This window comes from Paramisgurnus dabryanus, chromosome 11, assembly GCF_030506205.2.
Source record: "Paramisgurnus dabryanus chromosome 11, PD_genome_1.1, whole genome shotgun sequence".
In the NCBI taxonomy this organism is placed as follows: Eukaryota; Metazoa; Chordata; class Actinopteri; order Cypriniformes; family Cobitidae; genus Paramisgurnus; species Paramisgurnus dabryanus.
In genome coordinates, this window is record NC_133347.1 from 21314654 (window position 1) to 21375601 (window position 60948).

General features: G+C 37.1%; 1 long non-coding RNA gene across 1 annotated transcript; it reads left to right on the plus strand.

Moving 5' to 3' along the window:
* The first annotated feature begins 27253 nt into the window (after positions 1-27253).
* Positions 27254-36312, plus strand: LOC135731774 (uncharacterized). Its single transcript, XR_012337947.1, has 3 exons — positions 27254-29532; positions 29895-30014; positions 34887-36312. It is a non-coding gene; the product is annotated as an uncharacterized lncRNA (long non-coding RNA).
* Positions 36313-60948: the final 24636 nt, after the last annotated feature.

The window sequence follows — 60948 nt, forward strand, 5'->3', positions numbered from 1 at the left end:
CTTATATGTTTTATCATTCTTTCAAATGTTAACATACATAAACAAGCCAAGCTAAGAAAAAAATATGTTAAAATTGATGCTTTGGCCGTGAACTCACAGACTGAAGACCACCATGTTGGAGAGCACTGCTCAATTTTCACTTTCTTTTAAATTGTATAAGATAAAAAATGCTAATGTTTAGCAGATATTTTCTATCCGAAGCAACTTAAAGTAATCACTTGGACCTTAAAATTACTGTCGTCATAAATGCACAAAAGTTGTCACTGTCATAAAAAGGTCATAAAAGGTGCATAATGGTACCTCAAAGGTACACACTGCACCTTATATGTACCTTAATGGTAGATATTAGGACCTTCTTAATAGAAACTGTCTCAGTGACTACTTTACCTCTTTTCTGAGTGTACATTAACCATTTTTGTAATATTTTTATACTGTAAGATATAAGAAATAAAGGTAAAATATTTGATATGGAATGTCAAATATGTTGAAAAATGCACTCCTTTTCACTGGGTGCATTCATAGTTACTTTTTTGGTTTTCTGTACGCTCTTATTTATAGGACAGCAGAGAGGATGACAGAAAAAATTGTGGGAGAGAGAGGGGAACTAGAGTCGGCAAATATTCACAAGCCAGGACTCGAACTCTCCCAAAGTACCATTACACTATATGTTGGAACACAGCCCACTAGGCTATTGGCTCAGATGATTCATGGGGTGCATTTACATCCGAACTGCATACGTTGCATAGTGAGCAATAAAAGCTTGAAAACCATATTCCAAACAGGGCTTTTTCTCACTTAAAAAAGAAGAACACCTTTAGAAAAGGAAAGTTTAAGAGTATTGAATATGAATAGGTCTATATTTCTCTTATTTCTAGCTTTCATGTTTTCTCCAGACACCTCTAGAATTCCAATTAAAAACATTTCAAACAAATACTGCTGTGAACGTAACTCAAACATAAAAGCACAACTGATGAAAACTTCCATCAACGGCACTTATTATGATTGAATTGTAATGGTAATTAAATTTCTTTCTAGACGTTTGATGTTTTAATGAATTTGAGTGAGGACGTGTCATGGGAAATTTTATTTAATTTGATAAACAGGCAGAGAAATGTGAATAAACCTAATTGTTTAAGGTGTGCGTTGGTTCATGTCTATGTCTACAAATGAGAAGCGCATGTGCAAAAGCCGCTAAACGCCACCTCTATCAAAAATGAGATGATGATCGAATGCTCTCGACACGTATTATACATTCATCCATGGGCGGATTGGCCATCTGGCAATTTTGGCAAATGCCAGAGGTGCCGGACCATTTCTTTTTATGTGGGCCGATGAGTTTATTTTATATATACCACGGAGCAGGGTTGAACTGGTCAACTGGAGCACAGGAAGTTTTCCCAGTGCCACTTAGTAATGTGGACCGGTTCGCTATTATGCAGGTAAGTTATAAAGACATTATAGGATAACAGTACTGTATTTTTTCTTTGGACCCACTTGTAACTCTCTGCTGTCATTGCTGCCTCCTTCAAAACACACTGTCGCTTAGTGCAGCGGTCTAACAGTGCACATCAGTGTCAAACTGTTGACAAATCAAAATTAAAGAAGGCAGGAGTTTTTGTTCATGTAAGACACAGTAAACGACTTCTAACAAATCGAATTACATGGCCGAACAAGAATTTAACCAATAAAATGAAAGAAGTTGCATGTTTCTTAAGACAAACGCACATTTCAGTGATTTTGTGAGATACGTACACCTTTGGTTTCGTGATTTTTCTGGTAGCTTTGAAATAAATTAATTTGATCTTGATAATGATTTATGAAACTTAAAGTGAGTGATCTTCACCCTCAGATCTGACACAAAATCAAATCTTAGGTTTAACATCGTTTTATGTCATGGTTAGTAAGATGACATTGGCAGATAGTTCAAATGCATTCTTTAATAATAAATTAGATTTCCTATAAGTAGCATTTATGTTGGGCCAGTGTGCTGTGTTGCAAGCAGGGTGTGGTGGGCCGCTTTGGGTGAGAAAGTCCAGGGACACTTCTAACTCCCAGTCCTCCCCTGCATTCATCAAATATTTTCGCTCCAAATCTGCTAAATCCCATTCAGAATTACCTCTTTTTTGGAGGAATCTGTTAAATGCCAATTCGATTTTTCAGCAAAGTACTCTAAGTGCATGGAAGAAGAAATGACTGAATTACAGCATGCGCATATCATGTTTTTGTACCTGGTTTAAAAAGGTTTACAAAATATATTAGTATATTGACTGAAGTTTATTCCTTTATTCAGAAAGGGCAGTGAAGAGTGACTGACACTTTGTTTTTAGAAGTGGAGGTTTTTGCAGCGAAAGACCATAAAAATTTGTTAAATACCAATTTGCATTTCAATTACTGACTAAAAACCTTTTCATTGAAGTGAAATGACTAAACCTAAACATATCAGCTTGATAATGTTTTGGTCATAAATTCTGTATGCAGTGTAAACCAATCTATAATGTAAACCGCAGACAGAGAGTCAGTTTACCGTGCTGTGCGGTTCAGTCTACATTAATTAAGATCAGCTGATGGATCTTGTGTTCAAGATCAGACAGCTGATGCAGCATGAAAGAGAGGGGCTGGGGAAAGCAGGGGGTTTTCATTGTGTGCTGCACGCTACTGCTTTAAACTCAAACCTGTGTGGTCATCTCACAAAATTATGTACCTATAGTCACGTAATTTGTTTATTCTTTTTCGTGATACCTTCACGAATTTCCGCGTTTTTACTCTCACGAATTTCTGTTTATGTGTCATTGTCACGTATTGGTTACTCAACTGCTTTTTCCTATTTAAACCATTGTCGCTTCGGTTTAGGGTTAGATTTTGTGTTTGTGTTAGGATGTCACTGTAAGTATTGGTTTATACTATTTTTTCAGATTTTTTTTAATATTATTTTCTACATTTTAAACCATTGGCGCCTGGGATTAGGGTTAGAGATGGGTTTTGGTAATCATGTCATTTTATGTAAATCTAACCCTAAACCAAAGCAAAAAATTTATAAAATTAGGATAAAACAGTTGAGTAACCAATATGGGACAATGATAGATATCTATCTATCCATCCATCCATCCATCCATCCATCCATCCATCCATCCATCCATCCATCCATCTATCCATCCATCCATCTGAATGTAAATGTAAATAAACTGAATCTCTGTGTTAAGCTGCTTTTCACTTTTCAATCAGTTTTTAGTTTGTCTGCAATAAGCCTGCACTTTCATTAAACTCCCATTAATCAATTTGGGAAATGTTCCACTTCAGACAGGTTTATTGGTTAATGGGTGCAATGTTTTTCGGCAAAACATTTCTGCCTGTGACTTTCACCTTGTGTGGCATCAGTAAAATGAAATGATGTGAAACTTTCCCCTGTGGTGGTCAGGGCATTTCTGAACTCCTCATTCACACGTTTAATTGCCAATGTTGAACAGCATGAACTCTTGAGATTCCACGGTGATTTAATATGATCAATAGTGTCAAAAAGGATAAAGGGAAATCCAATGAAACAGTCATTACTTTTATCTCATTATTAAATCCTGCTTGCCTTGTCGTTAGTCATTTGAGCTCATGCACAGAGGCATATTGCTTTAATCTCTCTCTCTCTCTCTCTCTCTCTCTCTCTCTCTCTCTCTCTCTCTCTCTCTCTCTCTCTCTCTCTCTCTCTCTCTCTCTCTCTCTCTGCTAAAGACAGAAATAAACAGAAAACAACCTGCTGTTTAAGGGTTTATTTTCCCATCTGTGCATGCAATTCATGTTTAGGAGCTATTTAAATGTCTTCTATAAATTTTGACTGTCTTAAGGACAGACGATGTTTCTAAATTAAAATTGATAACAGATGGCCAAATCTACACTCTTTCCTTTTCTATGAAACGTTAAACCGTTTGAGTCTTTGTCACTTGCACATATTGTTTGTCCATCTGTAGTTAATGTGAATATGAATAAACATGAATCAGTAGTGAATTAATAGGTTGTAGGTGTGTTATAATAAAGGAGTGGTTCCATTGATATTCAATCGCTGAATGAAAAAAATACACATTAAGTAAAACACTCAGACAGGAGTGTGGTGATTCATGTCCTCGCATGATCTTTACAGCAAAGTTTCTATCTGTCAGTCATTTGTCAGTGATTCATATGATCAGATAATATAATGACAGGTTTCTGGACAATTGTTTATTCTATAAAGCACCATTGCAGATTCCCTATGAGGTGATAGAGGTATAGGAAGTATTTTATGTATCGTTTACCATATCTAAACTTTTTGTGTTACTTTTAAGCAGGCCCGGGGTGGGTAATCGAGAGAACCGGGAGAATTCCGGGTGGGCCACTTCACTTTTGGGCCGGTCAAGTTTATTATTTTAATACTCACGTTAGTGAGTCTATCTTCTCTTAAATGACACTTACATGCAGCCTCTGCATGTGTTGTACCATGTGAGGGAGTTTTCCCCTCCCATAGAGTTGGTTCGGTCCATAGCACGTCATAGAAAACTTTTCTCCGGTAGGCTGGGCCGGCCCTACCGTAACAATACGCGTCTGAGAGGAGGAGGGCGTAAAAAACAGGTTGAAGAAAAAATCCATTGGAGGAGGATGCTGCCAAATGTGCCAAACTTACAGATTTATTTAAAAGAGGACAAACAAAAGTGACAACAGGTAACTTAAAGAGAAATAAGCCTAGTAATGATTAGCATTAGCAACGTAATTATTCAACTAATACCGTTGTCAAACTATTTACAAGCCAAAAAGTTTTTTTGTTAAAATATTACCCTTTTGTGTATACATGGCGATTCATAGACTTTGCAAATATTATGCAAGCAGCTTCTGAGCAGTCCCCCGCTGAAAATGAGGAGGCCATGAGTAAACAATATGAATTAAAGTTATTTAACCCTCAGGTTGTGTTCAGAACCCTATAACACCTTTTGTGTTCCCAGTCAAAAATGACCAGCCTAAAAAAGCTTATAAATCACTTGTTATGCTATTTACCCAATATTGAATTCCATATTGGTTGCACTTTATTTTACAGTACGTGTACTTACCTTGTACATGTATGGTAAATAAGTTGTACTTACAGACAAATGTGTGGTACTTACTTTTAGGTATCTACATGGTAATTAACTAGTATCATTACTGTACTTACCAGTAGTACATACTTGGTAGTTATATGTAACTCTAGGTAAGTACTGGGTAATAACATATATATACTTATAGTGTAGGTATACTGTAACTAACGAGAAACATTACTGTACTTACAAATAAATGTACAATATAAGTATTTAGTATTTACAGGCCAATTAGGGTAAATGACAGGTATTTATAGTGTACATATATGATAACTAATATCAAACACTACTGTACTTACAAATTGTATATACATGATAAGTGTGTAGACCAGTGTAAGTTAATGACCGGCACAAATGGTGTATGTATACTGTAACTAACGAGAAACACTACTGTACTTACAAATTGTATATACACGATAAGTGTGTGGTACTTGCAGGCAAGTGTAAGTTATACTTATACCATACGTATATGATAACTAAGAACAAACATTACCAGGGGCGCGGGAAGTGGGGGTGCTGCAGCACCCCCTGGTGGCAGAGATTTAAAACTGCGATGACATTAAAATTATATCTCATAAATATCTCTTGATTTTGGTTTGTTTCTGTACAAAGACATTTTGTATGCCATGTTGGGTGTGTGATGAAGAGAGGGATAATTTTAGTTATTTTAAAATGATTTAATGTATTTCAGTGTGTATTAGCCAGATTCTATCAGATTCTGTCTTGACGACGTGATTGCATTCAGCCGATATGCTGTAATAGGCATAAGCATAACACACAAACACGCACACTCACAGCGACATACTGAACGCCGAATGGGTTTATCTATCAGCTTCGCAATGTCTCAAAAGAGATTTTTGGATTTTTTTCAATCACACAACGCAAAATTCCCGAGGACTAGTTATTAAGGTATGTATTGCTAATACATTTTTACAATGATTCGCATTGATTTACAATGGTCGCACTATATAAATAGCATTTTAGTTTGCATGCGTAAAAAGTGCATGCAACAATGAAACACATATAAAACGAACAAGAATGAACTGTGGAGTGTGGTTGGCCTATATTAGAAGGTCTACTACTCTTAAAATAATTTAGCATGGTTTTAGAATATATTTTAATCAAAATATGTTGGCCCATTTTGATATTTTAAACATATTCCGATGGAAAAATGCGTCCAAGCTAAGCTAGGTTTAGTAAACGATTTTCTAGTTCGTCATCGTTTCAAAAATATTTAAAAATATAGCCAAATTGTTTTGCGGTGTTTAACACACTTGTAAATGTTACAGAACATGTGCTTTATTGAATGAAAGTGTAAACGGTTGAATTAAATTATTAAAACGACGTAAAAGGAACTAAATTATATATGTACAATAAGGAACATGCATGCGACATTTAAAAGGTATTTCAAAAAAATTATCTAAATTATTCCCATGCATCGATTTTAATGTTAAACGTCTATAAATTCAAATGAATCCATTTGGAATATATTCCGACAATGTAGGACATGATTTTGGAATTTTAAAGTCGAAAAATATCTTATTTTTACACCGCAGGAGCCATGGCAAAGTGAAACAAAACGTAAAGACACAAATATTACATTTACGTGTAAAATAGAATTAAATGAAACCCGTGAATTGAAAGGACCACTATAATCGCCTTAACTCGAGTAATGTCAATAAAGTTATTATGTTAGAGTTTAGAAATATTAAAAACTTAACCAAAGGACAACAAAAAGGCGTACTACTGGGACCAGTGAGAATGCATATGTGTACATAAACTGGTTCCATACCTCCGACTTTCCTCCAAACTTGCTCAAAGTTAATTCTCCTGTTTTTCTTTTTTCTTTACATCTTCAAACTCCATGTTGCACTTAAGCTCCACCATACCGCACAGCATGCCCGGTGCGTGATGCGTGCCAGAGGAGACTCCGCACCTGACTCGCGTTGCATTTTGTAACTTTTACAAATCATTTTGTAATTTGTAATTTGTGTAACTTTTTGGAGACATTTGTTACTTTGGCCTAAATATAGTCATAATATTTCTAATTATGGCATAGCTTTCTCCCCAATTGGGGTAATATAGTAATGATTCAAAATATGCTTATATCGGCCCGGCCCGAGGATAGTAGCGGAAAATAACGTCCTGGGCAGAGAATCTCTACTATGTTGCAATAGGCTATATAGTTTGTATGCCCCGTAAGCTCAGCTGTAGGCTACTTTATGGATGGGAGGGGCGAGTGATTTTTTTAAAAGAAGAGATAGGTAGAGTGGTCTGCAGAATACAGAGCTTGTGAACAACATTAGAATTCTATAACTCTATTCTATAACCCCGCACCCCCTACCGAAAATATCTTCCCGCGCCTCTGAACATTACTGATGTGCCATTTTGGTACTCAGACTCAGTATCTTTGTCCTTTAAACCAAGCATTAAATAACCGTATGCATTAACTACTGGGTACATTCACTAGTACGTCTATGGTAACTGCATGGAAATAGGACTGTAAAATAAAGTGTTGCTTTTTACATAGTTATTACATAGGACCTACCACCTAAGATATAGCATCATATACATGTTACTGTGAGACAAACCCAACCATTGACTATTATACACATTAACTACTGGGTAAATTCACTAGTACGTCCATGGTTACTGCATGGAAACAGGACTGTAAAATAAAGTGATGCTTTTTACACAGTTATTACATAGGACCTACCACCTAAAATATAGCATCATATACATGTCACTGTCCGGCAAACCCAACCGTTGACTATCATACGCATTAACTACTGTGTACATTCACTAGTACATCCATGATAACTGCATGGAAACAGGACTGTAAAATAAAGTGTTGCTTTTTACACAGTTATTACAAAGGATCTAACACCTAAGATATAGCATCATATACATGTTACTGTGAGGCAAACCCAACCATTGACTATCATATGCATTAACTACTGGGTACATTCACTGGTACACGCTTATTGTGTATATACAGTTTGTAAGTACAGTAGTGTTTGATATTAGTTATCATATATGTACACTATAAATACCTGTCATTAACCCTAACTTGCCTGTAAATACTTAATACTTATATTGTACATTTATTTGTAAGTACAGTTATGTTTCTCGTTACTTACAGTATACCTACACTATAAGTATGTATATGTTAATACCCAGTACTTATCTAGAGTTACATAATAACTACCAAGTATTTACCACTGGTAAGTACAGTAATGATACCACTTTATTACCATGTAGATACCTAAAAGTAAGTAACACACATTTGTCGGTAAGTACAACTTATTTACCATATACGTACAAGGTAAGTACACGTACTGTAAAATAAAGTGCTACCTCAATATTTTTGTCAAATTGTTTTCTTTTTTAATTAGGACTTTTATATTTCTATTTGCATTAATCATCGGCCTCATAGCATTAGCAATGCTAATAATTTATCAACCTTTCCTTATGGAATACACTCTAAAAAGGGCTGGGTTACTTATATATTTTATATATTGGACAGAACACGCTGCTGGGTTAAAATTGACCCAGTGCTGGGTTGTTTTAACCCAACTGTGGGTTATTATAATCCATGGTTGCATAACAACAGCCTAACATTGGGTTATTTTTAACCCAGCATGGGGTAATTTTTAACCCAGTATGTGTTCTGTCCAATATTTACCCATTATGGGTAAAAAGTAACCCAGCCTTTTTAGAGTGTAGAGGAATATTTTTGTTAACTTCTTATCTTAAGTGAAATATTATTTAACTTTTACCTTATTTTTTGAACCATGATATTAATAGTTAGAGCTGAACTGTTGCTTTATTTATCCAATTTGAAAAAAAGTGCTAATTTGGAATAACACTTTGGAAAAAGTGGGCCGGTCTTGGGCCTGAAACTCCCGGGCTGAAAAGTGGCCCCACTCCGGCCCTGCTTTTAAGTGTAAGAGAAGGCACTTAAGGTCACTTTAAAAACAACAAAGGTGTTTCTCAAGACATTGTATTACATCTGACAGAAATGTCAAGCGATGTTTTGCTGTATTATATTTTTTTTGTCTACAACCTGTTTATGACTTTCACTTAAAAAGTTTTTTTTTAAATACACCCAGCGTTGGGTCAAAAATGGACAAACCCAACCGATGGGTTAAAACAACCCAGAATTTTGGGTTAAATTACAAACCAGTGGGTTACCTCCTCCCATTAACCTTTTCTCCAGAGCTCCGCCCCTATAAAAAGAAACCCCAAAACTCAAAAAGATTGACACCCATTGAACGTTTCTGATTGGTGTTTCTAATGTTTGTCACTGAAATAAGATTTTTCTGGGAAAAAATGCTAATAGCACTTTAAATGTAATTTATGATGCTTTTATCCTGCTTACCTCACAGAGGAAAGCAGAAACATAAAACACCTATTATCGTTTTTTAATACATCCCCTCCGTTTTAAATTTATGTCCAGTTTGAATCAGGTCCAAAATTTGATATATCATTTATAAGTTAAATATGCAGCACTTGTAAAAATAGGCTGTATAAAGTCCATCTCTTTTCAAAGCATTCCTCTCAAGCAATCATTCACGGCCTGGATCCATAGTGTCAGATGTTCACAAATTGTCTTTGTGTTGCCCAGCACTGTCCTTCAAATCGATGCCTTGCTGACAGTTTAATGGCCCTCCAGCTTGTAAGGCCTCAATGGTGATCTAGTGTTTCAGAATGAAATTTGATTAGGTTGACCACGAGTGTACGCATTAATGCCTTCACCTTATCATAAGTGCTGGTCACAAGCAGCCCATTCTTTCACCATCCATTAAAGCTTTCTCTGAGAAGACCGGCAGATGCCACAGTGGCCGTGTTATTGTATAGTATTGGATAAAAGTCATTTGAACGAAGCAGGGAATGATTTGTGGGAAATGCAGCGTACTTTGTGCACTAATGTGAGTAATTCAGGACCGAGAATCGATCTGCAATGACAATGCAATCCGTAGCCTCTTTCAAAGCGAACGAAAACATTGTCAAATTGTCTCAAAGTTAGGCTTACAGCTGCGACTGGTGTTTTTGTAGTCAGGCCCGTAACTTTAGCAGTCCCGTGAATGGATCGAGGCGTTGGACGGATGGTGTTACCATTTATTTAGACAGGCTCTGAACTTTTCAACATGTCTGCACTTTGTTTAATCTACAGTATAAAGAGCATACTTGAAAGCTGTTAGGGTTGCCTGAGACGTGAAAAGAATTTGCTGTAAAAAATCTAGCCGACGAAATTGAGCTGAATAGCAAACTACGCACTGAATACGTTGACGAAAGAGAAAAACATACAATGCTCTGGGATACTATGCCCTGTGGCTCTGTTTCTCCAAATCATTTCTGTGCCTAGAAAGATCTTATGTTTTGTTTTCACAGCAGAATCAAGACCAGATATGGTTTGTTATGATAGAGTCATATTGGCAGAATACAGATAACAGTCTGTCTTATTTTACAGCTTACCGTCCAAAAAGAAATGGGAAAATTAGCCCTACTAATATTTTCTTGGAAGCTGTGTTTTTTGGCTGGAAGCTATGTTAACATGGGAGCTGATCTGTAGGACTTTTTTCACATAATAAGAATATTTGATGAGAATGTTGAGCACAAACGTAAGTTTAAATAGTAACACAGAATTTCTATAGAGCTATACACTACATTGTCAAAAAAAGCACACTTTTTGACCTAAAGAGTTCATATTTGCTACATAACGGTACCAAAGAGTGCATATTACTACCACAGAAGTACATATTAGTACCATACACAGGGCCGGCACCAAGGGGGGTATGAGGGGGCATCACCCCCCCCCCACACACACACACACACACACACACACAGGCACTATCCCGCCCCCTCAGATCACCATAAATGCAGTATTGTAATGTAACGAAGTAAAAATACTTCGTTACTGTACTTAAGTAGAAATTTCACGTATCTGTACTTTACTTCGCTATTTAAATTTATGTCAACTTTCACTTTTACTACATTTTCTAGATAAAATGTGTACTTTTACTCCGATATATTTCCACTAAGCATATTCGTTACTCGTTACTACAAAATAAAATCAGAAGAAATGTGTGCGACCTCAATAAGGGAGGTTTTGGTGAATCAGTGCTTCTAGATTGCATTAAGCACGCTCTGCACACTCTATTTCATGCACACTCTATTTTAGCGTAGTGTTGCCAAAGGATGAGGAAGCACAACTGTAACTGCAATGAAAGCACCTACTAGAGCGGCTATTCCCAAACTGTGGTCCGCGGACCACTAGTGGTCCGTGAGGGTACTGCAGGTGGTCCGTGAAAAGGCAAAATAAGAATATGTATATTTTAATATACAAACTCGTTCATATTTTGGGCGAACGTGTACTACTGCCTAATAAACGTTACTGTGTGTGAACTCATTCATTCTGGTGCCTGTTAACGGCACGCTCTCTCAGTTTAACGTCGTTCAATAGGGTGCCAGATTTGTATATTCTTCCAGGCGAAAACCCGACTAAAACACACTGTAAACAGGCCTTAATGTGTAGCGGAAAAAACACCCAATCTGGCAACACCGCCACCACTCGGTGTTCACCAGTCACGCTGCATGCGTCATCACAACAACACAGACGCTGCTGAAATTCCTGCAGCCAAACTCAAATAGTTTAACATTAAATAACATCATATTTGTCCTAAATCGTTAACGATTAACATAGGCTGCTAAAGCATATTCCGGATCTTGAAATAGACTTTGACTAAGCTCACGCTATTTAACGTGCACGTGTGGTGTGCAATACCTGCGAGTTGTCATACACGCAATGCCTCGCAGCGCTTCTCGCCCGGGGTGCGACCCCCACTCAGCTAGCCTTTCAAGGTATGTGTAAGCAAATACAAAAATTAAAAGACAGTCAATGCTAATGTAAACCCTGGTTGAATAAGTATTTAAAGTTGGACATATGAAATCTGACGCATTTAGCTTCAGTGTTAAAACTGATCAAATAATTGCTGTCTGTGGTGGTTCTATATGGAAAAATAATATGGGAAAAAATAACTATAAATTAGTTCATTTTTGGAACTGTGACCTAGTTTAACATTTTCAAATATGAACTATGAACTGAACTAGTTAATTTTAAAATTTGTGAACTGTGAACTAAACTAGTTCATGTAGAAAGTAAACTTTCCCAACACTAAGAATATGTATATAAATAATTATGATATAAGGTTAAGAAACCTGTTGTACTGATGTGATGACCAGTTATAGTTTTAGTGCTAGTAAGCCTATTTTGATGTGCAGATTAATTCAGGACTTTGTGTAGACATATTTTATAATAAGTATTATGAGGTGGTCCGCGAAAATTCTTGATTACAAATAGTGGTCCACACACACAAAAAGTTTGAAAACCCCTGTACTAGAGGACCTCCCGTTATCGTAATCGACCATCCCGACGATGAACAGGGTGAGAAAGCTAACGTTATACACCCATGGCCGTATTTGTAAGAAATGTTTGTGTATATTGGAATTAAAGATTCCCGATTACCGAATAAAGCGCGTCTTATGCCTACCGAAAATCACTTACATTTTGTCATTTAAAAACTCCCCGTTCAACCTGAAGAATCACATCAAGGTACGTTAAAATAATAGTTATTAGGTAAAGCCACAATGTCAATGTGATTCAACATTAGTTATCATAAGCCGTATCACATAATTATCTGTCTAATGTGATGGTTTAATAAACGTCAACGATAACGTTACACCGCTGATTTTATTTAATTCATTTATAGCATAACTGCCGGCCGAATATTCCCTCCGGTAGGCTAATGTTAGATTGAGAAATATTTATTAAAAACTGCTAAGTTAATCAGTGGCAGGTTAGAAAGAAAGTGTTAAGGACTGTATTCACGTATTCAAAAGCATCATACGTTTTGTCAAACTTCAGATTTCCTTTTATGTTAATTAACTCAATACTCAGTGGTTATAGGATAATGTTGTGCTAATGTTATACATTGTGAATGTACGCTTGCATTGTTGATCAAAGTCACAGTGCTTTCATTGCCACACAACGAGTTGGCGTTTTTTCTTAGCAGAACAGCTAACTTAAAGGGATACTCCACTTTTTTCAAAAATATGCTCATGTTATGAAAGAAATAAGTTATTATTTATTTTTTTCATTTTTACCTGAAGTTCATACAAAAGTGAAATTTCTGCTTTTTTATTTGATGTCAGCTCTAAAAATATGCTGTTTGCTCTTTGAATTTAAGAGAATTGTGCCTGAAAAGTCTTCGAAAAAACAGATTTTTATTTGAGATTGAGATTAAGAAGATAATGGGAACCCTGAATATGCTTTACTATAAGAAAGCCACAATAAAGTTCACAATTAAAGTTCTAACCGCTTGCTTTATAGCTAATGTTATATTAGCTATAAAAAAAACTTTTTACTTTTACTTCAAATACTTAAGTACATTAAATATCAGGAAATTACTTTTGATACTTAAGTACAGTATATATCAGATACTTTAAGACTTTTACTTAAGTAATATTTTAAAAGATAACTTTCACTTCTACCAAAGTCTTTTTCTAGTACAATACTTGTACTTTTACTCAAGTATTGCTTTCTAGTACTTTATACAACACTGCATAAATGTTGAATGGTATTTTAATGATAAAATGTGCTATTTAAAAATCACATTTGCCTAGTGTATTGTCTTCCTAGAGTGAATAATAAGCTAGCAATATTTTAGTTAAGGACGGTCAGTGAGGCAAGGTTAAATTTAGGTTAGTCGCTTGACTAAGTGTGCTCACCCACCCTAATAACATTACGTAAAATGTCTTGCACTACGAAAAGCAAACACACCCAGCCCCAGTTTTGCTGATCCAAAATTATTCGATCTATGATTTAAAAAACGCAATATAATCCATTTAACCAATACTGTATAGTAAAATTATGTAATTTGAGAGTAGGCATTGGGGTCCACCCTATTTACCCCTATTCTGTTTAAAATGTCTGGCCTTGCAGTGTTTCACACTAATTTGAGGGGTAAAAACGTTTAGGGTTTGAGTTAAGGGTAATTTGGGGTTTCTTTGATTAAAACCAGGATCAGATGATTGTTTTATCCAGGATCACATCTTACTTTGTCAAATCACAGCGACCCTATAATGGGGGGGGGGGCTTGGCCGGGGGTGGGGCTTAGCTAGGGGACCCCCATAAGCTTTGACTAATTCGAACACTGCTGCCACTATCTCTGTGTCTGAGCTCCAAATAACAAGGGTTGTGCTAATATGTAGGCATGCGCTTTTTGTTGTTGTTGTATATAGTATGATTGTTCGGAGCTCTGTACATTGCTCAATATAGCTGCAGATTTTGTGGTTGTATTACCGAGATGTTTGTTTATAACACATTAAAACTTAAGGAACGTACCATAACTATATGTACCCTTTTTTCTAACTGGGAGAATTATATGCATTCATGTGATCATGGAATTTTTAGATGCCCCCTTTATCAGCTCTCGGCTGGCGCTGGCACTGACCATACAGAAGTACATACTGGTATCAAATGGATACATGTTTGTACCTAATTGGTACATATTAGGGCCTTTTTAAATGATAATGTCCCAATAGGGACCACTTCGGGACCATTTTTTTCTGACAGTGTAACATCTACTTCACATCAATTAAAGTGAATTCCTTTTTTGTCTTTACCTAGCATTTAACACATGCCTACTAATAGTATTTGAGAATTAGTTTTTTTTTTTTTTTGCTTTTTTATTACATAAAAACAAGAAATGTCTAAAAATTTGAAAAATATAATGTCTAATTAACACATTAATGTAGTTCTCTAAAAAAATAAGAAGTAGAGAAAAGATTGCACTCTTAAAATAAGAAAATTAAGAACCTTTAACATTTGTGTGAATTTGTGTGATAAAATATGTGTGCATAAAAGCATTATATAATATATTTTTGTCTAAGCAACAGTGCTCTTTACTTTACCTCTAATTTAGGCCAGTGGTTCTCAAACGGGGGCCGCGAGATGGTGCCAGGTTTTATGATATTTTATAAAATACATTAATTCATCATAAATTCTGTGTAATTAAACCTCAAAAAAATAAAATAAAATAAGGTTACTAACCAACAGCACTATGTTGTATAATTTAGTATGTTTTGTTTAATTAAAATCTTACATTTTAGAATTGTAATGGCTTCCCTTTGAGTCTAGCCATTTCTGGTGGGAAAGTAAAATTGACACTACTCCATAGCTGAAATGAGGATGATTTATTTAAAAGAGTTCAAATACAAGTGAAACATACATCCAACTCCATATTGTGTATGTAGGTCAAAAAACTGTCTCCCTTCCCACTCACCCTTGCCACATCACTTCCTGTTTAATATAGCTTCCCACAGGAAGTGCCAAGGCAGCACAAAACACCATAAAACAAGTGAACATGTACATTGAGATATTAAACACTATATTTACAATATTTAAATGTATAGTTAATTTTATGGCTCCTACAAAAATTGTTTTAGGTCAGAAATTTTCTTTTGGGGGGCCGCAAAGGGATGCACCGTACCCAAGGGGCCCACACACCAAAAGTTTGAGAACCACTGCTTTAGGCAACTCACACATATAAACACAGAACCTATATTCCTAAAAACCCATTCAAACAGACGGTAAATGAAAACACTAGACTCACTACAAAAATAGAATAACATATTTTCCCCCAGGACTTCTTATTTAACAAAGTTGATATTGTTGCTGGCTTTCCCAATTTGCTTTTCAAAAACCGAGTCACTAGACTCATAGTTTGTTATTTTATTGCTGACATTAGAGTGTCGGGCTTGCTCGTCCTGCGGTTTTGTAACAGATTTATTCATCTTTTTCACTTCTGTGATGACAAGTTTTGTCAGCACATTTGTGCTGTTCCTATTTTGAAACGGTGTGAATTTAATTTAATAATCAACGGCACCTTTTTTTAACCTGAAAATGCTTTTCATTCATGCCAATGAGTATTAGTTCCCCCCTGCAGTAAATAGACCATATGTCTGTGATTAATGTCACTTTTTGTTTTAGCGTTTGGCATAAAAAGGTCTTCAGCTTGGTCATTAGATCGTCCAAACTACCCATTAGCTGGTAAACCAGTGACTGCATTCCAAAAAAAACCCGCCATTATCATCGTGTGACCAGCTGGTGGCTGGTTTATTCCTGTTTTAAGATGGTTTGTATATCAGCCTGGACCAGCTAATGGCGAGTTTGGACTAGCTGATAAAAACAATCAAGCCAGGAACATTTAATAATTCATGCCTCCAAAAGATTCCTAAATACATGCAAAACAAAGTTCCGTGGTATTGTCATGGAATATTTTGCTCATTTATCCGTGTCTTTTTCACGGATCTCCGAATTTTTCTTTGTCCATACCAAGGAATTTTTTCTCATGTCAGATTCACGTTTTGGTTACTGAATGGTTTTTCCTACTTTTAAACCATTTTTCATGGGAATGGGGTAAGATTTGGGGTTTGGGTTAGGATGTCACTTAAACTATTGGTTTATAAAAAAAATCCAGATTTTTAAACAATAGACTTTATGCCCAGCTGCACTACTTCCTGAACTTAAGCCTGCTCCTTGTTTCCTGTCTGCCATCATTGGACAAACTGATTGTTTACCGGGTGTGTCTGATTATTGTTGTTGGGACTACTGAGGTCAGGCACACCTGGATTAATCAGTTTGTCAAATAATGGCAGACAGGAAACAAGGAGCTGGCTGAAGTTCAGGAAGTAGTGCAGCTGGGCACATGGGCGTCGGAAGCAAATGAAAAGTGGGTGGGTCCCCACATAACCCCCCGAAAAATACATTTACTGCAATAGATGACATTTTCATGTTTCCTTTTAATTAGCCTGAAAATTTGCGTTTATGAAATTAAAGACAGTAGCCTATTACGGTCGAAATTCTGGTAATAGCCCTTTAAATACTTTGCAAATAATGACAGATGTCATGTTTCATTTATCTTTCTCTGTGTCATTTTTTTTCTCTACTCTGCTGACAGTAGGCTACAATGTTTATTTTTTATTTTGAGGAAATAAAAGGTAAGAAAAACTAATGAAGGTAAACTGATACAACTTTTGTATACCTTTTTTATTTGTTATACCCAATTTCTCTTTCTCTCTCTCTTAGAGAAATATAAATGTGAGATTCTGGAAATGAGATCACTTTATTTTATGGTATCCGTCGGGAAACAATGCTGTCATAAGAGTTTGAGCATGTGTACTTCTAAAACAGAGGTATGACTTTATGAATTCTGCAAATGTACCTCGCAAATAATAACAATACGTTCATGTCGCAAATGAAAAGTAATTGCAGGCTTCTGTAAAAAAAAAAAACTTGAAAATTATCCAGCGATCGTGGGACCATAATAAAAATAAACTATTTTACAGCAGTAATAATATTTTAACGATTAGCCTACACTTTTAACGTTTGAAAGGAACCACATTTAGTGCTGTGTTAATTATCATTAAAAGCAAAACGGGAGTCTCTGTGCCTCCGCGACAGACGCAATTCTTCTGGCATCTCTTCTCATCATCTCCTCTTTTTTTTCTTCTGTGTCTTGAACTTGGGGCTCGAGTCCGACCTAAGGTTTGAGCTGCCTTTAAGAACACCAAGCTAAGTTTGTTTACCGTTAATTATTAAGACTAAATGGGCAGGCAAACTCGTGAAACAATGAAAGTAAAATAATCCGCTATAATATGGTTTTACACGTCTATAGAAAATATACTATAAATAAAGCAGTTATTAATTTTCCTAATGCATGGTTGTTTGACATTTACTTCTGTTTAAAACATTTGGCAAAGGAGGTTTTTCAGCACTATGTTCGAACAGTGTCCACTCACCCCCGCGAATTATGTTTAAAAGCTGAAACGGGTCCGCGGTGTAAAAAAAGCAAAGGTTAGGGATCCCTGCTCTAGTGGAATGGATTTGGACTAACAGCGCTTTGATAAGTGAACAGACAAATGCGCTAAATTAGAGAAAAAGTGGGTGGGTCCATTATCATTGGTCTTAAAAAGTGGGTGGATCCTGTCCCACCCACGTATAATGGTTCCGACGCCCATGGCTGGGCATAAAGGATATTGTGACCTGATGTTAGGGTTAGAGTTGGTTTTGGGTTAGTTACATAGAGTTGTTCTTACCCCAAAGCCACATGAAAATGGTAAGAAAATAGGAAAAACAATTGAGTTACAAAAACGTCAAACTGACAAGGAAAGGAAAGTCTGTGGTATGGACATAAAAAATGCAGAGATCCGTGACAATGACACGGATAAATGAGCAAAATGTTCCGATATAACATGGAAATTCGTGAGATCAGGTTGTGCTGGGACAGAACGTCCCTTTGAAGCGCCATCTTTTTTCTTCTTTATCCCATTCTGTGCAAATCACTACACAAAAACATTTCCTTCATGTTGTTTTTGGATAAACATTTCTGTGTGAATAAATTTCTATTAAGTAACGTTTGCACTTGCATGGCAAAAGAGAGGAAATTGTTGTTTAATGTGCACACAGGGGCGTCATGCACCAATTTTTTTTAAGGGGGCACAGTGTCAACAGCTCACAGAAATTTGTGCATACACAGACATCAAACGAAAAATTATAGAGCTTTCAGTCTTTTCCATGGCACTTACATTTCTAACAATCTGAAAACCCCTGCTTTCATGCAAAAACCTCCAAAATAAAAGTGATGACTAACTTTCATATCAAATACTATTCAATCGGAATAATGACACATTTGCATCATATTCACATCTGAAACGGCATGTTTTATTTAGGCTTGTTTAATTGTGTAATTAATGCATTTTGCACAACAACTACATTATCATATAAAATTAATGTAATTTTAAATCCATAAAGTATATAAACAACGAAAATGACATAAGCTATAGCCACGTGATTGATTTTAATGTTCAATAATGATTTTAAAAAATATGTTTAGATAAAATTATTAGAGGAACGGAATTTTGCATTAAATTTTACCTCATGTGAGCATGTGAGATTCCGCGCCCGCGTGAACTTTGGCGAACTTTGGCGTTGTGCCAAGAAGATGAATCTCTGCTAATATAACGTTGAGACGGTCACATTTAAAACCATACATTTTCTACACAGAGAAGGTTAACTGCACATTACCGTACTGGGGTTTGGAAATGTTGTGAGCGTTTCTAACACGTTTTAATTCCTCAGATAGCCAAATGCAGCAGCAAGCCAGCAACAGCAGAGAGCTCGTGAGCGCGCCCAGACACTGATGACGTCTGCGGCTGCACTCTGACTGCAGCGCCAGCTGCCGCCAGAATAAAAGTAATGTAACATGATCAAAACACGATCAAAACGGCGAAAATCTCCGAAAAGTGACAAGGATGCAGCACAGAATGTATAATATTGTGCATATTAACAGATTAAAAGCAAAATCCATTGGCTCAAAAAAACCAAGGGGGCAGGTGCCCCCTCAGTTTGAATGGGCATGACGCCTCTGTGTGCACACATCCTTTAAAAATAAAAGTGCTACATATTGCCATGGAAGTACCATTTTTGGCTGTGTGGTTCTATAAAGATACTTTTTATCAACCATTTTTGGTTCCACAAAGAATCATTCAGTCATTTTTTTTCTTACATTTTTATAATCTGAAGAACCTTTTTTTCCACTACAAAGAACTTTTGTGAAACAGAATTTGGATGTTCTTCAAATGTTAAGGTTTTTTATGGATCTATTCTTCCAAGAACGGTTCTTCTAATCTTCTATATCATGAAGCACTTTTATTTTTAAGAGTGTGTAGAACTTCAGCCAGAGACTGTAAATGCAATATGTTAGTGAAGCAATACTTGTTATTGGTTAAAATGTCTCTTGTTGCTTAGCTAAAGCATCAATTATCAGGGCATTAAAACCAGACTTTATGTTAGCTAAAATGTTTTAAATTTGATTTATGTATCTGGACGAAAACGATTTGTTTTGTTGACATCCAAAACCCATTAGCCTTGCTTCCAACAAAAACAATCAGTAACACAGACTTTTCCATTTTTCTGACTTTCTGAGCCCGGCATTAAGTGACAAGGGAATTTGTTTTGGTGCATTAAATGTTTATCCATTCCATTAGACCTTTTGGGGCGTGGCAAATATATGCCCTATCACAGCTAAGGGTGATTGCCTTATCAAGCTGTGCTTTTTGTGCGCTTTTTTTTCTTTTAATGTGTAGGTCTCTCTCTCTCACTCTCTCTTCTTTCCTCTGCTCCCTCTCTGATGAGTGGAAAATTACCTCTGTTCCCACAGTTTTGAGGCTAGGGGGTTATAAGAGGAAGAAGGAAAAGAAGGTGTGAGATGAGAATTCATACATTAGATCACAAGATCTACCTGATAAACGGTAGACGACACCTAATTTATCACTGGGCACACTGGGGAATAAAGACTCTGTAACTACTATTGGAGGAAACCGATACTTTCTTCACAAGGGCAGATAAAGAAAAAGAGGAAAGAAAAACTGTCAAGCAAATTAGCTGCAGGAAACGTCTGGAGGAAAAGGAATATACGTAATTTGATGTGCTGGTGTTACAATGTCACACTAATTCACTGTCTGAAGTTTTGCTTCGAGCATATTATAATGCGTGAAGTGTGCATAATGGTCCACTTAGACTTAGAAAGGTGCCAAGAAGTGGTACACCTAAAGTCTTTCCTGGCCTTTTGCCTTGGTTGGATCGGAGAGAAACCTTTTATGATGGATAGGATAATGAGGAAGGTATTTGTCCAAAGCTACTTTATGGGGCTGATGAGGCAGTTTATAAGAGAAACAGAGGCAGCTTGTCACTTTTATAGTTTTGTTATTTTTCACGGTTGATTTATTATCTTTTATAGGCACATATCTTAGAAGAGGCTACAAAACAATTATGTTTAAAGTTGCCTCACTACTGTATGGGGTAAGTTGTCAAAAAGAAGCAGCTATTGAACAGTTTTAGTACAAATGTAAACAGGTAAACTTGTTCGAACCACCAAACAATTGACCTATGGCTAAGCCACGCCCCTCCACTCACTCGGACAAACAATCAACATTCAGTGATAGGCGCTATGGCAGCTGTCAAAGTAGGAGACATTTCACAGAGGCAATTGTTGATTTTTGGAGACAAAATGACTCGAGGTCACCAAAACTGAATGAACTATGCATTGGAGGGTTATATTAATAATTTTGTTTTTGAGAAGGTCGATGTAAAGCTTCAGCTCCACGCAAAAATTTACAGGTCACATTGTAAATGCGATAAATCGCATCTCATTGCCATCATGATCAAATTAAATATGTACAGGTCTAAGTTGTATACGTTTTCAAGCCTTTTTACCATCTTTACCAAGAGTACCTCTCCGTTAGTTTGGTGCTACAGTATTTACATGAATCATTCAGCACAACATGCTATTACAAATAACATTTGTTATCTGTTATTTACAGATACGTTAATAAAGCTAAGTGACATGATGTCAGTGTTGTTTTCGTCACCTATTTTTTATGACGTTAACGCGACGATGACTAGCTAAAAATGTCTCTAAGGTGACGAAAACATGACGTGACGCTTTCGAGTTTTCGTTGACGAGACGAGACGGAACGAAAATGATTATAAGTGACATTCACAAGGCATGTTATTTCTGCCTATTTTGCGTGAAATCTGTCAGAATGCTCTCGCTTCCTATCCTTGTTTTGGGTCAACACAGTCTCACTCATGCCCACCACCGCCCGGCTGCCACCATCCCGCACACGCGCACCAGATTTCACACAACAACAACAACACACCTGCGGCTGTGGTGAGTTCGAAGGACCGTGGGGGTGACGCCAATAAATGGAAACGACAAGATGATTTATGTACATTCTTTCAGTATAATCCATCAGAAAGAAAAACGGAATGCATATTGGGACACGATGGTAATGTGTTCCACCGACCTCAAGCGGCACCTGAAGGCTCATCACGCTAATATTTTTTTAAAGGTAACTAACAAGTCACGCTGTTAACATATCATATACATTCAGTTTTACTCGACATTCAGTTTGTGACACATTTCATGGTAAGCTTAAGGTTTTACATGTATCTACTTGTCAAACTTAAACCCATTTCCAATACTTTTTGTGATGTATTTAAATAAGAAGGCAAGGCACGCGTTTCTCAACTTTATAAGTGAGGTCTCAGCGTAACACACAAACTGAACATGAGGGTATATCAGGCTCAACTTTTTTGTTATGAAATGCGCAGAAGGCACACTGACTAAAACAATGGCAAGCCTCAGGGACAACCTTAATGCACATTTTAATATTATTAAATACACCACACTGTTTAACCTAAATTAATTTATTAAAGACTACTTTTTTTAATAAAATTGACTTAAACTTGACTAAATCCTTTTTGCGTTTTCGTCAACTAAAACTTGACTAAAACTATCAAGTTTATAAGTGACTAAAATGGGACTAAAACTAAAAAGCATTTTCGTCCAAAAGACTAAGACTAAAACTAAAAGGGCTGCCAAAAACAACACTGCATGATGTACAACGCAGCTAGAAGCTAACGTTAATGTTTTCTAATGTTAGGCTAACGTTATATTAGAGATGTTAAAGATAACGTTAAAATACGTTGTTGACTTAGCTTAGAACAGATGTAGACATCCTTGTTTAATTTATTCACCTTTAGTTGGTGTTGTGGTTTACCGCATAACTTAATCCACAGCAAACACTTATTTCGGTTGAGATCTGGCATGGGAAAGGGTAAAAAAAACGGGTAAAAATACACAACGTCGCCCAGCATCTCCACTCTACCACGTGTGTCAAAGTTTCATCATGGAAACCGTTTGACCATTTTAAACTTAAAATGACAAGAAAAAACATAAACGAATGCAATGCATTTCAATGGACTTGAAAGCAGAGAATGTCAGAGTGTATTGGGTTAGCTAGCGCACTGTGATTGGCTCATCATGTTTGGGGGCGTGGCTTAGCCATAGGTCAATTATTGAAACACCAAAATGTAACCAGCAAAAAATCTAAACTTTTTTGGTCAACAAATACTTTCATTAATTTCTGCACACACATTTGAAACGTGGCAATTTCCCCTGATCCCACATGGACAAAAATTGTCTTGTGTATACAGTTTAGCTTGGATAAAATCTACCTTGATACATTCCCAGAATTACATGTGAAGGTACAAGAATATACAAAAGTTGTCACTGAGCTGGGTCCTTTTAAAAAATACCTCAAAGGTACAAATATCTCAAAGAACTTTTAGACAAAACAAGCATTTGTGTAATTGGATTTTTCACTCAAAACCTTGTGACAACTAGCCCCAGTTTTCCCCACAAACTCAAGACCAGATTTACTAACAGCTCGCGCCATTTTGGCATTAAATAACGACTGTCGGGATTCACCAAAGACATGCAGTGGATAATTTGTGCCAAAAAGGTGTGGTTTAGTTATTTCTGTAACTATCCTTATTGCATATGCACTTAGGAGTTTTCCTTTCAGACTCAAAATTTATAGGAGGAGATTATTTAAATGATTCGAGCAATGCAATTTACTAATGTTTGGGCGTGTGATATTTCTGTTATTTATGCCATTATTTAACACAGAAAAAAGCATGTCTAAATCATTTTGTGCTTGAAATGGCTGCAATTGTTGCTGATAAGAGGAGGCATTGCAGAGATAAGAGAGTGTGTGGTACAAGGCAGAGGATTTTTTTAAACTTGTTACAGTTTATTTGGAATACTAGAGGAACATATTATTTAAAAATGAAGAGATAGGTTCCAAAACGCAATAAATCCATTTTGACAAATTTTTGGTTTTCTATAACAAGAAAGTGACAAGATGAAACCACTATTTTCTGTGACAAACTTTCGCAAAGCATCTTTAGGTTATAAAATCATAAAAAAATCAATAATTTTATTTTCAAAGATTTATTATAAAAACTGATAATTTTTTCCACAAAATGCAAAAAAAACATGACAAGTTTTTTTTTCAAAACGCTATAAATCTGTTGAATCAATATATAAATGTGCATTAATCTTTGCCATGTTATTTTCATTTAGTTTACTAGTGGTATACACTGATTAAAAAACAATAAACATTAAAGTCATTAATGAAAACACTTACTTCGTCATAAGAACACTGTCATTGCTGCTATCATCCTGGGACGTTGTTGCTGAACTTTTGAAAACTTTTTGAAAGCGATCAGCTGTAAAATATTTTGGTCCTGCTCCATGTTCATTGGCTTTGAGTAAAATAATGAAACATTTTTCATAAGATCTGCTGGGGTCAATGTGTTAGCATAACAAAAGCTTGATGCTGTCTTGTGAAAATAAGCAACAGCCGGCATTTTTCCGTCTCCCGAGTGACTCTCGTGTAAATTATCGATTTTGATGGCTTACGTTTCTTCCCCGTCACAGAAAACCACCACATTTATAAATGCCATCAAATTATTATTTAGTTTTTGTTTGTTTGTTGATCACAAAGTACAAAGTAGATGAGGAAAACTTGGATTCTGTGTGTATTCATCGCGCCGCCATTATTGTTTACAGCAGGGCCGTGCACAGACATTTTGAGGGGCAGTGGCCCAAACCAAAAAGGGGGCACTGGGGGGATGGCACAATTTATATGGTTTTAACAATATGATGTGTTATAGATTAGTATCAGAAAAAGAGAAGTGATTATAATGGAAAATATACATAACAAGAATTAAAGTGTGACACAACTGCTTAATATTCTATATGATTTACGTGCTGAAGCTTTGAATCCATGTTTACAATTTTGAAGAGCTTTTGCAGCCTTCCTTTGCAGTCTAATTTTTTTTGTGAAAACATTGTTTTTTATTTTTTTGTCTACAAAGTGTGCCAACAACAGCAAATTTGGTGTTATTTATATTAGACAATCACTGTAATTCTAAGAATGTTTACTTGCTAAGTTGTTAGCACTTTTAGAAGACCAAGAGCAAATCATTACCCACAGAAATACAAAAACATACGAAAGCCAAGAGAGTCATCCACATTTTTTTTTTTGCTGCTTGTTTTCTCATGATCTCGAGATAACAAAAGTTGTTTTCATGTTATCCTGACATGATAATCCAAATGCCATAATGTAATTTCCTGTCCATAATATTTGTTTATTTTGAAGTGGACTGCTGATGCATATATGAGTTGGGTTACCACGCGTAGCTCATTGTCGATAGACTTAATAAATAAAGTTTGATGTTCGTGAATTTAGGGACCATCTCTAAAGTAACAATGTACACGTTTCTATCTTCAATAGTATTTAACAGTTTATTTGAATAAAAATAAAAAATAAAAAAAGTGTGCATAGTTGACAACCAGATGAACACTTAACAGTTGGTTTTGTGACTGTTTGTTGACTTAAAGTAACTCAATTTTAATGCTGTTTAAGTAGAAACGTATATGGAGATACTTTATAGACGGTCCCTAAATTCACCGCGCTTTCAAATGGTCAATTATTGGCAAATCTGTTTTATCTTGAGCGAATCCCTGATCCAAGTAAAATCTAATTTGTTCATTCATGCTAATTTAGCTAAATATGCTTTTGCTGTCTAAAAATTATGTTCTTTTGTAAGCTTTAATCACATCACAAGAATACAACTGTTAAAATTAAGTCGTGATCACGAGAAAACAAGCAAGCAAAAATAAATATAGTACACGACCTCTCTCGGCTTCAAACTACCAAATTACTAATTGAGCAGCTTAACAACTGAGGTAATGTAATAAATCTACCTGTTAATACAACAAACTGTCGTCTCCGCCCTTCAAAGAGTGGACACAGATTGTGAGAGATGCTGCGTAGCGGGCGGGAAATCACGAAGTGGATTACCAGAAAAGGTGGATCTTTAGACGAGCGGTAACAGAACACTTTGACCCGGGTTGGCGGTTGGTGAGAGGGGCACCTCAGCTGATTAGGGCAGAGGGGCAGTTGCTCTAGCCACCGGGCCACCCCCCTGTGCACGGCCCATGTTTACAGTGCGTGGAATGGTGCGCTGTGATTTGTTGAGCATATTTATGGCATTCTGCAGAGAAGGTTTATTGCATTTTGGGAAAAAAAGAGAGAAAAGAAGAAAGAATAACACAGCGGATATTGGATTTTGCATAAAATTAAGAATTTACTTTTTAATACAGACCAGATACAATACTGATTTTGGCTGTAACTCATTTTTTTCAATGGCGTTTATTCAAATTTTGTTTGCCAGGAAATAAAAGAGGAGTCACTACACTGTAAAAAACAACCTATAGAATTTACTCAAAAAAATTGTTGTAACAATTTGCACTCACTTTGTTTGAGTAAATTATATCCTATATATTTGATTAAAAAGTACCTAAATTTAATTACTATGATAAAGTAAAAAAAATTAGGTAAGGTCTACCTATTTTTTTCATAACTAATTACTTATAAAAAAATGAATAACATTAACCCTATTGGTATTAAGGCACAGATCTATTAAATTATTATTAATAATGATAAGCCATTAAGAAACATTACATATTACTTATTCAGAGAGGGTTGAATAAGAAAATAGTCATGCACAAGATTGCATAAATTGCTTGCTTTATTGACCAAATAACATTCTGTAAACATTTAAAACTAATTATTGGACGTATAATAACCCCAATACATTTCAAGTGAAATACAACATATCATAGTTTTACATAAAGCTTCTTGAACATATTATTTCATAAAACAAAATAAACCAAGGCTTCATGAGATGTTAAAAAACCATTAAAAGCAAGATTCCTAAATACTGTTCTTCACGTTATCATTAGAAAATTAAAGAAGACAATAATATGAGAGGAAAAACTGATCTCATTTACCTCAGTAGACTAGCATGCTATATCGATACAAACAAACATTTCAACTTCATTTAAAACTTATTAAGTGCAAAAATACAACTTCATATTATGCTATAACTCACAGTACACGTGCATAAAACATTGAACACTAACAAGAAGTACTTACATTCAATTTTAAGTGATTCAACTTCATATACAAGTCTCATATATAACATATGAACTCCGAAATACTTTTTTGAACAGACATTAAAAAGCGAAAGGCAACGTTAAGTATATGTGACGGGCCGTAACAACCCGCTAGTAGGGGATATTGCAACCTTACCCTGGAAGACTTTAAGGAAGAAAGGATCTTAGTCCCCCACCTCAAGTACTTTGAATCTCACTGTATTTATATTTATATATATATATACTTTATATCTTACTCTATTGTATGGTGTTATACTACAGGCACAGGAAGTGTGGGCTTCAGGTAGGTGTATAGACACGGCGACTAATCTGAAGTGTAGATATGTGATATAAGGTGACTGTACCAAATCACTTCCCCACCCCCAATACCTAATAGAGTAAGTGAGATGCCCCTACTCCAAGGTAAGTTCAAAACAATAACAATTTATATTTTTCTGACCGTTAACCAATTTATTTCTCTTTTCTTTCTAGGAAAATTTGATCGTCTTCCACATTGGCAGAAGGAAACCAGCAGAAGGTAAATTGACAGGTAAGTATTAAAAATGATTAATCAAATAAAAGAATATTAGTTTAAAGAGACAAACACTTGTTATTTTACCTTTAACCTGTGGTGCACCACAAAATGTTCATAAGACTCAGACCCCGTTTGTGACACCTTTAAGATTGAAATCACTAAAGAATTTCCCTTACAGGCTTAGTATTAGTATATTCTAGACCTATGATCTAAATGCAAGAATTCAATAAAATGCTAATCAATATTTAAAATCACTAAGTTACTCTTCCAATCGAAATGAAATAATAAAAAAAAACCTCAAAACACTTCAAATTCAATTTACATTTAGGTAAACCTTCAATAAGGAAACAATTTATACAATGGATGCTACTAAATTCAAATAATTCTCATGTAGTAGTTTAAATGATTATAAATTGACCTTTACAGTCTCGAAGTCACAAATACCCAGTCCAACTCACACTCATGCACTATCAGCACCTGTGAGTGTGTGTATAAGAAAGGTGTACCAGTCCGCAGTGAAGGCAACTGGTGAATGAAAACTTCCGTTGAGATGAGACGACTTGTAGCAATGAGACGACTTGTAGCAATGAGACGACTTGTAGCAATGAGAAGACTTGTAGCAATGAGACAACTGGTAGCAATGAGACGACTTGTAGCAATGAGAAGACTTGTAGCAATGAGACAACTTGTAGCAATGAGATGGTATTTGGCAATAAGATGAGTTAGCAGGGAGATGTCACCTTATTGGCAGGGTAACAAAAAAAATGTAATAAAAAAACGTAGCTTAAATGGCCCGAGAAAAATCAAGAAAAAGCTTGCAGATTGTGATATCAGTGTTAAGCAGTCTGGCAAAAAAAAATATGTTTACCTTTGCAAAAATTTGTGTGTACACACTGACGATGTCAGTTGGTAACCGTTAATAACGGTTAATCTCAATCTTAATATTACAGTCACATATAATGCAGCAAAACTAAAAAAAAACTTAAATCCAATAAAGTATCAGAAAATAGCAGTGTTCTGAAATGACTCACGACTTCAGCAACTCTTTTATGCTCAAAAGTCAGTCTCTAACACCGTATGAATCTGATACAAATCCTCCGTAACTAGGGCACTTTTTGGATTAAGTCACCACAGCTGCATTAAATCGTGCAGGCACGCTATTCGTAGAAAAAAACTCAAAAATAACCGCACACTGCTGCTCTTATAGCTTGAAGCTCCAAAAAGAGTAAAATCACTACTTTTGTAGCACACGAAAACTGTAACTGTTACACTGAAAACCCCGCGTCACTCTCCTGCCAGTTTACTTTTTTCGCTCCCCGTCTCCATGGACACTCACAACAAAACCACGGCATCAAAATAAAAGTCCCTTAGGAAAAAATGCACCCAAAAGTCACTCTGGTTACATTCCCCCCTGCTAAACCCTGCCACAAGTTGACATCTCCAACCAACCCACATCTGGAATACAAACTAATTTCAGGGCAACACATTACATCAGATGAATATTTTCAACCTACAATCATACATTTAAACCTTTAAGGTTTGTACATATTAAACACTTTTCAATACAGTCTTTTCTCTTTCTGCTTATGACCTTTTTACGACATAATCATCTCTGAATCTCACAGGTAATTTACCCTTGTTTTGTCTTAAAGAGCGCCTAAGCTCTGGTAAAGTTTCACTTTCAACCTCTGAGACGTCAGCATCATCTGAAATTTCTTGTAACCCCAACTCTACTTCTGGGACTACATCTTGTGCCACATGTTCATGTTCTTGCACTAAATTCCCTCCCTGATCTATCTCGTTTGTTTCCCTCAGTACCAACCCTTCATCTCTGTTTTGTCTATGTGCAGTGGCTGGGACACAAATAAGATCTGGGAATTCTGTTTCAGAATCTGACATATTTGCGGATTGATGACTTCTTGCACGCGGTGAGGTAAGTGACAATAAAGGGAATGTGCAGTGTCGAATCTGATCCCTATGTACTACCCTAAGTGAACCCCCTTGTTCGGGTCTGATAGTAAATACAGGTATGTCTGGGTGATTCTGCTTCACTACAATGTAAGGTGTATGTTCCCACTTATCTTGGATCTTGTTTCTGCCTCTGTGTCTGTGATTGCGTAACAACACACGGTCACCAGGCCTTACAAGCGCTCCGGAAGACTTGCGATCATACAGCCTTTTACGCCTCTTTGCTGCCTCTTGGTTAGCTTGATTTGCCACTTCCACTGCAGTCTTTAGTCTGTTGTGATGACTCTTCACCCATTCATCCAGGTCCTCTGCATCACTTTCTTCTAGGTCCTTCCCACCTAGGACATCCAGCGGAAGGCGTGCATCTCTCCCAAACATCAAATAAAACGGAGAATAGCCTGTAGAGGAGTGGACATGACTGTTATACGCCATCACTAATTCAGGCAGGTGAGTCTTCCAGTCTTTTTTCTTTTCAGGTGTCAATGTTCTCAGCATGTCATGCATGGTACGGTTGAATCTCTCACACTGAGAGTTTCCTTGGGGGTGGTATGGGCTTGTACGACTTTTTCCGATGTTATACACTTTACAGAGTTCCTTGATCACCTGAGCCTCAAAACATCGCCCCTGGTCTGAATGTAGACGGGCAGGGCACCCGTAGTAAACAAACCAATGTTTGATGAGAGCCTTTGCAGTAGTGCTGGCTGTTTGGTTCTTTGTGGGGACAGCAACAGTGAATCTTGTAAACATGTCAGTCAAAACTAGCACATTTTCGTATCCACCTGAAGACATTTCCAACTGAGTGTAGTCCATTGCCAGTACCTCTAAAGGAGCAGTGATGTTGCTACATGTCATTGGGGCTCTGTTTCTTGGAAAGACATCTTTTGCAAGTGTACATCGTTTACATTGTTCTATCCACTCTTGGACATCTTTAGTCATGTTAGGCCAGTAGTAACTCCGTCTCATTAACGTCAGAGTGCTCCTCTCACCAAAATGACCTCCATGTTCATGTTGACTGTCGAAAACTGTCCGTTGTAAAGGGCCAGGGACAACAAGCTGACTAATTTTCTCTCCATCCCTTGGGTCAAAGATACATCTGAACATTACTCCACGATTCATCTGAAGACGTTCAAAGTCTCTGGAAAGCTTCTTTAACTGTGTTGGCATACTTTGTTGTTCCGATCGGCTTGGTCTTTTGTTTTTAAACACTGCATTGTATATAGGACTTGTCACTGGATCAGTTTTCTGCAGTTTCATAATTTCATCCCAGCTGTAACCATTTACCACTTTCTTGATGGAGGCTTGTACTGCTAGTTGGGCACCAACTCTTTCCTGCTTTAACACGTTAGTCGGCCATAGGCATGCTTGCACATCCTCCGAACTGATTCGGATGAAATCCTTTTCTGTGTCATCTTTTTCAGGTTCCTCCCTAGAGGGTATCCTTGACAGGGCATCAGCATTTGTATTCAGTCGTCCAGGCTTATAGAGGACTTCAAAACTAAACTCTGCTAACTGCGCAACCCAACGCTGCTCAACCGCACCGAGATTGGCTGTTCCCAAGTAACGCAGAGGATTATGGTCAGTGATTACAGTGAACTTTGAAAACATCAGGTATTCCTTGAATTTTTCTGTTATGGCCCATTTAAGTGCCAACAGCTCCAGTTTGAAAGCACTGTAATTTTTATCATTTCTCTCTGACCCTCTAAGACCCCTACTAGCAAAGGCGATTACTCGCTCGACTCCCCCCTGCTTTTGGCTTAGTACAGCTCCAAGGCCCTGACCACTCCCATCAGTAGTAAGAATGAATGGAAGACTAAAATCGGGGTAAGCAAGGACAGGTGGTGACATCAAGCATTGTTTCAATTTTTCAAACGCAGCCTGGCATTCATTGCTCCAAATGAAGGGTTCAGAGAGCTTTCTTTTGTTTTTGCTGCCCATTAACGCATGTAATGGTTTTGCTGTTTGAGCGAACTTTGGCACGAATCGCCTGTAATAGCTTGTAAATCCAATTAACTGTCTCACCTCCTTTACGCTCTTAGGGATGGGCCATGTTTCTAAAGCGCTCACTTTTTCAACATCAACTTTGATCCCTTCCGAGGAGATTATGTGACCAAGAAACTTCACCTCTGATTTTAAGAGGAAGCATTTGCTCGGTTTCAACTTCAAGCCATGCTGACGCAGTCGACTGAAGACAAGCTCTAATCTTTCACAGTGACTCTTGAAGTCCGTGGAAAATACAATTATATCATCAAGATATATCAAAAGAACATCAAATGTCAAGTCTCCAAGCACTACCCCCATGAGGCGCTGGAAGGTGGCTGGCCCATTGCACAGCCCGAACGGCATCCTTGACCATTCAAATAGTCCAAATGGGGTAGTGACAGCTGTCTTCTCACGATCGCATGCACTGACTGCCACCTGGAAATAACCTGCTGTCAGATCCAAAGTAGAGAACAACTGAGCATTTCCCAACGCGTCCAGAGATTCCTCCACTCTTGGAAGTGGGTATGCATCTTTGCATGTGACTTGATTTAATCTTCTGTAATCACAGCAGAAGCGTACACTGCCATCTTTCTTCTTGACTACCACTGCTGGGGAAGCCCATGGGCTCACACTTTCCTTAAGGATGCCTTGGCACACAAGATCCTGCACATGTTTTTTGAATTCCTGGAAAACTTGTGGTGGTACTCTTCTGTGTCTCTGTTTGATGGGCGGAGCATCACCAGTGGGAATGTCATGCGTCACTGCTTGCGTGTATCCATAATCACTGTCACTTTTTGAAAATACATCTCTGTACTTCGCCAATAATTGCTTTATTTCTTCACATTGTGTAGGTGAGAGTCCTTCGTAGTTTAGCTGGACTGGTACTGGAAGTTCATCAGAGGTCTTATCAGCTTGGATGTGTGTCACTTGTTTAACATGCAGCATCCCATCCTCTTCTTTAAACTCCAACATCTCCTTAGTGAACACCTCACAAGGTTTAGACAACACTGCCACCCTGCATCTTGGAGTAAGTCTGATAGCTTTCTCACTTGAATTCATTACCCGAACTGGAACTTTACCACTCACTGTTTTCGTCAGGACATTGGCCACCAGGAGTCCTTTGGGTAGACTTGCTTCAGCTGTAGGCTCGATCAATACTTGGCTCTTCATTTTGGGTGGCATCCGGCAACGGCCTTCAAATATCTTTTCACTCAGCGGAGGGATGGTTATAGCCTGTTTCCCACCAACTTTGACAAATCCAATCTTGCCATCAGGACTCAGAGGTTCAGCCCTTTCAACACTGGCTAGCATTCTTCTTATCTTGGCCTCTGTCTGTTGTCCATATTTGTTGACTTTCTTTACACCGTCTCCTGTTACCAACAATGACTTCATCTCGCTGATAATATTCATCCCAACAATCCCAGAAAGGCCTCCTATCTCTTTTGCTTCTGGGCTGGTGTCTGTCAGCACGAAAATACACTTCCCAGGGAGAACTTTTCCCATACACTCAACATCAGCCTGCAAACATCCCAGGACAGGAATGTCTAGCCCATTTGCTGCAGTCAGTTTGACCCAGTTAGCAGATGACAATTTAAGTTCTTCCTCTCCGAAGTGCTTCCTAAAGTGTGACTCCGTAATGGTTGACACTTCTGAGCCTGTATCCAGTAAACAATCTGTTCTTACACCAGCTATTTTAACTTCAATCGTTAGGCAGTCCCCAAAGGCTCCTTCTTTCAAGGTTTCCGTCACTTCATCAGTCCATTCAGCAGCATGACTTCTGATCATTGATGGCCCGGAGGTAGCTTGTGTTGTACTTGTTGACACACTTCCTGTATTACCGTCGGCTGTCCCTGTTGTGTATCGATACCGCTCAGGTACGTTGATTACTTCAGCTCCCTGCGTGCAGCGTTTGCTAGTGTGCCCAGGCTCACCACATGAATAACAGATGTATCGGCCATCACCATCTCTCAGCGGTTGTCTTTTTGGTCGGCTCGGCTGAGGTCGGGCTCTGTTGTTACCATGCACTGCCTGATAAAGCTCTTCCTGACGAGCGGAAATCTTTTGAATGGCCTCATGTAACTTTTCTAGAGTTAGTGTAGATGACGTTTGCTCTGCATCTGCATTAACTACTCTGACACGAGTGCTGGGTTTTGGATGATTTGGTGTCTGTGTCTCCTCCTCTTCAGACCAGGTGATTGCATCTTGCATTACTTGAACAAAGGTCAGACTTGTGTCCTCTTTTATTCGCCTTTTCATCTCACGCCTCAGAAAATCATCTCGAAGACCCAGGACAAGTTGTTCCTTTAACACACTTTCAGCATCTGAAACTCTGTTTGGCTCTCTGCGCTGAACTTTGCTGAGTCGCTCTTGTAGATCATAGGCGTACGAGCGTATTGTCTCTCCCTGCATTTGCTTCCTTTCATAAAAGTCTTTAAGTCTTGTCCCCACTGGCACTTTGTCTCCGTATGTTTCTAAAAGAATTTTAAAGATGTCCTCAGCTGAACCTTCTCTGCCACACAGCATGAATCTTACTGTTGCTTTAGCTTCGTCTTTGAGATGCTGTTTTACCAACTCCACACGGTCCTCGGCTGGTACTCTCATTATCTGAAAGGCAGATTTCATTGATGTAACCCATTCTTCAATGCTTATTTCACCTGGTTTCATTGAGCAGCCGCTGAATTCTGGAAGTTTTCGGTCTCGTGGAATATAAAGGGCAGCTGGAACTTGTGAGGTGGATTGGCGCTCAATGACAGCTTTTGCTAGTGACAGGGCTTCCCTTTGTTCAGATCTCGCTTGCTCGAGTGCTCCTGCCTGCTCTTCAAACCTCTTCTGCATCTCCGCCATTTCTTTTCTCAACTCTTCAAGCTCTGCCATTCTTCAGCTTGTAGGCCTGGGACTTGTGAGACAAAAAAAAAAATTATGCACTTCCTAACTCTATCCTGTTCGTGACGCCAAAATGTGACGGGCCGTAACAACCCGCTAGTAGGGGATATTGCAACCTTACCCTGGAAGACTTTAAGGAAGAAAGGATCTTAGTCCCCCACCTCAAGTACTTTGAATCTCACTGTATTTATATTTATATATATATATACTTTATATCTTACTCTATTGTATGGTGTTATACTACAGGCACAGGAAGTGTGGGCTTCAGGTAGGTGTATAGACACGGCGACTAATCTGAAGTGTAGATATGTGATATAAGGTGACTGTACCAAATCACTTCCCCACCCCCAATACCTAATAGAGTAAGTGAGATGCCCCTACTCCAAGGTAAGTTCAAAACAATAACAATTTATATTTTTCTGACCGTTAACCAATTTATTTCTCTTTTCTTTCTAGGAAAATTTGATCGTCTTCCACATTGGCAGAAGGAAACCAGCAGAAGGTAAATTGACAGGTAAGTATTAAAAATGATTAATCAAATAAAAGAATATTAGTTTAAAGAGACAAACACTTGTTATTTTACCTTTAACCTGTGGTGCACCACAAAATGTTCATAAGACTCAGACCCCGTTTGTGACACCTTTAAGATTGAAATCACTAAAGAATTTCCCTTACAGGCTTAGTATTAGTATATTCTAGACCTATGATCTAAATGCAAGAATTCAATAAAATGCTAATCAATATTTAAAATCACTAAGTTACTCTTCCAATCGAAATGAAATAATAAAAAAAACCTCAAAACACTTCAAATTCAATTTACATTTAGGTAAACCTTCAATAAGGAAACAATTTATACAATGGATGCTACTAAATTCAAATAATTCTCATGTAGTAGTTTAAATGATTATAAATTGACCTTTACAGTCTCGAAGTCACAAATACCCAGTCCAACTCACACTCATGCACTATCAGCACCTGTGAGTGTGTGTATAAGAAAGGTGTACCAGTCCGCAGTGAAGGCAACTGGTGAATGAAAACTTCCGTTGAGATGAGACGACTTGTAGCAATGAGACGACTTGTAGCAATGAGACGACTTGTAGCAATGAGAAGACTTGTAGCAATGAGACAACTGGTAGCAATGAGACGACTTGTAGCAATGAGAAGACTTGTAGCAATGAGACAACTTGTAGCAATGAGATGGTATTTGGCAATAAGATGAGTTAGCAGGGAGATGTCACCTTATTGGCAGGGTAACAAAAAAAATGTAATAAAAAAACGTAGCTTAAATGGCCCGAGAAAAATCAAGAAAAAGCTTGCAGATTGTGATATCAGTGTTAAGCAGTCTGGCAAAAAAAAATATGTTTACCTTTGCAAAAATTTGTGTGTACACACTGACGATGTCAGTTGGTAACCGTTAATAACGGTTAATCTCAATCTTAATATTACAGTCACATATAATGCAGCAAAACTAAAAAAAAACTTAAATCCAATAAAGTATCAGAAAATAGCAGTGTTCTGAAATGACTCACGACTTCAGCAACTCTTTTATGCTCAAAAGTCAGTCTCTAACACCGTATGAATCTGATACAAATCCTCCGTAACTAGGGCACTTTTTGGATTAAGTCACCACAGCTGCATTAAATCGTGCAGGCACGCTATTCGTAGAAAAAAACTCAAAAATAACCGCACACTGCTGCTCTTATAGCTTGAAGCTCCAAAAAGAGTAAAATCACTACTTTTGTAGCACACGAAAACTGTAACTGTTACACTGAAAACCCCGCGTCACTCTCCTGCCAGTTTACTTTTTTCGCTCCCCGTCTCCATGGACACTCACAACAAAACCACGGCATCAAAATAAAAGTCCCTTAGGAAAAAATGCACCCAAAAGTCACTCTGGTTACATATATATCCGTAAATGATAATAATAATAATAAAATGGCTTCATAAATGGATCCCTTCTAAAACAAAACTCAATATATTAACAGATAAATGCAAGAAAACTTTTACAGTAATTATCTAGCATCGACAGCTTTACCGTTGTTTGTTTGTCTGCTCGACGCCCTCCCGTCTGTATCGTACATCAACCGTCCGCTGCTCTCTCTCGTCACGTGGCTTGCTCAAGTTCAACCACTCATATTGAGCAGCTCCGCTGTTCACGAGATGTAAATAATAATAATGGAAGTTAATATTTTAATCATAAATATGGATATTTATTCGTATTCGCAGGTGCAAGAACTGGGCGATGTTTCATTCAAAGCTAACCTGACTGACATATTCTAACCTATCAATCTGTCAACAACAGAGACAGAGAAGCACGCAAATGACTAAACTTCTGGTAGATTTTACAGTTAACCAACTTAACATTTCCATTCATGATGATATCAACAAGTTAAATAAAAACTTACCTGTCAACAAACCGCAGTTCTCCCGCCGATATGATATGAAAAAATGGTGACTCGAGTCCCGCCTGGATGTTGATTCATGCGCACTTTGCGGTGCTAAGGCCAATATTTTGGGGTATATGTTACTTATTTTTTTAGTATTGCAGTTATTACTGTTAAAAATTGGATAGTGAAGGTAGAATATACCCATTATTTTTTATTTTACTTGCTAGCTTATATACTTAATTAAATTATAACTAATTTTCATGGGTTAAATTTAACACCCTCCAGAGTAATTTTTTACAGTGTAGGAGAAGTCACACAATATCAATTGTTTTGAATACTTCTTGTAAACCTTTATTTTTTGTCCTCCATTTTTTCAGCGTCTTATGGCTTTGTTTGCTGGGATTTCACTCCTCGCATTTTTAGCTACAATGTCCATGCTGAACTTTGTGTATCAGGTGTTAGTAGATCACCCACACCTGCAGGAGCATCCGCTCTGCTTATTTGTGACCCTGAACTTCTGAAAAATCTGCTGTTGCGCCCGTGTTATTTATTTGTGCCTTTTTTAGTAAATAACCCGCAGATATTACCACTCCCATCTGTGATTTTTTGAGATTGCGCTGTTACTAATTTGCCCTGTTTAGTAAATCTGGCCCTGAGCTTGCAAGTCACTTGAGAGACCTTTCGGAGTCACTTGTTTAATAAATGTCAAAACCGTGGGAAACAGAGAAACATGTGCTTCAAACTCAATGACAAATGACAGTTTCTCATCACAGATGAGGTCCTCATTATATAAACATTAGATCTTGTACTTTCTTAATCAGTGCAGCTGTCAGCGTGGCCAAGAAATGATAAAGCTCTTTATTTTATTGAGTTGAGCTTGTGCCATGAACATTCAGATCAATGACTGGGTCGATGAGAGGCCTCTTTTGAGTAGAGCAGACGCAATGATGTGCAATCATGAAGCATTTGATATTTCAGTAGTTAAAAATCAATACTTTTGTGTAATGGGCTATTTGGAGGTAAAAAGCATGTTAACTGTAGAGTACAGATTCGAAAGGATGTGCGCTTTACATTTAGCCCATATGAAACATCCCCTGGTGCTTTTTTATATCTTTGGCCGCTGTTAACAAAATACATTTCGTAAACATACATACAGGTACTTGAAGAAAATGAAGAGAGCATTATGTATGAGTTTTAGGCTGTTTGTTTAGCATACTGTACTTTATATTTGGATTAACACAAATATAAAAACTATTTAGATTAAAATTTATATATTAGGATGTACAGTATACTGTTACTATATATTTGGGGTTTTTAAACATTTAGATTTATAAAACTATTTCCTGTTTGGCCCACATATGGAAACTGCACCACAGATCTGAACAACATCATGCAAAATAGGTAAATAGTAACATATTTTGTCATTATTCAGGCTGGAACCTTTTGGCTTTTTAGACTGAAACTTTTCAGCATTCAAAATTAAGCTGAGATTTTTTTAGCTGAGACTTTTTTACTCTCACAAATCCATCAATGGAAAATAAAGTGGAACGTTTGAGTGTGTAATAAGCTCAAAAGCTTTCTCTATATTACTCTTAATATTTAAATTACATGCCCTGTGGCACAAATTCGTCTGCCTCTTCAGGAGAATTGAATCCATTGTTGTACGAAAAATAAATAAATAATGTAATGAAGGAGGGAGAAAATGTTAACATATGGCCTAAAGACGTTGCAACTTGCATAAATCAATTTTGCAGAACGTTTTTCCATAATATCAGTCGGATGCACATAAAAAGCATAAAAAAGAAATCATTTTTAGAAGACGAAGGAAAACATTTACTGTCACTTTGAATGTGCTCAGTGAGAAAATACAGACACAACAAAAAGGCAAAAAAAGAAGATATTAGCTTGAATATCTCATCATCATTTTTTTATATGGGTTCGACCTATTTTCTCTTAGAAATGTTGTTTGTATCCTTTGGTGTTTCTAGGTGTTTTTTATCTGAGAACTGCATATAAGGAGAATATGAACAAAACCCTAGTATGGGATTGAATAAAGCTGATAGATGGTGTCATTGGATGCACACGTGTTGTCATGGTTACGCGCCTGGCAATGTTTTTTGGTCTAAAACTGACCTCTGACTAAACTGACCTCTAGAACAAATACTTTGCTGAAAATAAAAAAAATTAGTTTCCTAAAGACGAGGGGCAGGGCCGGAGTGGGACTCATTTTCAGCCCTGGAATTTCATGCCTTAGACCGGCTCACTTTAGTTCATGACTATATTAAAATAATATCATTAAATCCTTATTAATATATAAGTCTGCAATAGTGCACTGTTCTCTATACAGCCTTGCAATTGATTATATTTTTATATATATCGTCTTTAGGAAACAATTTTTTTTTTATTTTCAGCAAAGTATTTGTTCTAGAGGTCAGTTTAGTCAGAGGTCAGTTTTAGACCAAAAAACATAGCCAGGCGCGTAACCATGACAACACGTGTGCATCCAATGACACCATCTATCAGCTTTATGCAGGATTATGGCAAAAATCATAATTGTTTTTGTATTGAAGTGAAAATTATATATACAATTATGATTTTTGCCATAATCGTGCAGCCTTACCATAAGGTATTTTAATATTATTCAACTAAACTTATTCAAAAACTACTGAAAGGGAAAATGTGTTTGTGTTTCCCCCTATATTTCTATTTTGAAAAAATGGTGGGACTTGAGGTTACCTGTTGGGTTTGAAAACCCCCTGATATACTATACACAAGCAAGATTTATCAAGCAGGGAATACAGATGGACAAATAAATGGCCACTTAACGTAACTTACCTTTATATGAAACTTACCTTTTTCCAGTAAACTGATGAGTTTTGCATCAAATATAGACGGTTTCAGCAGTAACAACATAAATGAGAATAAATAACAACAAAGTACTTTAAACGTAGTTTATTTATATATCAAGCAAAATTTACACGTAGATTACCTAGGAAACCAAAACATTTGTTATTTCCGTCGAGGTATTTGTTCAAAAGTTCAGTTTAGCAACTAGTCAGACCATTAAAAAAAATGAAACCGGAAGTAAAGTTCCAACCAGATGCGTATCGCGTCACCGCACTTGCGTCCGTTGAAACCGTCTATACAGTATATGGTAACACTTTATTTTACGATGTCTTTGTTACACATGTTACATGTAATTATTATAGTAATAACAGTTAACTATGCATAATTACATGCAACTAACCCTAAACCAAACCCTAATTCTAACCCCAACCGTATAATGAGTACATGTTGTTAATGATTATTACTTACTTAAATGTATAATTACACTGTAACAGTGAAACCGTAAAATAAAGTGTGACCCAGTATATTTAGAATGTTACTATTCATAGACGAGTCATTGTTACATCTATAACTTTGATAAAAAAAACGATTTGTAGATCCTTTACCTGGAGGCCGTTTGTATCAAGTCATGCTCAAGTTTATTTTAAATCTAAACAGGCAGCAAGTGCACTCAAATATAGATGCGTCTGAAACAACACTCGTGTTCACAGGTGACCGCTTTGAAAAGCAGAAGAAAATGGCGTGTTCTGTGCTTTCCATGCATTTTAGATGTTACTTGACCCTAATGCAAGAATTCTTCTAAGAAGTGATTGGGATAATAAACTTGGGCATAAAGCGGTGGGGATGCAAATTACGCATGTGGGGCTGGAAAATATTTTGAGTGCCGACAGCCTAGGGACAGCAACCTTCAACCCGGTGGAATGACAACACTGGCCCTTGAGGCCAAAAGAAAAACCAGACTGGCCCACCGGGAATTCTCCCTGTCCTCCCAATGGCCAATCTAAGCCTGACGAGGGGTGATGGCGAGCATGGATCATTGCTGTGACAGGTTTGGCAGCTAGGAAGAGTTCAAGGATCTGTATTAACATTCATTTAACACAGTAATGTTAGAATAGTGTAGTAGTTGATATGCTTTAAGCTACGATTTGATCTAAGGTAAGTTACTTGGTATTTATTTAGCTTGTTATTAGAAATGATTCTTTCCAACTCTACCAGGAGTAAAGTTTGGTCCACACAACTTTTTGTTGTTGCTGCTGAAACCGTCTATATCTATTTGTTAGACTTTTAGGCATGTTTCTGGAGTGGATTTAAAGGGACAGTTAATAATAATAATAAAAAAAAACACGCTGTCATCATTTACTCACCACTTTGTTATTTGACTTTCCACAAAAAATGTATCCAGCAGAATGTCTAAGATGCTTTTCCATTTAATGAAAGTGAATGATGACCAAGGTTTTCATAATTAAATTCCACTTTTATGGGAAAAAGCAGCTTGAACGTGACTGCTTTTGTAAAAAGTCTTTAAAAAGAAAACAAAAAGAAAGAAATGTAAGTTTTAAATGAGAAAATAATGACAGTATTTTCATTTTTGGGTTAACTACTTCTTTTAATGAGATTCTCTGCTAGTTATAGCATCAGTCTAAATGAAACTGCAGCTCTTTTTAGCAGTAAAAATTACAGAAGCTCATCCAATGATCCTTCATCTAAACAGTGTGAAATATCCCACGACTAGACAGTAAAATGTCAAAATAATGATCATCCGCAGAGAGCTATACAGAAAACTCTCCAGATAGCTAAGCGGTGTTCGGATTTGTTAAACTGTAGTCTATCTGTAGCCGGGTCATATGGCTCTCACATAATGGGGCCTAATTGCAAGCAATTACAAGGTCCATTATAGAAAATAATGGTCACAATTTATCATCCTTACAGACAGTACAGAATGAAAGGAGTTTCGTATGGTTAAAATGTTACATTTTTTGGTCTTTTTCAGAGATGCTTTGAAAGAAAAGAGATATTTACATAAGCCATTAATTTATATGTTAGTTTTGACAACTAGATTTATATGTGAAATTTACAATTATATTCAGGAACCAACTTTCTGCTTTTTGAAGCTGCTGACACTAATGGCTCAACTGAATTTGTGAAATCACAAGGGTGGTGAGACAGTAACTGTTTGGGTTTTTTATAGCTTTTGTCATGGGTTTTTAATTGACTCCAAATGAGAATTTGATTAATCAAATAAACCATTACAATGTTTATAATAGCTAGAAAATAAACAGAATCAGAATCATCATTCTGATTATTATCAGTTTTAAATATCTCAACAGCATTTTCACCAGTGGTGGCCGGTGACTTCTCTCCCGAGGGGCGCAAATTCAAAATATGTGTTCGGAATATCATGTCAAAATATGTGTTTGTTGCATCATGTGAACCGTGTGCATCATGCGTCTTGTCAAAATAAGTGCCTGCTGCACACGCATCGAAAGGGTTTAAGAGACGTTTACAAAATACTCTCAAGACCAAGGTTATTTTCGTAAACAAAAACTAAGACTAAAACTATCAGCTAAAAAACATTTTCGTTAACTGAAATAAAATTAAAAATTCATAATAAATGAAAAACTAAAACTAAACGAAACGAGCAACAGTTATTGAAAAACTAACTGAAATAAAATAATAATGATCAAAAATAAGTATTCGTTTTCGTAATTAATAAGCTCTCATCTTCTGAACAGGCTTTATAATAGACCCCTTAGTCGCCTAAAGCCCGGTGCACACTGTGAGATTTTAGCCACGATTTAGCTGTCTGGGACAAATTTTGAAATCCTAAAAGATTTCTGGAATCCTAGGCTAAAATCTGCCATCTTTGATCGCTAGTTTGACATGTTCACAGACAGCCAATTAATGACCGTTGCGATCAAAATTATCCTCCGACAAAATTCTGGCAGTTTCAGAAATTTTGTGAGACAATCCTGCTATGTGACATCTCCCTACGACAACCGGCAAATCAAGACCCAATAGAAGCACAGAACCAGATGACGCAATGTGCGGCGACAACAACAATCAACGCAGACAAATGTCAAAAAGAGCCAGATAGACTGTACTGCAGAAAGAGAAACTTGTGGAGTTATGGAAACATAAAGAGTGTTTGTACAATGTGTCATCACCACTATATAGGATAAAAATGAAGCAGCCTGGAGAGAAATCTCGCTGGAAATACAAATGCCAGGTACTCGTCTCCTTCGTTTTTTCTTCTTTTATGCTTGAGACAAGTCATGATTAAAATAAACGATAGATGTTGTTTCGGTTTGCTAGCCTTCACTTTAGCGTGTGTTCGCCCAGCCGTCGTCGATCGATGACATAAAACTGCGGACGCGTTTGTTTGCGTGCGTCCGATTTTTAAAAGTCTTTAAACTCGTACAGTCTGACATTGATGGAAACTGAGATCATAGAGTGTGACATGGATTTAACTACGATCTTGATCGCAATCCTAAAGGACTTTTTAAAATCGCACAGTGTATACCGGGCTTAAGTCACTGTGACGTCACCGCTCTAGCTGGAGGCAAAACATAAGAACTCATAGCAGGCGCACTGAAAGTTTGAGTTTTTGACTTTAAAATGTCGTCTTCTTGTGTTTTTGGCTGCCAAAATAGAAGTAACAGCACTTTTCGTTCAAAACTAAAGTTTTACCGGATCCCGGCAGACATTCCTTCACAGAAATAAAGAAGACAATTGTGGTTATGGACGGAGACGATCGCAAATAATGCTCGTTTTTACAGTGCACACTTCATATCAGGTAAAATAATCTATGCATATGTATTGGTGTGTTGGTATTATCTAGTAAAAATCTGAAAGTTTCTATTTTATAGGTGATGATAAGTCAACCGTCAGTGCACTAGCTAGCTTAAATGTTAAACAAACATACAGCGATTGATGTGTGTGTGTGTGCCATCCTTTGAATGATCTCTTAAAATAATCCCCATTGCTAATCATAGTTAGCCCAGCGATAGGTTACATTAGACAATAAGCCTTGACAAAATTCCCCAAACCAGCCGAAAAAAATACTTCATATGTAGGAAATATCCAAAACCTGGTTAAAATGTTTCCAATGAGAACAAGATACAAGAACTAACTGTTAAAGAGTTAATAAAAAAAATAGCTGTCACGCAGAGTCAGTAACTTTACATATTCGGACAGTTCCGAACCTTCTTCTGCATCTATGTTTAATAAATTCCTCCTAAAACGTCCCAGTTTACGCTTGTCAGCATTACGTCCGCGCCTCTTTTTGCCTCCAACTAATCCCCGCCCACCCGGAGACGTTGCAATTTTTACAAACTTTTAAGGAGTCTTTACTTGTAGATGGCGCTTTATGCATGTGAGGTTAGCTGAGGCTGACAGCAACCTCAGTTAACTGATAAATATGTCAGACAGTCTAGCTGCTGTTAGCTGCTAAACTATAATTATTAAAACTATAACTGAAACTAAATAAAATAAAAACTAAATAGAAATGTGTTTGCAAAATAAAAACTAAACTAAAACTAACAAAACCATTCATGAAATGAACTAAAACTAAACTTAAATTTAAAGCAAAATTGAAAACGATACTAAAATAAAAACTAATTTAAAAAAGCAAAACTATAATAACCTTGCTCAAGACAACAGTATGCTCTCATTACAAATGCGATTACGCAAGTATCTGGCAAATGCGTCACTTTAATCATAAAAGCGCGTGCAGCAGGCACTTATTTTGACAAGACGCATGATGCACATGGTTCACTTGACATGCCGAACACATTTTTTGACACGACGAGCCACACACATGATATGTTGTGACGAGTTTCGCATCGTGCTCCCTTCAAAAAGAAGTCAGCGGCCGCCACTGATTTTCACACATTTAAACAAACAAACAAACAAACAAACAAACAAACAAACAAACTGTATATAGTGGCGACTTTTCACTAACTTATTTTCTTTTGATGCTATGATCAAATCATTTTTCTATATCCCAACCTTGCACCTTATGGAATACCAAAATTGCTCTTTTAATATAAAATAGGAAATCAATTTAATAATTCAAATGTACATAAATGAATAAATCACTTTTTAAATTGAAAAATGAATAGACATATTTGAAATGATTTGTTAATCTATGTTTTAAAATGAATAGAAAAATAAAAATCTTTTTAAATGTATAAATAAATAAACAAACAAACAAATTCAAAATAATTTAATTAATGTTCTAAAACTTAGATAAATAAAACAATGAAAAGTGAAATGCTTTTCATTGTTAATGTGTCAAATGCTTTTCTTTGTCAATTTGTCAATCAGTTTTAAAAAATTATTTTCAAGTTCACAATTTTATTTATCGTTTTAAAGTATTTTAAACATGTCTATTGATTTGTCAATTTAGAAAGTTATTTATTTACTTACCGTTACAATTTTATGTTTGAATTATTAAATTGATAAATTGTTTTTCTATTTTATTTTTAAAGCGGCACTCCAAGTCTTCCAAAGCACGTACCCCTAAACCTAAGCCTTGCATTTTTACATTTTACCTTCATTCTTTAGTGTTTTGAATGCGTCTGTTTCCCTCAATCAAGGTGATTTCAGGTAACCTCATAGGGACATTTGAGGACCACACACACGCGCGCACACACGCATGCACACACACAGTGTTGTCCTCCATCATTGGAAAATTTCAATAGAGCACATAATTAGCCAGAGCTCGGCAAAGTCCATTGATTCGTCTTTTGTTGTGATAAATTATCTCTCACACTTCTCTCCATGTGACACACACCACATTGAAAGTCAATAGAAGTCCAGGGGCAAACATTCCCCCTCAGCTCCCTTAATACAGTCATGTAACTCATGTGTGTGAAGCTCGTGTGAAATGCTATGAAATATTGCTGTCAAAATCATAGCCCTTCATCTGTTTTGTTGAGCGCTGTCATTCACTTTCTCACATGATGGATTAACTCAGATTTTCAGGGTTCAGGAGTGAAGGGCTTAAAATGACACATTGAGTTTGGAGTATTGATTATCTCCAAGAAGAGTGCCTGTGTGGGCATTAGGTGGTTAAGTGGAAGAGGGTATGTTTTAGGGTGTATGAGATTACAACTAGCATTCACATGAGCTTTTCATCCCATGGGACAGTTTACAATTAAATTATACTTTATGTAGTATAATTCATAAGTGTGGAACTAAGATGAGGTATGCGGATATCTCTCCACACTCGTTGTAAAACTTGTACAAATTGTTGTAAAAATTAAATACAAAATGAGTTAAAACTTCTTTAGACTTTGGGCTCTATCTTGCACCCAGCACAATTGACTTTGTCAGTGACGCATGTATCATTCGTATTTTGCACCGCACCGGCGCACAGCGGGTTTTTCCCATCACAGACGCACGTCGGCAAACTAGGGAATGAACTTGCGCTCCCTGGGCGGTTCAACGCAAAAAAGAGGCGTGTTCCGGCGCAAACCATCCCTGATGCTATTTTGCAGTTTCAAAAAACAATTGCGCCACTGACCAGAAAAAAAAGTTTAAAGTCAGTGGCGCGTTGCGCGTTGTTCATTATGCTATTTTAAGGGCGCATGCTTGACCATAATGTATAGCGTGCACAACGCGCATACACTTTGCATCTAATCTACACAGATGCAACAGTTATTTTTGCAAATCATAAATTGTTACACTAAAAAATATTAATACACGAGATAAGGAAAAACATTGTGGTGAGCATTGTGGTGATAGTTTTTATTTATTGTGTGGCTGCGTTAAAAAATTCTTATGCAAATAACGATTAAAATATTTTCATAAGTTTGTTGTGTGGCTGTATTACGTTTATTTTATGTAAATAATAATTAAAATGTTTTCATAAGAAACCTTAATGTATATGAACTTGATTTGTAAGAGTACTTTGGGGTTGGACCTTGCTTGCGTTTCTTGGGTCCGATTTCAAAGCCCCCAAACCCTTTCAGCGGTGAGGGTGGACGCAGCGATGTCCTCTGCTGGCGTCAGGTCATGTGTAGGCAGATGCACCTCCCGTTACACTACGTGCCCGATTTATGCTGGCAAGCTTGGGATTCCCCCGTCTCCTGACATCATTGTAGCGCTTGGTGCAACGATGCGGATGCCAGCTGATGAGACTGTGGCTATTTCCTCTCACTCCTGTTTAACCTACGCTGATTTGGGCGGGTTTCTCCTATCCCCATACAAAACAACTTCTCTGTCTTTGTCTGCTCTTACAAGAACGTCGGTCTCCTCGGCTGTGAACCGCTCCTGGCGTACGCCTGGTAAATCCGTCATAATAATAGCAACCCGTCATGGAACTTGCGCCCTTGCGCTTAAAGGGAATGTTGGATAGCAGTCTGATTGGTTTATTTGACGTTACGCCCAAACCACACCTATGAATAATGAACCTACTTCAGACCAACCCCTTATTGATTTGCGCCCGGCGCAAGAGTTATTTCTCCCGCCGGGAAAATAGCAACAGCGCCCAAGATGGCCCACAAACTCACTTGCGCGTAGCGCTTCCCACTTGCGTTTCAGATCGTTAAAATAGGGCCCATTGTGTTGACTATAGGTAACGCTGTATGGAGGACTGGGAGTGAAAAAATTATAAATAAATAAATACATGTATAAATACATAAAACAAACATAAATAAATAAATACAAAAATAAATATGCAGAGAAATATAAAAAAAACATAAATGAGTATTGCAACTTTGATTTCTTTATTTTTGTATTAAAATATTTTTAAACCATTTATTTATTTTTGTATTTATTTATACATTTGTATTTATTCTTTTATTAATTTCCACATTAATGTTTTAAAAATATTTTAATACAAAAATAAATAAATAAAAGTTGCAATACTCATTTATGTTTGTTTTTTATATTTCTCTGCATATTTACCTTTGTTTGTTTTATATATTTATTTGTACATGTATTTATTTATTTTATTTATTTATTAGTTGAGTATTAGTAGGCTGTTAGGGTTTAGGGTTAGTAGAATAGAATAAGTTGAATGCCTGTAAAATACTTAATTTGGTCTTTGAAAGTTTTTTATGGGAAAGTTTTGAGTTTATTTGATCAAATGTCTGACTTTTGACTCCAGACTCAGATCTTGGAAAATCTGAATGCAGTTCCTGACATTGTCGGGATTTCTTCTGAAACTCTAGAGTAGAATATGAGAAACAGGAGTCTCAAGTCAAAGACTCCATGTGATGCTTGTGACTCTTCTTTCATATGGCTCTGCCCTGAACCATATAAATCTGTCAGGTGTTTTTTTTCTTAAAGACATGTTTGACGTCTGGAGAAACAATCTCTCCAAGATGAAAGCCCCCCTCTTGTGACACTGTACCACCAAAATATCACCAACAGTCAGCACAAACTTCCTTGTCCTTTATAAGGGCAAATGCTCTATATACTGGATGCCAAACATCTGTGATGCATTGTGTATGTGTGCGTTCATGCGTGCTTGTGTGTGTGTGGAGGAGAGTTTTTCATATAAGCATTTACTATCACTCATATCACACGTCACTGGGGGGGGGGGTTGTATGTGGTTTACGGGGACATTAATTGTGTGTAATGACATGTTTATAATGCAATAAACATGATAATCGGTATTAAAAACTTTATTTCTAATAAATTTAAGACTGCCAACAGGTTTTTGTGATGGTTGGGGTTAAGGACTGGGGTAGGGGTAAATAATATACAGTTTGTGCAGTATAAAAACTATTGCGTCTATGAAATTGTCACCGTACACACATATGACTGTGTGTGTGTGTGTGTGTGTGTGTGTGTGTGTGTGTGTGTGTGTGTGTGTGTGTGTGTGTGTGTGTGTGTGTGTGTGTGTGTGTGTGTGTGTGTGTGTGTGTGCAGGAGAGTTTTTCATATGAGCATTCACTATCACTCATATCACGCAGCACCGACCTTTAGATCATCAATCAAAGGGCTGTAGATTCTGATTTATTAATGCCTTATCTTAGTTATATAGAACCATGGGAGGTGAAGAGGCTGCAGAGAGAGACGAGCTTTGATCGGTTGCTTGATATGAGAGGCAACACAAAGACAAGCTGGGACTGATCTTAGATCAGGTCAGACTGCGTGGAATGACAGGCACAGGGGACAGTTTGCCCACCCACTGCTGATGTCGAAATATATCTGTACGACACCGGTGATATTAAAAGAAATCATTATATTAACATTTACATGGAGTGAAGCGCTTGAAGAGAACAAAGTGCTGTTGAATGGCAAAATGAATATGATGCTAAATTATGGATGGAACACCATACAGGCAGGTTTGGGATGTTCTTCCGAAGTTCAAAAAGAATCATCTATTTAAAATCGGTTTATAATTACGGCTGTAACAGATTTACATGTACCACGATCTCCTGGGGTAAGTTATTGGGGCAGTACCCTTTAAAAAGTCCTAATATGTACCATTTAGTATATGTACAGGTACTGTGTGTAATAAGGATGGGAAGATTCCCCAATCTGCTTGGTGCATCGGCACATAAATTTATGATGCGATGCATCGGTTTAAAAACTGTGCATCAGAAACAAAATAGCATTTGCATTGCGATGCATCATTTCTAACATATTTTGCATCAGTACTGTAAAAAGTAGATTTATTATCTATAAGTAGTAGTTGATGCACTATACTTTTATTATTTACAAAGTCACCAATATTTTAAGATAGTTTTCTCCTCTCTAAACTGTTGATATGTCCTGCTGACTTATCTCCTGCTGGCGTATTACAACACTACAGAAACAGAGACGTGTCATAAAAAGTCACATAGAGCATAACATGGCATAACATGGAGCTATCCTCCACCAAGTAATTACAAATCCATGGACGTATGAAGCAAAAAAGCATTTACTGCTTGTAGATGCCATTTTCTTGCATTCTTTTAATTAAACAATAGCCTATAAAGCTTTCTTATATTGTAGGGACCATTTTTTTCTGACAGTGTGTAATGAAATAATGACTTCCTTTATGAACACACATTTTCTAAAGCTAATGAAAAATCCTGCTCTCAGTCATTGGGCTCTCAGTCATTGAAGCCCTGGGGCAGGCAAGGGCAGCCTCCAAATCATCTGTGCTGATCTTACTGGATCTATCTGCCGCTTTTGACACGGTCAATCACCGCATCCTCCTGTCGACCCTCATGTCTATGACACAGCACTTCTATGGTTCAAGTCGTACCTCTCAGATAGGTCATTTTGGGTATCCTAGAGAGGTGACGTCTCAGAACCCCAACGTCTCGATACCGGGGTGCCTCAAGGCTCTGTGCTTGGACCGCTGCTCTTTTCAATATACATGACATCGCTGGACTCTGTCATTCGAAAACATGGCTTTTCCCACCACTGCTACTGTATGCACAGGACACTCAACTCCACTTGTCGTTCCACCCTGATGATCCCACGATTTCTGCCCGCATCTCAGCATGCCTGAGGGACATCTCACTCTGGATGAAGGATCACCATCTCCAGCTTAACCTTGCGAAGACAGAACTTCTTGTCATATCATCTGAACCAAAGATTCAGCACAACCTTTCCATTCAGCTAGGTTCCTCGACCATCACACCTTCCAGGACGGCCAAAAACCTGGGAGTTGTCATCGATGATCGGCTTAGCTTCACGGAGCATGTTGCCAGCACCGCTCGCTCTTGTAGATTCATCCTCTACAATATTAGGAAAATTACACCTTTCCTAGGTCCTGGTCCAAGCTCTTGTCCTGTCCAGGCTGGACTACTGCAAAGCGCTACTGGCAGGGATTCCAGCCTGCACGACCAAACCCCTACAGATGATTCAGAACGCAGCAGCAAGAGTGGTCTTCAATGAGCCAAAGAGGGACAACGTCACTCCTTTCGTGGTGTAGTTACACTGGCTTCCTATAGCAGCTTGCATCAAATTTAAGGCTCTGCTCCTGGCCTTTAAAACCACCACTGGGTCAGCACCCCCTTACCTTCACTTACTTATAGAGCCTTATGTACCCTCTCAATCCCTGCGCTCTGCCATCGAGCGACGGCTTGTGGTGCCATCTCAAAAAGGGAAAAAAACACTAGCGCGTACCTTCTCAGGAGCTGTTCCACAACTGTGGAATGATCTGCTGGTTGTGACACGATCTACTGACACTGTAGCTGTCTTTAACGGTACATTCACAAGGGGCGTAAGCGTTAACGCTTAACGGAAGGCTTGTCTGAAGCGTGGCCAACAGCCAATCACTGTGGCCGCAACACAAGCTCCGGTCTTCCATAAACGTAATTGGCTGGCTCTGCCTAGGTTATTTGCATAAGGCGATATGATTGGCTGACGCACGCGTTGCCGCTTGAAAAGTTGAGAAATGTTCAACTTCTGCCGCGAGCAACGGCACTGACGCGGCGCCGACGGATCAGAAATTCAGTTCGCCAACGCTTGACGTCACCCATTAAAAGTGAATGGGAAGCGTCAACGCTTACGCCCCGTGTGAATGCGCCATAAGACTCGGCTAAAAACCCATCTCTTCTGCCACTACCTCACTTCCTAATAACGGACTTACTATCTTTCTCTATTTACCTTTCTCTTTATCTCTTTCTCTATTTACCTTTCTGAAAAAAATACCCTTGGCTATGTATATTGTGTAGGACTTGATGAGACTACTTCCAGTGCACTTATGTATTGCTAATCTTGTGTTGCTATAATTGCTTCTATTGTTTTCCTCACTTGTAAGTCGCTTTGGACAAACACGTCTGCTAAATGACAAAATGTAATGTAAAATGTACTGCATTACAAAGTTATAAACAGTATGCTCACCTTGAAACTGTGAAAAGTGTATTTAATATTGTTTGGTTTTAGTGTAGGTTTTGTCATTGCTGCAACTTTCAAACTCTGTTTCCTTTGGATTTGAGGATATTAAGCCAAACCAAATCTATCACAGAATACACCACAATTCAAAATTTTGGACATATTTCCAATTTAACAAAACATGCAGGTACACCATTTCACCTCGTGCAAGGCTTCTGTTGCTCAGCATAATCAGTTTGTATTAATTTAGCTATCTTTTGAAAAAGATATGTATCATTGATATTACTCAGATCTCCCGGATAAACAAGCAAGGACAAATCAAACCTTTGGAGGAAAAGAAGATGAAGTATGTGGACAGAGGGAAATACTGTAGTCTACCTATTGCATTGTTCATGCATCTCATGATCAGTAATAACTCTCTATTCCCATTGCACACATGTAAACACAGACAGGCGCGCACACACAGTAAATGTCAGTTTGTCTGGGAGTATGGCTTTAGCTCAGACCTTCTGCTTGTGCCCGTAATATATGACATTATACACAGCCCCAACCATCTGCTGGCGGCACCTATTTCCTCCTAAACTTTATCTTGCCCACTCTCTCACTCTCTCTCTCTCTCTCTCTCTCTCTCTCTCTCTCTCTCTTTCATCTGAGCCAACATCTCATCATCTCAGCCAAACAACCTATTTAAACTGACATGTAATTCGGAGCAAGGATAGCCCGGAAAAATGAAAGCGTTCTCTCCTGCACGAGGGACATCATAGAGATGCTCTCTCTGGCTCATTGGGGAAGATGGATGACTTTTGTTTACTGTTGAGACTTTTCAGGTAAAAGTCCCATATTCTTGTGGAGACTGAATTTGCTGAAGTTTGCTGAAAACGTAAAATATATGTACAAAACGTTACATGTCCCCTTTAAGTTGTGCACATGCGTGACCGCATTGGTTTGAAGGCGCGCGTTCAGTTTAGCCAGCGGACCAAAATAAAATATCTAAAGATTATAAATGTCCACTCAGGAAGTAGCAGTAGCGACAGAAAAGTCATCATAAAACAGGTAAATCTTATGTGTGTCTTTCTTTCAGAATGTCAATTTAGAATCGTGCGACATGTTGTCTCATCTATATTTCTGAACTTGGACGTACGGCTGTTTCACGCGGTTCAGATTTAAAGCGCTTATTCAACAGGCAAATGACACCACACCACGTCTGCATTTTAAACTGTGACAAAACTATCGCTCGATTTTAAAAATGAATGAAACGCGCGCCGTGATGGTGCTTTGTGCAAGATTCATAGTCAGGTTGAAATCCGCCTCTCAAAAAGTTGCCCCAAAGAGATGCGCTCGGACTCATGGCATGTTGTTCTCCTGAGTCTGATATGAAGCTATGCAGAAAATAACCCTGCGTTACTCAAATTTGTGACAATGATGATACACGAGCAAGGCAACAGACCTCAAAGTTATAGCACAACCTCTGTCCCCACCAGAATAGGGAGTCTTTGTGCCATTCACCATGATCAGTCATCTTTATACTGTAAACTGAAAGCCCTTGTCCAATTCAGTAAAATTATAATATATTACTGTACACTGCAAATACCATAAAATAATAATATTTTATTATTATTATTATTATTATTATTAATATAAAAACAAAATCTACTTTAACAAAAAAATGATGCATGTTATTATAGTATGGCTGTGTGACAATATGGTTTGTTTCTTTTTATAAAACAGATTCTGATTGGTCATCAGTTGTACTTTACTTCACTTTGCGTTGTGCCTAATACGAAAAGGCAGCTTCTCATACCTTACTGCTTACTTAAATATCTCTGTTTTACACATTTAGTATTAGGGGGTCCCTGCTCCATGCCTCTCTCATCTAAGGGGTCCCTGACCCAAAAAACGTTGAAGAACCCTGCTGTAGATCAGTATAAACATACATACAGTTGTAAATCTGAGTTATTTCAACTAAAAATTTAAGGCAGCATTTTATACAGTGTAGAAAACAAAATAATCACATAAGCACGACTACAGTTTTATATGTTTTACTATTATTTCATTGCTGCAATGCATTCTGGTATAACATTTTCCACAATAAATCCATGCAATGCTGCATTAGATTTTGGACAAAAAAGTATCTTTGGGGGCATTATAATTAAGTTGCCTACCAAATAGAGCCCATGAATCACCCTTTGACATTTTAAGTCAGAGTGATGATTACAGTAAAGTCTGGATTTCTAACAGAGCCCAGCGTGACATGAAAAAGCCCAAATAGTCTGAATGATTAAAAACACGCTGGGACATTTGAGGTTTACTTAAACAAATAGATCTGAAGTTAAACCCAGTGCAGCTGCAAGTGGGAGTCAACAGGATACAATTCTTTTTATCTAAAATAAGTCATTAGCCGATCTGAATACCAAACCCTCTTGTTTATCTGATGTTTCCGAAACTGAGTGGGCATTATAAATTACTGGAAGATCAATCTTTTTTATTGCAAATGGCAGATAAAACATGTAGCATGCAAAGCTGTGATTTTCTTGCCATGCCTAAACGTTGCAGTTCAGCAGCACTCACTGCAGGAAATCATCTACAGCTATATTCTTAGAAAGAATGTGTGTCACCCTATTTAACACATTATTTTAATTTTAATTGTTTTATTTTTGTTATTTCGTGTTGATTTTAAGTTAAAATAAAATTAAAAAAATTTTATATTCAAAAATAACACAGATGTGTTAAGTTAAGGACAACTCTGGGTTTGGCCTAATATTCCAAGCTCGGACCTCTCCCCTCAGACAGCACGCCACGGTTTATTTCATATTTGATTAAATGTTAATGTGAACTTGTGAACTTAATGCGAACCTGTGATACATATTCTGCAATATTTTATATGCAATACGGGTAGACAGACTTATTGAACAAATAAGTTTCAATAATTTTACATTTGTGTATTGTTTTAATATAACAATAATATATAACATAAGTTTTATAGAGTAAAATGAGACTGTATTGGGTGATGTTTTCATACACATTCAGTGCCCTCAAAGGCTCTCAAAGTAGTTTATAACTGATATGTGAAGCTGTGACTTCGGATAAATCAACTGCATCATCATCACATCACACCTGTGAATGCAGTCAAACTCCTACTCACTTTTCTGAGGCTGCTTAAAGTATGAGTATGTGTCTATGCAATCTCAGGTTATGGACTTAAAGACAGAACTAGACCTGGGCCCATTTGCATAAATATAGCAGGTAAGTTAAGACTGTGTCTTAAAGGTGCAGTGTGTAAATTTTACCAGCTTCTAGTGGTGAGGTTGCAAATTGCAACCAATGGCTCAGTCCACTGCTCACCCCTCGCTTTGAAATGCACAGAGAAGCGGTAGCCATCACCGGAAAACATGTCATTGATAGAGACAACTTAGTAAAAAAAGGTTGTCCATTAAGTCCTTCTATAGAAACATTGCGGCACAAAATGGCGACTTCCACGTAAGGGGACCCTTGGTGTATGAAGATAAAAACATCTCATTCTAAAGTAATAAAAACATAACGGTTCATAAAAAGGTCCTTATACACCCCCTTGATAATATAGTTTTGTATATTATTTTGCATTTCTGTCAAGAGATCCTTCTAAAAATTACACACTGCACCTTTAAGAACTTGTCTGACCAATAAGGAATTAGTTAGGGTTACTTACTTTTTGGATTGAACAAGATCAGTACATGTGTTATGAGAAGTGTTGAAGAAAAAAAAGAGGACTAACTTGTAAGACTAGTCAGTTTATGCAACTGGCCACTGGCTGCTTTTATAATTCTATATTTGGGGTCAGTGACAGGGCTGCAGCTGGAGCTGCATTAGCACAAATACCCTGAGCTATGCATTCATCATACAAGCAGAGAATTGTATATTTTAGATGACAGTTTCTACTGTATATTATTGCCCTATTTAACACATTAACAGAAGAAGCCATAATACCTTTGATGTAAGCCTACTTTTGTACATGAAGAAAAAATGAGAACAAAATATGTGTATGTAGGGTACATATTTTTGTACACTTAAGTTATACTTTAAAATGTCATTACATTTATCTGGTTTTGGATATCAAACAAAGTGGTATTTAATTAAAAATTTTTCAAAGAAAAAATAAGTTTGGTATGTTGTGAATTATTAAACTATAGCCTATATACTGCTGTTTAAAATTAAGATAATAAATATGTTAATAATAAATACATTTATGAATAAAATATACAGTTAATATATCCACACTCTGAAAAATAAGCGTTCTTTGGAGTGATGCCACATTAAAAGTTTCAGTAGATGTTAAAGGTTTTTTATATTGCAACTTACTCTGTAAAAATGATATCAAATAAATACATATATACAGTATTTATTTTACTTTAACTTAAAGGGATAGTTCACCCAAAAATAAAAATTCTGTCATCATTTACTCATCCTCATGTTAGTTTTTTAAACTAAACCTGTATAAAATATTTTTTTTCTGATGAACACAAAATATGATATTTGATAAGTGATGGTAAGCAAGGGCGTAGGTTTGATTCTGGAATTGGTGGGGACATAAATAAAATGGTCGCATTGCAAAAACTGTTTATCACCGTTTACTTGACATAAACAACAGACAACTCAGTATGCACTTTACTCTGACATCTGACTCGCCACCCCCGGTGACATCCCAAATGTAATGTACTATAATAAACAATTTGTTATGTCCTAGAGCCTAATAAACAGTAACTGTTTAAGTCTTTGTCAAAAAAAAAAGAAAATCACATTGTAACATATATGAATCCATATTAACTTTATAACATTGAAGAATATGCAATTAATATTTAATTCTTAATTTAATTTTGCCAGAAAAAACCCAGTGTTGAAGTAGGTATGTAAATCATGCTGTTTCCTGTAGTTCACATTAAATCTTCTTTTCATTAACAGACAGTTAATCAGTGTGAAAGAAATAGTTTAAGTATAAAATGCAACCTTGCATTATGTCTACATCTGAGCAAGTAATGACCACAGTGCAGTAATGTAAAGTATTCAGCAATCATGACATGAATTCATGTTTTTACCATGTTGGGGTTTTTCTTTCATGTATTAGGGACCCCCTAAATAACCTTGCCACCCCATTTATAAAAGGTTGACACAAGTTTTCAACTCCTCAGGTTAACATGTCGTGTATTGGTGAAAACACTGTCCTTAAATCATTATGTGACACCACTTTTTTGTGCATGAAACAGTTACAGCGGGTATAATAATACTTTCTTCCTCACTTACCTGTCGCCCGAATAATCACGCGCGTCTTGAGTGAACTTTGGCGCTTTGTACAAAGTGAAACGATCCTATCACACGTAGCGAGTAAATACAAGCCCATCATAAAGTGATGTGCGTTAGAGAGGCGGGACTCAAGAAATGCTAATCCAATCATATTAGCAATGTGAGTTAGAGAGGCGGGACTAAAGAAATGCAAATCCATTCATATTAGTTACGGAGGCGGGCATTGCAGAGAACGAAAGCTGTTACCCGTTTGTGTACCACATAGAGCGTTATTTTTACAGAACGGGATTGCAAAAGATTTCTAATCTCATTTAAATGATTCCTGAAAAAATATATTATAAGTAAAAAATAGAAAACACTAGAATAAGACGGACATCAGTGGTTATATATAAATACAGATTAATTGTTTGGTCGAAATTATTGCTAGGGACAATTCAGTCTTCCCTGAATATTGGTAGGGACATGTCCCTAGCGTCCCACCCTAAATCTACGCCCATGATGGTAAGCACACATTTGATTGTAACCATTGACTTCCATAGTAGGAAAAACAAATATTATAGAAATATTTTAATAAATGATGAAGAAGATATTTTGATAAATGATGGTAAGCACACAGTTGACGGTACCCAATGAATTTCATCATATTTGTTTTTCCTACAATGGTTAAAATCAGCTGTGTGCTAACCAACATTAGTCAAAATATCTTCTGTTGTGTTTATTAGAAAACAATGAATTCATACATTTTTAGAACAACATGAGGATGAGAAAATAATGACATTAATTTAAATTTTGGGGTGAACTATCCCTTTAACAAATTAAATTAAACAATTTCGACTTGTTTTTATAAGTTATGTCAACTTATCACAAGTCAAAACTTAAAATTTTAGGTTGAATTGACTTGGAAAACCAAGTTGTTTTAACTTCATGCTGCATTTTTCTTACAGTGCAGTTTGATATTTTGTTATCTACCGTCTGCAGTGTAATTTATAAATTTTTAAAATTTGACTTTGGCTCAAATACTTTTGGGGGCCACCGTATTTATAGTCATTCCTGTATACCAGTCTGATTAGGAAATCTGCCATGCTTGTTTTCAGCATGAGCACCACACATCAAAGCAATGAAAGCACAGATGTTTCAAGTAAACAGTCTCTTGCTCAACAAACGAAAGTGACAGCCATCTTGGAATCGAGTCCTTTATTTATTCAGGTAAAAACAGTTTTGGTCTTTCACAAGTTGTCTACTTAAAGATGCGTGGGTTAGAAATTAACCAAACTGACAGGGTCTGGGTTGGGTGTTGTGCGATTGGTCTTTGTGCAGGGGGACTCATGCTTGTCACAAACTATTTGGAGCACTAGAACGGTGCCGATACAGGCTGAACTAAAGGCGCAGTGGAAGATATCATTATCTGTGTAGGGAGCCACTGAGTGCTTCAGATGGTCTATTCGGTTTATGCCAAGATGTGGATTGAACCACGGAAGAGGCGTTGAGTCACAGACAGGCTGTGTAAAATGCAGCAGACAGAAGATAGACAGCGAACACCTGGGAAGGTGCGATATGTGTGAGAATGCATATGTGAAGTAAGCAAGTTGACATTTTTGCTACTTTGTCAGATGTTCTGTCGGAGTGCAGCCTGTTTTTAATCTGGATGAGATCTGTGCGTGAAATTCATTAAACAGTTACTAAAATGTTAGCACTTCTGTATTTCTATAAATTATGTTGTGATAAAATCTAATAGAAGTACAGTGTTTCTTTATTTAAATCAGACCAGGTCCAACCCACCTCAAGCACCACCCATATAATTTAAATATGCTAAGTCAATATGTATCAATAAATGGTGCTATAGAGTGCCGCAGGGATTGTGTATTTTTGTAGACAAAACCCAGAAACAAGTAAGCATTTTAGCACTTCCATAGTTTCTGTTGGTTTTTTTAATTGGGTTTTGGTTAAACGCCTTATATAACATTTTATTTGAAATTTTATATATATTTTTTTTTAAAACATTTTGAAGCTTTATCACGTATTTAAAAGGTGGTTGCTAATAAGTTACTACATGAGACTACAGACGTTGTCAGGGACATTAGCCCCTTAAAAGCCCTTTATAAATGTGGGTGGGGGGGGAGGTGATGCGCAACTTCAAATGAATTTAATTCTGGTTTTTTTGTCTACAAGCCTAATCTGGGTCGTTTTTTGGTCCAGAAGCCTAATCTTGATTTTTTTTATGAAGACACTTTATAGTTTTTCAAGGAAGTGTCTGATGGTAAAAATATTAAATAAAAACATTGTTATAGCAGTTTATTGTAATAAATAAAAATAATGCATTAAAAGAAAATATTTTAAATATAAAATTATCACAAAAAGTGAGGTTTGTGTTACACTTTTAGTGGTTTTATCAACAGTGTCCACTAGGTGTCAACAGTTTGCTTCATACTCTTGTCACAAATTATTAAATGATTGTCACTGCATTATTATTTCGCTAAAATTTTTTAAAATATGAAAACTACATTTTAAGACCTTTCAAAAGATATATAGTGTGTCATGATAGATTAAAATTTGAATGCAAAATATTGAAGTAAACTCGGGTGTCCCGCTCATGGGACAGCATCACCACGTGTAAATATCTCAAAAACAATGCAACATGGGCACAATTCCCAAAAAACATTATTCCTCTGAGTATTTCCTTATCAGGAAACATGTTTTTAAACGTGTTTAATAAACTTTGAAAGGGCTGTCCAAAGCTTAGTGGTGATGGTGTTGAAAGACTATGGTGTAGTTCACTAACCCTCAATTTCCACCGACTGCGGAAAGGCTGCGGATCCGCTGCGGAACGGCGGCGGAGTCAATCGGTTTCCATTCAAGTCAATGTGTGTATTTCCACTGACTGCGCTCCGAATCCGTCACAGCTCCGGCCATCCGCAGCCCTCCGGCACAAATACGCAGAGCTTCTATTTTTGACGGATGCCGGACAGCTCCGCAGGGCGGAGCCATGACTTTATTGCGTAATCATACCTGAATTTGCGAGATCTCGTGTTTTTTCCTTTATTAAATCTTTGCAATACAAACATTACAAAGTCATTAATATAGAAACAACAAATAATAGACAAGAACAGAGCCAAGGGGAGTTAAATGGTAAAGTATATGGTATAATAAATACATTAAAGATAGAGCATAAATAAATGGTTTTAGCAGCTTTCTTATTTTTGGAATTTTGGATGGATTTGATGATGTACTGCTCTGTCTACGCGAGACTTCGTGTTGTGATCTGGGCTGGTTTGTAAAAACGTCATAATTCAAGTCATAATTGGCGGAGACAGAACTAGGTATCGCGCGATCATCACGTGAATTTGCGAGACCTCATGGGTCCTCGTCACTTCAGCACGCAACCGCTCTGCAACCAATACGGAACTGGTGGGTATTGGCGGACGGCGGAGTGCGGAGCCGTAATGCAGCGGAGCAGATCTGCAGCCGCTCCGCAGTCGATGGAAATCCGGCGTAAGATTAGCTTTTCATTTCTAATAAACGCATTTATACTTCAAAATTCATAAAAGTTGTGTTCATCTGTGAAGATTATCTTGTTGGACAATACGTTTTAGTGTCATAAACTTGGTTTTTGCAATAATCCGAAAGTCTATGGGAAAAATGAATGGGATTTTTGCCGAGGGAACCATGGTCCCACTAACTTCAGGGTTGGCCTACAAAAATATGTCATCCCTGCTGGACTCTCTATGCTGTATATCTAGATTTTGGAATTCATTAATTCTGCTTGTTTCTAATTCAAGTTAATTAGCTAATTATTTAGTTAATTATTTGTTAAATGCATGCATGCATTTGGGGTGCATCCAAGATGCATCAAAGATGACACATATTTTTGTTTTCTCTGCTTTTCGATCTCATTTTAGAAAGTTACCTTTTCATGCTTCTTTATATCTTTCAACGTAAACAGCTTTAGTTCTAAAATGTGTATGGATTATTTTAGATTCAATGTCTGCACAGTTCAGTGAATGAAAATAACACAAGCTTCACAGTCTTTAAATGTCTCATATGTTGTATTGACAGATTTTATGTGGGTTATAAAGATCAATTCTTCAATGTCGGTAAAACACAAACAACACCTGTATTCTTGTACAGTTCAATAGTGATTTGTCAAAGGTGAAACAGGAGGAGAGTTGCAACCATTCGGCTTCATTCCTATAGAATAACACTTTCAGTTACATTTCTATACAATT